Raw genomic sequence first — 61,889 nt, forward strand, 5'->3', positions numbered from 1 at the left:
GAATCGATCAATTCAATCTGGAACAAAATTTTGGAAATTTTGGTTTGAAAACTGATTTTTTAAATTGTTTATGTTCATGATTTAAATATGGATTTGTGGGTCCAGATAGTTGCTATACATATTTATAAATATGTTTTGATGATTTCTAAGTAACTGTAATCATGTTTGATCAAACTGAAATTTTGAAAAAAAGTTTAAAAAACTGGATTTTTGAAATTTCGTGTTCTTGCTTCTATGTTGGATTTTTTGATTCAATTAATATCCATACATGTATGTTAACATGTAATGATGAATCTCAAGTGACTGTTTCACCCTTTTGAACATGTTTGATTAAATTTGGTTTTGAAAAAAGTTGGATTTTGATTCAATATTCAAAAACTATTTTAATGATGTAATGATGTTCTTGTTTTGGTATGGATTAACTATATTGATCATTTCAAAGCTAATGGGAAAAAAATCAGGCCTTGAAACGACCTAATTTAAAAGATCCCAAAATTTGACCTAGAAATTGTGTTTTGAAATTGATCATCTTAAGATATTCAAAATTGTGATTTATGCTAAGGTGTTTGTTCTTCATGATCATATGAACCTACTGCAACTTACGGATTATGATTTGGACATCCTAATCAAAAGTTATGGCCTTCTAAAATTTTGGACCAAAATAAGAACACTCTGTCCTAAAATTTTGCCTTAGGACCAAGAAAACTGACCTAGGACTGAGGAAACCTATCCAGGACCGCGAAGCTCGACCGAGGAAATCTACTTAGGACCGAGGACCAACATAATTCACTCAGGACCGACCGAATTCTCCTACGACCGGTGGAATTTGCCCAGGACCGTGAGATTAGGACCGGTAGAATTGGCTTAGGACCGGTCAAACTAAACCTAGACAAAATTAACCTAGGACCGACCTTGCCATTTGACCTAGGACCGGTAAAATTAACCTTGACACTTAACCTAGGACCGGTAAAACTAACCTTGACACTTAACATAGGACTGATAAACCTAACCTATGACCGACATGACCTAACCTCATCTTAGCTTAGGACTGACAATACCAAACTCTAGTCCTAGCCTAGGACCGACAATTAAGCCTAGCCTCATCTTAGCCTAGGATCAACAAATCCAAGCCCTAACCTAGGATCGAACCACCCCGGTCTTAACCGAGCCTACATCAGCCAAAATGAACCCATACCCTAGGACTCCAGTCTTAAGGCCTATTTGGTTCCATTTTTCAAAACCCAAAGTTATTTCGTAATTTTGGGACCCCAAAACCCATTTTCAAATAATTTCGAAAGGTTAGAAAATAATATTTTTCACATTTTCAGGATATCGCCTGAACCAATGTTTTGGATAAGGGATCGTTTGGAATTTATTCTGATATTCTCCTATGATATTTTCAAGTTTTGTTAAATTTGAACATCAACGCAACATGTACAAACCTTCTTTAAATAATTTTGTACAATTATTTAAAGTCTATCCTCATTTAGGACCCCTAGACTACTAATTAAAGATAAAGAATGTTATAGTTAGATTTATAGAAGCCAGAGTTTGTTTATTTTAGAAGGATTTTGAAAACTGTCCTTAGGCGGGCATAGAGTAATAGCGCGAAAGCCTTTTCCCGAGCGTAAACAGACAACGAACCACATTTTTCAGAAACTCTAGTATAAATACGTTTGTACACGTATTATTTTATTGATTTTCATAAAATCTCTTGGTGACACTGATTTTCAAATAAATAATATTTAAATTGATTATGTTTAATTAATTTAAACCGGGTTCTGGTTAAATTATTATTTATCCTCCTAGATTATTAATGTTTGAACAAAGAATTAATTATTTTAACATAATTAATTTCTTACTGCTCCAGGTATTTTCAAAATTTTTTAAAAACTAAATGTTTCATTTTAAAAGATGTCTAGCATGCAAACCAAAGTTGAAATCATCGAGCTGCCTCGCAGTAGTCCTTCCATATTGCCACGTGTCTCATAAACACGTGTTAAGCTATAGAACGGGACATAGATCGGGGGGTCAGTTTACATAATTCTTTCCTTTTTTTGTACCTAACATTGAGACATAGTAAATTGGGCCTCAAAACTCTATGCTCAATTCCACAAATCTCCACCTTGCTTCTATGTCCATTATCAAACGAATGAGCATCATCACTAAGAACATCTTAGAATTGATCCTCCTACTTCTCCGATCATATTCCAAACTTTGTGACGTGAATCAAGTCGCAACATTTTTGAAACTTGATTCCCGTCACCACCTTCGTGGCCATTTCTGCGGGATTTTCATCCATGTTAATCTTCTTCACAACTATCGCTCCACTTGTTTTGAAATCTCGAATGTAGTGAAGTCGAATGTCGATGTGTTTTGTGCGCTCGTGAAACATCTTCTTGGACAAGTGTATGGCACTTTGGTTATCGCAAAACAGATCCACCTTATCATGCTTCACCCCAAATTTACCCACGAGACCCTTCAACCAAAGTGCCTCTTTAACTCCCTCTGTCACAACAATATACTTGGCTTCCGTTGTTGAAAGAACAACTATGAATTGTAATTGTGCCTTCCAACTTACCGAGCATCCAAATAGGGTAAACACATATCCCGTTAGGGGCCTTTTCTTGTCCAAGTCACCTACAAAATAAGCATCAACATATCATCACCTACACCCACCCGTTTAAAATAAAGACCGACATCTAAGGATCCCTTAACGTAATAGAGAACCCACTTCGTTGCCTCCCAATGTTCTTTACCCGGGGTTGCCATAAGCAAGATCAGGTCGCGTACATACAATGGCATACATCTTGACCATGCAAACCTCTTCCTTATTTCTTGATGCGATCAACATATCATTCACATATAACAATAGAAAGACACCGCAACCATTAACCCACTTGACATAGACACAACTATCAAAATTGCTTCTCATGAAATCGTTACGAACCATGAACTCATCAAAGTGTAAATACCATTGTTTTGGGGATTGTTTCAAACCATAAAACGAGCATTGAAGAAAACATACCTTGCCTTCATCACCGGATTTAATGAACCCCTCGTGTTGCGTCATGAAGATCTTCTCCTCTAAGTTCCCATGAAGAAATATCATCTTCATGTCTATTTGCTTGAGCTCCAAGTCAAACTGATTCACTAGAGCGAACAACACACGAATGGACATGTACTTCATTACTGGGGAGTAGGTCTCGTTAAAGTCGACCCCTTCGCGTTGTGTGAAGCCTTTAGCTACCAATCTCGCCTTAAACCTTGGCTTGTTACTACCCTCTATACCTTCTTTGCACTTGAACACCCATTTTGAACCAACCACCCTCTAAATCTTGAGTTTGTTCACCAATTCTCACATCTCGTTTTTGTCAAGCAATGCCATCTCCTCTACCATAGCACACTTCCATTCAGTTCTCACTTTGCTCCTCATCGCTTCTCTAAACGATTTCGGCTCTTAATCTTGTTCCTCATCTACCACAAGTAATGCAAAGGGTACCAAATCAGAGTAGCCAAATCTCTACGGAGTTCAGGTTGTCCTAAAGTCTCTATCTCGTGTTAATTGGTATGAGCTAAGGTTCTCTTCCGGATCTGTACCTTCCTCCTCTACCTGACCGTCTGTTTCATCATCTTCACTAGCCTCCTCCATATCTACCGATTCTTTAGTAACCCATCTTAGGAACTCCACCTCAAATTCACTCCTCTCTCAAGTGACTTCGCCAACTTTGATTAACTGTGTTGCTCCATAATAGAACTCGGTTTCCCTAAAGACCACATCACGATTAATGATACACTTGGATGTTTCTTCGTCCTTGTAAAAGAGTTACTCCCTCGGGGTATCCAATAAACATACACTTCTTTGCTCTCGAATCAAGCTTCTCATCTAGTTGGTGCATGTAAGTCATACACCCAAATACCTCCAGGTTGTCGAGTTTTGGATGAGCACCATTCTAAACTTGTTTTGGTGTATTGCATTCAAATGTTGTCGATGAACAACGATTGATAAGATAAGCCGCAATGTTAACCGCCTCACACAAAACTGCTTCAGTAGACCAGCCTCAAACAACATACACTGAACACTCTCAAGTAACGTTCTATTCATTCGCTCTGCCAAGCCATTCTGTTGCGGTGTCTGTCAGACGGTTTTGTGATGAACCATCCCTTCTTCCTTGATGAACTGATTGAACTTCTCTCCTATGTACTCCAACCCATTATTTGTTCGGAGATTTTTAACCTTCTTCCCGGTCGGAGTCTCTGCCATCTTCTTCCACTCCTTGAATTTAAAAAATGCTTCATCTTTGTGCTTCAAGATGTATACCCAAAACTTGCGCGAACAATCATCAATAAAGGTGATAAAATACCGATCTCCACCTGGAGTTGCAGTCCTTGTTGCCCCTACAAGTCTAAGTGATCATAATTGAGCGTCTTCTAAGTCACCTCAACTAATCTCCAAAACTTCACTCTCGTAGTTTTACCGTATATGCAGTTCTCACAAAACTCAAAATCATCAAGTTTCTCCTTGCCAAAATAGCCTTTTTTTACTCAATTCCTTCAAATCCCTCTCACTCACATGCCCCAATCTTGTATTCCATAGACTTGTAGACGATACATCTCGAAGTTCTGCCATTTTCGCCATATCACTAACCAAGGTGTTGCCTTGAAGGATATAAAGACTCTTCTCTCGCACACCAATCATTACCACTAGTGACCCCTTTGTGACCCTCAATACGTTCTTTTTGCACTTCCATGCAAACCAAGTTGGTCTAGTAAGCCAAGAGAGATTAAATTCCTCCAAAGATCTGGGACGTGTCATACTTCCGTTAATACTATATCGATTCCATCATGCGTCTTCAAACACATTATTTCGATCCCCATCACCCTACAAGACTTGTTGTTACCTAACAAAACTTCGCCCACCGAAGTCTTCTCATAGGTTTCGAACCAACTCGCGTTAGGTGTTACATGGAACGAACACCCAGAATCCATAATCCAATGCTTGTTAGACTGATTAGTGGAGACAATGAGAACATCCACATTTTCGTACCCATTCTCGACCTCTTGAACAACTGCCGCTTCTCCGCTCTTCTTTCCGTCATTACTCAAATCTGGACAATCTCACTTAAAATGACCCTCCTTGTCATAATTGTAGCACTTAGTAGATTTATTCCCGAGAGACTTCGAACACCTCTTCTTCTTGCTTTTATTGTCTCTTTTCTCGGTTCTCCCTCGAACTATTGTGTCATCGGCGGCTATCATATGGAGGTAGGGACAAGGCTTTTCTTAAACATATCAAAACTTCAACGTGATCTTAAGATATGGTCGGAGCCATAAAGTTTTATCCGAAAAGATTAATGTCTACCCACAACAACATAGATGTTTGTGGCCAAAATTTCGAGCTTATTCCTTTTGGTGCGGGTAAGAGAGTATGCCCTAGAATAAATTTGGGCATGAAAATGGGGCACTTGGTCTTAACTAGCCTATTACAATCATTTGAGTTCTACAATCCCAACAATGAACATGTAGATATTGTTAGAATCTTTAATTTAAATCTTTTTTCTTTAGTTCTATAATCTTAATACTCTATGTCAATAAATTGAGATAAAAATAAGTTGTGGAAACGTACCTGAAACTTGAATGAAGAACGATTCATTAAGCTGTTCTTCGTTATTCTCTTCTTCTTGATCTTCTATTGATCTTGGATCTTCTCTTGATCCTTGATCTTGGATCTTCTTGTTCTGGATCTGGATTAGAATGTGGATCTTCTTGTTCTGGATTTGGATTGGAATGTCTGATGTGGGTAGGTTTTAAGTCTTCCAACCCTTTATCAATAGCCTATTGAGTGTTATTGAGAGATGAACATAAACCTTTTGTTCGATGAGATAAACAAATTAGGTAGGCTATCTATATGGGTTGGGTCCTAGCCCTAATATACCTATTTATTATTCGGCTCATCAACGAAATAATAAATGATATTTCTCATTCTACACAAATAATCCCCACATTTATTATAGATGTCTAAACAAGTCTCATAATCTTTATACTTTAATTGATTATTTTATTTGGGTTTTAATCTTTATTATGATAACAATTAATGTACAATTATTAAATAATATATGTACCCAAATATTAGAAATAATTCTGACAATCTCCCACTTGGGTCATATAATATTTCCTTCAATTGTATATTATAACCTTAAGAGCTCAAAATATTATTATCATTTCCAAATACATCTATATCAATCTCGTCTATCAATTATATCAACATAGGATTAAAACGATTTTTGTTACATTAGTTCATAACTAACCCTCAATAGTCACATATATCAATACAATCAAATGACATAGATTAAACATGGGTGTGTAGTATGGATTAACATGTAGTGTGATCTTTAACATGTCTAATACCAACTGGTCCTCCTTTATTCCTTATAGAGATCAATCTAAATAACTTTATAATCTTAATTTTTTAAAAACTAAATCTTTAATTTCTTTAGAAACAGATTATTTAATGTGCACATAAATTCCAAATTATATCTATACAAGCATCACAATACAAACTCCCACTAAAAATGTATATCTTCTAAATATGCAATATCCATATGAACAATATGTTCATGAAAGACCTCGGATAGAAAATATTTAGAGAATTGATCCGTAATTTTAGAGTTTGTCTAAATATGCTCAATAGATAAGTAACATTCTAAATTCTTTAATTTCCAAATAGTTCGACTTAGTCGAACTCATATTACTCTTAAAGTAAAAGAACTGTAAATTATTGTTAGGTAATATCTTTAGTGGTCTTTCTATATCATTCATAATTTGCAACCCCGTGACAAAACTTTGCAGTCAAATTCTGTAATTTGATGCCACAAAACACCTAATAAATTCTGCCATCATGTTGAAATAATTCGAGTGCCTGCTTAACAGTCTTACAAGAATTAATTCTTTAAACTAATAATTAAACTAAAATTATGTGACATGAATTTCCGACTATTTTGGTATCCAACAAAATTCGAATCAAAATACTAAATGATCTCTATCTGATTCGATTTCACTATATGAGTATATAATTATTTTGTTCTTAAAATGTCACATTACTTGTTTGGTTGCTTTCTTAATGATCCAAACTAGGATCTTTCAAGTATTTGTCCAACATCATAAATATATTTAATTTCTTTATTCATATAATCTTGAGCATACATTAGACTCTTGTTTAAGAAGTCTTTTGTATTTATTTATTTTCAAGTCTAATCTTGAAATACTTATGAGACTAAATTTGTCTCTAAACCTTTTAAAATATCCAACCATTAACATTTAACAATTCTTTAGTCCAATTTAGTTTTCTTTAGGCCTGTAAGGCCTAACCTTAACTGGACAACCCCAAAAGAATTTATTAGTTGTTTTAATTGAAACTTATTTCGTATATAAGTTGTAGTTTTTTAATTATTCTCTCTAAATAAATTTATTATATGGAGATATGTCCTAAATGTTTGTTTATAAATAAAGAGTTTCTGAAATTGTTCCTTAATTCTTTATCTTTAATTTGAATTGTCATTATTCACGTCGATGTTTCTTTCACCATCAATTGACTTTTAACAACTAATTCAGCCATACATTAACACACCCACTTTAGATAGTAACACCTAAGTTCCCATCAAATGTGTCTGAGTATTGAAGTTAAATTACTCTTAGAACAAACACACCAAACTATAATATGTATTCTTTTATGCACCGCTTTCCTTAATAATTTTCTTTTAAGTGCAATATCTACAATTCTTACAACTTCATTTATTTATTATCTTGTAAGGTATTTGCTAAGTGAACACTATTTATGTTATTTTGTTTCAATCTTTTATTTTTCTTACACACAATATGATGTGAGTTCATATAGAGTCTAAGTCTCCCTTTAGACAACTGTAATTCACATCAATTAACTTAAGTGTGAATAAGAAAATCCAAATTAGATGCATGAGAATACATTAGTGTAACTCTGACTTCAATACATTAATTTTGAAACAAAATAAAACATATATTAAGGTGTATTTGTTATGAAATCTTTATTCTAATAATACCCTTAGAAATTTTAACCCTTTTAGAAATAATTCTTAAAAAAAATAAAAAATTCTAAATACGCCTTAAAACTTTATCATATAAAATGAACTTAAGATGTTGACAAGAAAATCGTATAAACAGAAGTATTAACTTGAACAAATGAACAACCATACTCATAAAAATTTAATAATCACATAAATTCAAAATAATGGTACGTCTCATCATAAGATACCAAACGCAACATTAATATTTTGTCTTTGGACATTAAATATTAACTTGCAAACGATACTCTTTTGTAGTAATCAAATATTAACAACAAGCCCTGTCAAACAATTGGTAATCTTTGGATAGTCCAATTATTCACATGGCACACCGAATAATTGTTACATATTTATTACCACATGTGCATAATGTTATTCTCACTAATTATTTATCTTTTTTTTGGCCAATTAAATAACCGCATGAATTACATACACACTACCTTCTTAATTTATAAAACATATTAACCTACACAAGAGAGCCTACTTTGGTAGGATGTTGCTTCAATTAATTGATTTAATAAATTAATAACTTATGTACATACTTTAAGTTTGTAACTCGATCAATTATTAAACTTTCTTTTGTCCGATTAATAATCGCATTGTTACAAACACAACCGTCTTAATCTTACAAAACAAATATGTTTTATAAATTAATAATTTGTACATTATTTAAATTTGCAATCTGACCAATTATTAACCTTCTTTTGAGCCGATCAACAACCGCATAATTACAAATTTAAGTGGGCCTAAAATTGTACCAAATTTTGAATGTGTTATTAACATAGTTTTAAAATACGCGGTCGAACCGACGGTTCGACCGGTCCGACCGCTAACCGGTTAGATGAACAGTCCGGTTTTTAACTACAATACCTTTACCTTACGAACCGGTCAAAATCCGATCGGACCGGACGGTTCGACTGAAAATCCAAACCGGAATTTTCCGGTTCGAAAGGTTATCTTCTACTTACTGATGCGTTTCTCTTTCTCCACTCTATGATTGTGGGTGCTCCAGTCCGTTCCAAACAAACAGGGCAACCATCCTCCCCAAGGGCAACCATCCTCCCAAGACTACGATCGTACGTTCTGGTCCAATTGGTTCCAAACATGACGGCAAGTGAGAACTCCGATCAAATATTAAAAATGAATTCGGCCGTCTGCGACAATTCCAAGTAAATATCAAAGATAACTAGTGATAGAGAAAAATAAAAGATGTATAGAAAAATATACAATATTATAAATATTAATAATAAATAAATTTAAAGTAAAATATATTAAATTATGTCGTCACGTGTACTTTCCCAGTTTTCAATCAAATCTATAATTAATGTGCATAATATTTTTTTTTCCTTTTTCATCCTTATCATATTTCTTTTTTCCCATAATTAGACTATTAGTCTTAATATAATAAAAAAATAGAAAACGTTTCGACCACCGGTCGAACCGGTAAAACCGCTCAAACCGGTATTTGTTTAAGAATTTGAAACATAAACTGGAACGATTTTCAAAAGCTTGGTTATTAATACCGAAAATTTGAATATTATTTTATGTATCAAAATCGCATAAATTCCATATGTGTATAACACAAAACAAATAATTAATCACTCAAATATTTTTTAATATCAATCAACCCAATATATACATAAAGATCAACACAATATATACATAAAGACTAAAATATGTATACATATTTGAATTTGTAATATAACATGATTTAATTGTTATATTAATTGATATCTTTAATTCTTGATAAATATAACAAAGAGTTATTGAAATTCTTTATTTATTCTTTAATTATAAATTGATATTAATAATAAAATAATAATGATTTTTTTTTTTTTTTTTTTCTTTCCTTTTGTTCTTAACTTTTTTTTTTAATTTTTCAACAAATATTTTTTTTTTGTTAATTTCTTAATTATTTATATATAAATTTATATATATATATATATATATATATATATATATATATATATATATATCTTTATTTTATTACCTATAATTCTTTATTTTATTTTATATATCTTAACATTATCTTTAATTCCTTTTATACCATATATTAATTATTATAAATAATTAATATTTTAATGAAGTTATAAAAACTCAATTTCTTTAATTAATGTGATCAACCTCCTAATAAATAAAATATTTCATAAATTTAGTTAGACTTCACTGGTGGTCGTTGTTTTTGTCGCTAATCTTGGTTAGTTCTCGCTATTGTATTCGACGCTTTAATAAATATTTATTAATTTTTATTTTATTTTGACGAGAAAGAAAAACTATCAATATTTTCCTCTTCTACACTATTACGTTGACGTGAACTGATATACGTCATTTTGTATGACTGTGGTGAATTACATGTTTAAGAGGACAAGAACGATATTTTTAATATTTGGTTTTAGATGATATAATTTCTCTGTGGTGATTAAAACAAAGTTTGACAAGTGATATGATCATGCGAGATAGCTGATTTTTTTTGTATTGTCTAATATTTTAATTTAAAAGTTTTATATCTAAAAGCAATTATGAAGTATCCTAGTGTTAGAATAGGATTTGTCATTGAGGAATTAATAAGCTAGACTTACAGATTTCACCTTTATTCTGAATATGATATCTGAATATGAATTATATGTAATAGATTAATCCAAGTTTGTAGAGTTAATAATATATATATAATATTTTTGTACTTATTTTACGGTAAATCTTTTGCTATTTTCACCAATCATGACAGTTTTGTGTCGGTAAAATCTCTTACTTAGCCACATCTTACACTAATTAATTAATTGTCGCTAAGGTTGAATATATACGCCGATAAATTCATTTTTAAGTGCGGCAGATGTAATTTTCGTTGCTGCATAAAAAGAGTTACAAATTCAACTAAATAATAACATGATAAACATAAAAGTATTTCAATTTATAACACACATTTCAACTTGCATTTCAGCTTGCAAGTATAAAGTCTGAGTCCTTCACCTTTCGAGCTTCATGTAATGAGTCACTTGTAAAGTTTGTTTGAAAGTTTGGGAGTGATGATAATTTCAAGAGGGGTAGCTTTAGATATTGTCAATCCTTCAATCACAGTCATATCTGTAGGCTCATTGTTAGGATTCGAGAGCTGAAAAGATTGCAACAAGCTAGCTAAGACCAAGTGTCCCATTTGCATGCTAAAGTTTATTCCAGGGCACACTCTTCTACCACTGCCAAAAGGAATAAATTCAAAATTCTGGCCGCGAACATCAAAATTTTTATGGGTAGTCATGAATCTCTCTGGTCGAAACTCTAGTGGTTCTGACCATATCTTAGGATCGCGTTGGAGTTTCCATAGGTTAAAGAAAAGTCTTGTCCCTGCAGCCACATGATAGCCGCCCACAACACAATCTTGAGTGACTTCTCTTGGGCCTCCTAGTGGAGCCGGTGGATATAACCTAAGCGATTCTTTGAGAACAGCTTGGAGGTATACCAAGTTGGGAATATCAGACTCCTCCACGAGCCTTCCTTTGCCCACAAATATGTCCAACTCCTCTTCAACCTTCCTCAACACATGGTGGTGGTTCATGAGTAAACAAATAGTCCATGTAATCATGGAGGCGGTGGATTCTGCTCCTCCAATATTCAAAATCTATAAAACCATGTAATTTATATATATATTTACAATTACATCACATTAAGTCATTATACTTGATACTAAAAAAAGTTCATAAATTATATACTTTGGCCAAAACTTGCAAAAACATATATAAATGACATTTTATCAAAAAGTTCAAAACATCAGCGTAGTTTGATTCAGCTTAATTATAATATTCTTTATAATTTCACTGTTATGTTTGTTTTGTTTGATTAATGACTTTTATATAAACTGAATTAGTTTCTATTTTTTATTTGACATATCATTTATGTTAACAGTTGTTTACTGAAAATATCTAGTTAAAAAAAATATTCTTCATATTTTTTAAACAAAATTAACAACTATCCAACTCCGTTCTCTATATTATCATTCTCTCTATTCTCTTTCTCTTACATTTATAATTTTTTTGACAAATTTGTATTAAAAATTTTCACACTAATTTTAAATACACTAATGGAATGAATGATTTGTTTTATATTTTAGCTGAAGATAGTGTTATTTATATGCATGTTGTGTTTTTTGCTTAATAATTTTATACAAACAATGATTAGAAAAGTATTAGGGCATACCGAACATGTGGCTTTGTTAATGGTATCAGCGTCATAATCATCTATATCTGCATCTTTAAGCATTGAAATCAGCAAATCCATAAAATCTTGTTCGAACCCCTTGCCCTGAGCTTTACTGTCCATTTGTCGATCATGATGCTCTTTTAGCCATTGCCTCAAAAGATTATCGTATTCTTTTGATGTTTCTTTCATGGACTTCTCGTAACTTCCTATATCCAACCATCGAAGCCATGATATCATGTCTCCCGTCACATTTGCACCAAACAAATATGTGAATTTTTTAAAAATCATTTGACACTTTCGAGATTCCTCCTTATCAAGATCATCTCCTGAATATCTTTTTCCAAAGATCATCATAAAGATCACGTTTGTAGTCAAGTCCGATATCCATCTCCTCATCTCGACCAAGACACCACTAGTATGAGTGTTCAAAGTGAAGTCATCTCTTTTATCCGCCCACAACTTATACAGTTGTTGGATTGACGTTCTTGTCTCGGACACCCTTATGTGCCCGAGCAAGTTAAGGCGACGAGCAGACAACAACTCCAAGGACACAAATTTTCGAATCTCACGCCAATACGACCCGTAGGGGGATAAAGCGAACATGGCATAGTTGTACCCTAAGTACTTTGCTGCTAGCATTTGAGGACGTGATGCCACGGCTAGGTCGTGAGTGGTGGACAGTTCTTTGGCCAACTCCCAATTGCTAACCACAATGGCCGGGCGAAGTCCAAGACGGATGCAGAAAATCGGGCCATATTTGTCTGCCATCTCAGACAATGTTATGTAGAAAGGTTTGGGACCTCGGAGAAGACGGAGGTGGCCCAGCACAGGCCATGCTCCGCTTGGTTCCGGCGGTTTAGGATGATCTCCAGCACCACCAAGAAAGAGGAACACTTTGAAATAATAGAGGGTCGACATTAATACTATGAACATTAATATTACTGCTCCTGCTATTGAAGAGCTCACAAGATCAAGTAAGGAGAAATCCATGAAAATCACGGCTGTATATGAACTTGGAAGACTGAATGTTTTGATTCATGAACTTGGAGTAAATATATAAAAGATGTGGTTATGTATAATAAAAAGAAAATGATAGGAGTTTAAGCACAATCACACAAAAATGAGAGAGAAAATAAAAAATATTATAAAAAATAAAAATAGCCGCCCTACATAGTATTCATGAGCTTGAGGGGCAATTATTTCGTGACCCACGTTGTTATCGACTTTTGGGAATGAATTTCTTTATTAAATATATATATATATATATGTATATATATATATATATATATATATATATATACATGTATATATATACATATATATATATATACATATATATATATATATATATATATATACATATATATATATACATATATATATATATATATATATACATATATATATATATATACATATATATATATATATATATATACATATATATATATATACATATATATATATATATACATATATATATATATAAAAAGCTGGTTTGATGATTGTTGTAATGTGTGGGTTATTTGTTATTTATATATATATATATATATATATATATATATATATATATATACATGTATATATATATACATATATATATATATACATATATATATATATATATATATATATATACATATATATATATACATATATATATATATATATATATACATATATATATATATATACATATATATATATATATATATATATATATATACATATATATATATATACATATATATATATATATACATATATATATATATATAAAAAGCTGGTTTGATGATTGTTGTAATGTGTGGGTTATTTGTTATTTGTGTCTGGTTTTATTTGGATGTTTAATTAGTTGTGTATTTGTGTATAAGTAGTTTGTTTCGATTTTTTTTATGACCAAATATTAAAAGTAATAAGAAAATGAAAGATATTTAAGGAATAAGACTAAATAACTGTCAAGATAATGTGTTTTTTAACTAAGAATATTGGAATGAATTGTCCCTTAAAATTTGATATGATATCCACACATTTAAATTGAATAGTGCAGTTCTCCCACATGGATTGATAGGGTTCTATTCTTGTTAAGAAAAAAAAATCGATTCGAAATAATAATTTTTTAAATTAAAAAATAAATATGGGTTCCACATGTTATAAACTTCCTAAATTAAAAAAAAAATATCGATTTAAAATTTTAAGTTCCTAAATTAAAAAATTTTATATCGGATCAAAATGCTAACTTATTAAAATAAAATAAAAATATCGGTTTAACGTTTATCATGTTGTAAATGATAAAATAATAAGATATATTATTTGAAAAAACATAAAAAAAAAATAAAAAAATATTGAAATAACAATTTCGAGCTAAAAATTGAAATTATAAATTATAAAATTACAATATCTTTTTAAATTCTATTAAAATTTTAATTTAAATGGCATATGAAGCCTAAGAATTGAAATTAGACTCCAATTTTAGTTATCAACTAAACATTTCTTTCTTACTCATGTTCACCTTGAATTTTAGTCTTCATTCATCTCTCATATATTCTCATAGTCGTAATCAATTTAATTATATCTAGATATATGACCTTGTTCGTATTAGAGAATTTTTTTAAACATAAAAGGTGAAAAAAATAATAATGGTTGATTATCTTGAGAAGATAATGATTATATATATATAATGCTTAAAAAATGATTGGAGGTAGCATTTCCGCGCTCTCCACAATACTCTGGGTTTTTGTCTAAATCTCACGGATTGTGGTGCTCCATTTTCATTTCAGTATAAATTAAATTATTTGGTTTTCCTCTGCCTCTTTCCTTTGTCTGATGTTGATTAAGGTTTGATTGGCGTATTTTCAGACATAAAGAGGCGGAAGAAAACTGCAACCAAAGAAGCCGTTTAAAATTTTCCGAGTTTAGGTATTTATTTGTTGTTGATGTAGATTCGTTTCTTTCCATGCTCTTTTCTCCGGTCTTCTTTGATGAAGGCTAGGATTTGATTAGTTGTTCGACGCATTTTTAGATGTCTGAGAGTGAAAGAAGTAAGCTAATTTCTCCATCTTCGTACATGAAAGTTCGGGTTTGATTAGTTGTCGCTCGAAAATAATATAATAAATATTTAAATTTACTAATCTTCTTAATAATCAAAGTTAATAATGAATAAACAAAATTAGACACTGTATCTTAAAAAGAAAATTTGAGAATTGTGCAAAGTTGAAAAGGAAAAGTATCAATTGCAAAGTTGAAAGAAGTATCAATGGTCCCTTTTTCAATAACCTCATGATGACGATTTATCAAATAAAATATCAAAATATTCTTATATTATTTTAAAAATAAATAAATAAAAAAAACAGTGTATCCATATAATTAATTAAAATTTTAAATAATTAGCTTGAGTTGGCTTGCTAAGATCTCACTAAAAGAAACATATCTATAAACAAGAAATGCATGACAAGACTTCTGGACATATTCATGCATACGCGCATGTCTATAAATAGTCCTACAACTAATTAATTACATAATATAATAGTCATAAATCAAACCTAAAATATAATTAATTTAGATTTCAATTTTTTTTTTTTTTAAACTCACGATAGAATTTTCATCATGATAAATGTATGCGAAAATAAAAGATTATTATGAGTCGTTGTTGTCGTATGTGTTACAAAGAGGTTGAGACGACTTCTCATATATTTTTACATTATCACGTTGTTGCAAGTATACGAAGTCTTATGTAAAATTTGACTAAAATCTAGCTAATAGGTTATGTCGGAGACCGTAAGTGGTTATTAAGAGACATTGATTGGGGCAAAAAAAAGAGAAACTTAGAAGACGGACCTTTATCCCTATAATTTTCTAGTGTAATATCTAGTTAAAAAGAAATATATGAACACTTATCAATTAAAGTAAGTCGTTAGAGATTATTTACACTACAACAAAAAAAAAAGACTTTCGGCGACGCTTAAAATGACTTCTGTCAACCCTTAAAATCGTCGCCAAAAATACACCGACACTTATTCTTGCGTCGCCAGAAGCAGGGTGGGCGCAAGTTCTAGCAACCCTTATTTAAGCGTCACCAAAGGGTTATTTAATTTTAGCAATTTTCTTTTATATTTTCTTTTTAGATATTTTTAACAATTTTTTTTTGTATTTTTATTTTTATATTTATTTTAAATTACATCATTATTAAATAAAAGACATTTATAATTTCATTTCTTACTATTGACATTTTAAATCATAACAAAAGAATTATAAATTTTCTCAACAATATTATTTATAAAATCGTATCATAGTCAAATATAAAATACATTAACTAGATATTACAAGTTTTAATGAAAAGAAAAAGAACTAAGATGAAAGCTTTTCATACTAAGTTAAGAAACATAAACATATTCAGTAACTAATAAAATCAAAGGTCATTACCATGTTAAATGATACCATTCAACTAAGTCAATAATGACAAGGTCCTCGTCCTCTCTAGAGTTATCAAGATACAAACCCTGAGTCAAGCGTCTGATCAATCATACCATCTCAGATTGCACATACTGTAGAAAAATGATAAATAAGTCTAAAGAGAATGAATAAACAGATAAAAGATAAAATAATTCACCATATATTTGTAAGCACATCCTAAGCATAAACAAACAATTACCTCGAAACTGATTTCATAAGATGCAATAAATGCTGAGACAAATGTTTGCAAAACACTTCGATAACCTGCAACTGGACTCTAATGAATAAAGAAAATGTGAAGCTTCCAACAAAGGCTATATAGTTGGAAAGGCATAAGCATATAATGAAGGCGTGGTCTTGAGCAAAACATACCCAAGAAACATTCAGGATATATCAGAACTAATAATGAGAGCAAGGAAAAAAGTATTAGCCAAGAAACTCACATCAGAACCATTTAGTATCTCACTTTCAAGAATTTCAAGAAAATAATTTAAGGATTCAAATTCAAATGCTTAACGAAGATAGCCAAGATGATAAAAATTCAAATTAATTTTCTGCAACAATAATAGGCATGTAATTATCATATGCAATAAAAATTAGCATAAGATAGATGGTGATCATGTGGAGAACACATAATAAGAAGAAAATAAACTATAAACCAACTCCAAGAATAGCATTGAGATTTTAGTAAAGAGAAACCCCAGACCTTGATGTAGTTGCTTTGGAAAATTGACTCCTGGTCTCTTCAGTCTTAGTCTTAGCAGCATTTTTCTTATCTTTTCGCATCTTAATCTTCTTATTCACACTAATCATATATACATACATGTGCTACAGTATTTTGTTTCATCCTATGCATCTAAGCAAGTTTCACTTGTTCAAGCCTTACAGCCTTGACAACATCTATGCCACATTTCCTGATCAACATTTCAATAAGCAACTTAATCTTCATGCATACATAAAGTAGTTGTTAAAATTTGAAAATGAGCAAGAAATAGAAAAAGTCAAAATCAATAAAAAAATATTTTAGGGCTTGTTTGATAAGGGTTATTTTGATTTAATTCAAATAACCCAATATCCCATCATCAACTAAAAGACTTCTTAATTTATTTATCTTACTTTTATAAAGCTACCCTTGTCTGTTTACTTATTCAAATAGTCTATTGGACAATACAAACAAAAATCAATTATCTCATCCCTTGTCAAACATTATTTTTTCAAAAGATCCAATTTTTGAAAGAAAAAAAATCCTTCCTCAAACAAGCTCTTAGTTGCTTAACAGTGTGTCATCCGAAGGAACACTTTAACTTTTACAAGAATCAAACATACCACCAATTGAAATTACTGGTAAAATGATGATTCTCAAGTTCAAAAGAAAAATGATACCTTAGCTTTAAAATGGTTCTTGTTGTCATCTTGCCACACCAAAAGTCCTACAACAATGCTCTTCAAATGCACTTGTAATCCATCAGCTTTTGACTTAGTCACCAGTACCTTCAACAGTCCAAGGTTAGCCTGCACAACCAGAAACAAAAGACAAAAAAATCTTAAATTCTGAACTGAACATGGAATGAAAGAGAATAAAACAACTTTTTTTTCTTGAAAGAGATCAACTTTTTCATCAGAATAAAAAGAAACCCAAGAAGCGTTCAAACATTAAAAGGTGGTGAAAGGAGAATTAAACAACTTATAAAACAGTTAGACTAAACTTATATGCTAATAAAGCATAAGAAGAAAACAAACTTTTATCAGTTCTCTGTTCTTTCTCTTCAAGAGATAAGCGTTGATGGTAGCACACTATAAGCAGCCGAAAGTAGATCGGAAAATTCATAAGCCAGGCGAGCCAAGCCTTTAACTGCTGCGCTAATCATATGTGGCGTATCACCTTTCTGACCTCCAGCAACCTATTAAGACAATGATAGAGTTGAGAAAAAAGACGCCCAAATATTTACTAAAATAGTTCATTGCAATAGGAATAAACTCCCTACTTTGTTAAAAAAAACTTAAGCATTGATTCACTTGTCCCACCATGTTCTTCATCTGCACACACATGATTGAGGCTATGTTAGTGCAATGTCATATGCTTAAACTAAAATTATGAATCGAGTTTGGATAGTTCTATCGCTAGAATGATCACTCCAAACAATGTCCATTTCATTTTCCTATATGTTCTTAACATACGCTCACCAAAGCAAATATAATAAATAAACAATCACGTCAAGGCTTGCATATTTGTCATAAGTAGACAAAAAATAGTAATGGTAGCAACTAGTAGGCATCATACATAGAAATACGCACATGATTGATTGATGTCAAAGAAGAAGAATCAGAGTCAGATCCCTCCCCGTTCTTCCCCAACCCCTCTTTCATCAAGGGCTGCAAACACAACATAAACACTACCAAAATTATATCTAGATGCTGAAAATTCCACAAGAACGTAACAAGAAACGGGAAAAAGAAAAACCAACGTAATCCACCAAGGACAGAAACAAAATCCGCGACCTCAACTTACGTCTAGTCGGATCAGAGCTAAAATTGAGAAATTTAAATTAAGTGAAATTTGCAAGCAAAATCACCTGAATGTCACCAATTACATCTGATAACTTCCCGTTCTTTATTAGAATCGCGATAGTATAACCTACAAAAGGTTAGGTTTTTTCCGAAACCATAAATAAATCAATAGAAAAAAGAAGAAGAAGATGTATACTGAAACATTAGGAAGGCGCAAACAAATGCGTAAGACGGGTATATGGTTATATATACAGATGTGCCACCAAGATGAGGATCATGAAGATTCCCATTTGCATCGCCATATCTGGTGGTGCCACTTATGAATCAATGAGCCCTGGGTCTCCGGGAGAGTATAGAGAGAAAGTCGAGTCTTAAGGAAGTAGATCGGGCCTAATACGATTCAGGCTGATCGATGACTCTCTTCTTCACGGTTAGTCGTCTCTTTCGTTAGGTTAGAAAATAAATTTTTCTATGTTTGTAAAAAGAAAATGAATTGAATTTTTCTACTTACCTAACTAATTTCCAACTTTTAAAAATATAAAAGTTAAATTTTGGTTCTAATTAATTTATTTTTAGTTTATATTATTTTTTACTTTTAATTTAATCAAATTTAAATAATAATTAAATAAAACATATATTAATAAAAAAAATTAATAATATTATAAAAAATGTAAAAATTATGTTATATAAAAAATAATAATTAAATTTTAATGTTAATAAAATTTTAAGTCAAATTTAATTTAAAAAAATTAAAATAATAAAATAAAATATTAATAAAGTTTAAAAATAAAACATAAAAAATATTAAAATTTAGAATAGTTAAATTATTTGCTTTTAACAAAGTTAAGAAGTTTGTATATAAAAAAAATAAAGGGGTTGTATAATATAAAGGTTGGTAAAAGTTTTTTTTTAATTTTTCTCCATGCTTAATATGTATTAGCATATAAAGGTAGTTGAAGGTATGTTTTGTTGTAGTGTTACAATGTCATTATCATGATAATAATCAAATCTATTATTCATGATTAGATTAAAAAAATCATTAGTTTCATGTGGAGACTTTATTACTCTACTTTAAGACATTCAAGTCAATTAATTGTTTGTCTGTAATTAATATCTACTCTTAAGTTATGTTTTTGTGATTGTGTTTAAAAGATTATTTTAATTAAATGGATCGTTTAAATCATAAAATGATTCGAAAACTTAGTTTGTTCCTTGCGTTTCAAACATCACTAAATTATAGATTTCAAAATAGAGAAAACATGTATAAGTAGTTTATATTATAATTTTTTGTTTTTGTCTTAGTTTTATTTATTTTTTATAAATAAATGTTGTTGTTTTTAAAGACAAAACAATACATATATAAATTATATTTATGTATAGAATAACAAACATGGACATTAGCTGCTTGTATATAAAAATATTATTCCGATAATATCTTACAAAATATATATATATATATGAGTAGGGATAGGGAGGACGATCTGGTCCTCCGAGCGTAAAGCGAATACACGTGGCTACCAATAGGGTTTTGCCCGACTGTAAAAAAATTATATAAAAGGCAAATAAAAGTGAAAAGTTAAAAGTGAAAAGTGAAAAAGTAAAAACTTCTCTCTTTTCTCTATCCTCTCCGACGACGACCACTTTCTTGTTACAAACTCTAGAACAGATTCGGTTGCTCCGAAGAACCCTATCGACGGTGGCCGAGATATAACTCCATATAAATACATATCGACGGTGGCTACTCTGGATAACTCTATCGACGGTGGTCAGGTAACTCCAAATAACTATTGTATTTTGATACTGTTTTTTATCGTTATCTTCTACATGGCGTAGTTATTTTCTGATCAATGCAACTTATATTGACACGGTTATATTGAGCTCAATACGCGAATATATTGTGCTCAATACAAAGATATATTGAGCTCAATACATCTTTATATTTAGCTCAATACACATTTATATTGAGTTATATACACTGATATATTGAGCTCAATACATCTTAGTTAATAAGTAATTAACAGGTTCAAACATTCAGCAAATGTTAGTTTTTGCCTATTGACTAATATTGTGCTAGTTGAATAGTTATATTGAGCTCATGTCTCGTTATATAGAACTCATTGCCTAGTTATATTGAGTGTATTATCTCATTATATTTAGCTAATTGACTCGTTATATTGTGTTTGTTGATTCGTTATATTGAGTTGATTGTCTCGTTTTATAAAGCTCATTGCCTAGTTATATTGAGTGTATTGCCTCATTATATTTAGCTAATTGACTCGTTATATTGTGTTTGTTGATTCGTTATATTGAGCCGATTGCCTCGTTATATAGAGCTCATTGCCTCGTTATATTGAGCATATTGCCTCATTATATTTAACTAATTGCATCGTTAAATTCTGTTATAGAAAAAAATATGGGATGAACTAGCAGATACGCAACAATTCAATGGTCCAGCTACTAAGCTTATGTCGGCGTTATATTGAGCTTATTTCATCGTTATATCGAGCTTATTTTAAGGTTATATTAAGCTTATTTCAATGTTATACTAAACTTATTTCAGTGTTATACTGAATATGATTCAACGTTACATTGAGCATAATTCAACGTTATATTAAGCTTTTTCAACGTTATACCGAGCATAATTCAGCGTTATATTCAGCTCAATACGCGGTTATATTGAGCTTAATACACCTATATATTGAGCTCAATACACCTTTATATTGAGCTCAATACACAGTTATATTGAGGTCAATATTCCTTTATATTGAGATCAATGCACAGTTATATTGAGTTCAATACAACGTTATATTGAGTTTAATACACTAATATATTGAGCTCAATACACAATTATATTGATAAATACACGGTTATAAACATTCTAAATATTGAATAAATATTATAAACAAATGGATAAATATTTTAAACTAATGGATAAACATTCTAAATAGTTTAACTAAAACTTGGAAGATATAAATTCAAAATGGCTCGTTCATTGTCGTGGGTGTTGAAGGAGATTTTAACAATTTGGTGATGTAACGAATCCGTCCATAAATTCCAAAATTTTGATTCACCATTGTAAGTATCCATGTGCCTCATGGTAAAAAAATTCACAATCAGTTGCGTTTTTAGTATCCTGTCACTCAATTTCAGCAATGCAGGCTTCAATGTGGGGATAATGTCGGCAATGGTACACCCTTTGAACGAAGAAAGTGGACAAACCGCTAGATAGTAATGTTAAGTTTTTCGTACTTATTTTCAAATTTTATACCTTTTGGGAGACACCGATTGTCTATGACATCCACTTTGTATTTACATTTCCCATTGTTTCGAATGAGGTTGAAAACAACGAAGTAAAAATAGTGATGACTACAATTCGGAAGAAAATTCTGCATTCAAACAAAAAATATAACTAAGTAATGCACTCAAGATATCTACCAATTAAGCTCCATATATATACCACTAAAACATCATAATTCATATATCTACCACTAAAACATCATATAACTAAGTAATACGATTTATATATCTACCACTTACGCTTCATTTATCTACCAATTACACTCCATATTCATACCACTTAAGCTCCATATAACTAAGTAATATGCTCCATATATATACCACTTATGATTCATATATCTACCACTTAAGCTCTATATATATACCACTTAAACATCATATATCTACCACTTAAGCTATATATAACTGAGTAATACACTCCATATATCTACCACTAACACTTCATATATCTACCAATTACGCTCCTTATAATTAAGTAATACGCTCAATATATCTATCACTCATTCTTCATATATCTACCAATTACGCTACATATATCTACCTTTCAAAATCTTGGTTATCAACACAATTGGTCTTCCTCTTTCGTGCATTCAGGATCGTTACAACGGTGATGTCGAGGTTTCCATCAAATTTGACAATGTCGGAAGGGGGAACGGTAAAGGTGATGTTGATATCGGTGGGAGAATCCATTGATGTTGATGTTAGGCGGTGAGAGAATAGACAACAAGAAGAGATTTGATAATGGAGAATACAAGAGAAGGCGAGGCGGGGAAAGAATAGACGGTGAGGGCTTACACGGCGAGACAGAGAACAACGAACGCCAAAAAGAGATTTGATGAAAGAGCTAAGGGCTTCCACGTTGAGACAAAGAAGAACTGACGGCGACGACTAGGGTTTTAGAGAAGAGAAAGTAGTGAGAGAGAGACAATATGATTAGTGAATGATTGAGATTAAGACTAGGGCAGACGAAGAGTGACGTGCATTAATGCGTGCTTGTTTGAATTTCTTTTTAAAATTGAAAAATTATAGCGTTGATTCGCTCTATAATCGGAGCCCATTTCGACCCCAAATCATTATTCATATATATATATATATATATATATATATATAATTAAGTTATTTTTATGGTATATATATATATATATATATATATATATATATATATATATATATATATATATATATATATATATATATATATATATATTTTTGAATGTTACATCTTTTTGTTATAATATAATCTTATCTAAATTATCATTTAAAATGAAGAAAATGTTTTCAAAGAAGGGATGTACTCTCTTTTCCACCCACTGAATTATTTGTCAATCCACATGGGAGAACGACTATTCAATTTAAATGTGTGGATATAAAACTTTAAGGGACAAATCCTTGCAATATTCTTACTTAAAATACATATTATCTTGCCAGCTATTTAGTCCTATTCCTTAAATATCTTTTATTTTCTTATTACTTTTAATATTTGGTCATAAAAAAATAAAAATTAAAAAGAAGTAATACTAATACAAATCTAGTTATAGTCTTAAGGATTTGGTCATAAAAAAAATTCCAAATAAACTAGTTATAGACAAATACACTACTAATTAAACATCCAAATAATACCAGATCACCAAACAACAAATAACCCATACATTATTACAATAACACAATGAATGAGTAAACTTTACAATCATACCTTATGATTGATTTTCAGAAACAAATCCTTCATTACCTTCAACCAAAGTTCAGCCACGTTCATAAATAAGTGAGCGTTGAAGGTAAAGAAAGGATCATATATATATAATGTACGTCACCAAAATTTATTGTTCAAACAAGCAAAATCATAAACTTTAATAATAATTAACTTTTGCTGAACATCCGGCCAAGTTCATATATATATACTCGAAATTCATGAATCAAAACATTCAGTCTTCCTAGTTCATATACAGCAGTGAATTTCATGGATTTCTCCTCACTTGATCTCTTGAGCTCTTCAATAGCAGGATCAGTAATATTGATGTTTATAGACTTATAGTACTATTCATGTGCCTCTATTATTTCAAAGTGTTCCTCTTTCTTGGTGGTTCTGGACGACATCATCCTTATAAACCGCCGGAACCAAGCGGAGCCTGGCCTGTGCTAGGTGTCACGGGCTCAGTCTTTTCACTGACGATCCGTGCGGCACTAGTTACGATCTTCTCAAGAACGAGTAACTAGTCAGCCTTACTCGACGCAACACTCGGCGTTTAATAAAATTGACACAAGAATTCTAGAGAGAGAGTAACTTTTACAAAGAATAGTAGTATATTACTCGAATGCTTGATGATTTACAATATAATACTTCGCATGTATTTATAGGACTAATTCTAGCTGTTACATTGATTGTGCACTAATTTAGGGATTCCTTATAATTATCAATCAAGGACATTCCTTATTAAGGACATTCCTTTTAACTCTCAATTAGGTGCGCTAATCAAGGACCTTCCTTCCAGCTTCCTTCCAGTCTAGAATCTTCCTTGGGTTGGGCTTAAGAGGGCTCAAGCCTCCTCCTCTTCTTGGGCCAGGAGGATTGGGTCGTGACATTCTCCTTAAGCCTCCTCTTCCTGGGCCATGAAGATTGGGCTGTGACATTCTCCCCCACTCAATCTGGCGACGTCCTCGTCGCTTCCTCCTTGTAGGCCTGGATGATGTCTCCACATGAGATAAAAGTTTTGAGCGACGTGCTGGCTTTCTAACCCGTTTCTTCTCTAAGAAAGGGTCTTCGTATTGCCTCACAAGCCCCTTATGAATTTTAGAAAATTGTCTCTCTTGATGGAAGAGAAGTTCTACTATCACTCGGTTTCCTCCGAACTCCAAGTGTCTTCTCTTCTTTTCTTCCCATTTCTTCATTCTTTTGGCGGTCTTGGCTATTTCTCACTTCTCTTTCTTGAATGGAAACTCCTCTGGTTGCCTCTTCAATTCCTCCAATTTGGGAGGTTTAATGCGATAAAAAACTGTCGCCGATGGTTTAGTACATTTGACTAACTCTTCTCTGATATCCACCTCTCTCTTATGGTGGAGTTTCTCTGATACTCCAGCGGGCATTACATCCTGACCTTTCTCTAGTACAGTTGTAACTTTTGGATGTATCTTCTCTTTAGACGCAGTCTTCTCATCTTTTTTCACAATGACAAAAGATGATGGGTAGGTGTCCTCCGCACCTTTTGAGAGTTGCATGGCAGATAGGTGCCTAGTTTCTCTCCTGCCCTCTCTTGTTAGAGGTATTGTGCGAGTATTACCTTGCTCTAGAATGTACATCATATTGGCAGAAGGGAGTAGGATGGCATTTACCTTGTATAAGAACTCTATGCCGAGAACCATTTTGTAGTCATCCATGTCGATAATGGAGAAATCTAGAAGGCCGGTCCACTCCCCCAAGTTGATCTTTACATTACGAGCAACTCCATAAGTCGCACTTGGTGCCGAGTTGACTGCTTTAAGCCACCCTTTCTCTTTAGTGTACTTAATCCCCAGTCTTCTCGCCTCCTTTACCTCTAGAAAATTGTTGTTGGCTCCCGTATCCAACAAAGCTTTAACCATGTGGTTTCTTACTCTAGTTTCCACAAATAGTCGTCCTTTCTTCGCGGACTTTGACTTATCAAACTTTGCTGTAACGGCACTAAGTAGGTTTAACGACCCCAATCGAGCTTCATTGTGAAGGCGTTCTTGCTTCTCCATCAATGTTGATAGTTTGTTCTTCATTGGGCACTCTCTCGCTTTGTGCGGCCCTTCACAAAAGAAACACTTTATCCGGGGTTTCTCTCTACGTTTCTCGTCCCGATCTCCTTTACCATTTGATTTGATAAACTTAACTGGGTCTTCATTGTTATGGAGATGGTCTCCACCATTTTCCCCATTGTCATTCCTCTCATAGGTCGACTTTGGTTTCTCTTGCCTTCTCATCTCGACAAGAGATTCAACCACGGCAATTGCGGAGCTTAGATCTTGGACACTACGTCGTTCCAATTCCAACTTCGCCTACATTTGTAGACCGTCAGTGAAGGCAAACAAGGTTTCGTCGTCTGAGTAGTTAGGGATCTCAAGGAGAGTAGCGATGAACTCCTTGACATACTCCTTGATACTCCCTCTTTGTGAGAGCCGCCGCAACTTGGCCCTTGCTTCTCGAATAACGTTTTCAGGATAGAACTGTCTCTTGAGTTCCTCCTTGAATTCACCCCAGGTATTGATAGAACACGTACCTTTTTCAATATTGCTACTCCTTCGCCTCCACCATAGCATCGCGGTGTCTTCCAGGTATGTCGTGGTAGTGTCTATCTTTCTCGCCTCTTCTACTAGGCCGAGTGCTTTGAAATACTGATCCAGACTCCATAGGAAGTTGTCGATCTCTTTCGCATTCCTCTCGCCTAAATACGCTTTAGGCCTTGGAATGTCTATCCTTATCGGATTGGGGACTCCTACAAGCGCGCGTCCGCACTCTTGCGCAACCGCCTTCTTGAGTAACGCTACATCCTCTTCGGTAGTTTGTAACTTAGAAATCATTACCTCGAGTTTCTCAGTCAAGGTCCTGATTTCACCAAGGAGGGTCTGCTCCACGATCTGAGCTTGCTCTTGACACTTGGACAAGCCTTCATTCAAGGCACCTTGCATTCCTCCTCGGAGCTCGTCTCTCTCCTTCTCAAGCTCGGCAATGCGTTCCTCTAGGTCCTCGTCATTATCTTGTCCGTACGCCACAGTGAGTTCTACCTTCTCCAACCTGGCGATAATGTCAACGATAGCATCTCTTGATCTTTCTCTTTCTTTGGTAGCTTTGGTTCCTCCCGCCTGAACTTTGCGAGAGTTCCTACCATCTTCTCCGGTCCCGTGGGGAAGATTCTCTACTTCGTCCACGACCTTTGAAGTTTCTTCCGATCTCCTCGTCATTTCAGCTCTGATACCAATTGTCACGGGCTCAGTCTTTTCACTGACGATCCGTGCGGCACTAGTTACGATCTTCTCAAGAACGAGTAACTAGTCAGCCTTACTCGACGCAACACTCGGCGTTTAATAGAATTGACACAAGAATTCTAGAGAGAGAGTAACTTTTACAAAGAATAGTAGTATATTACTCGAATGCTTGGTGATTTACAATGTAATACTTCGCATGTATTTATAGGACTAATTCTAGCTGTTACATTGATTGTGCACTAATTTAGGGATTCCTTATAATTATCAATCAAGGACATTCCTTATTATGGACATTCCTTTTAACTCTCAATTAGGTGCGCTAATCAAGGACCTTCCTTCCAGCTTCCTTCCAGTCTAGAATCTTCCTTGAGTTGGGCTTAAGAGGGCTCAAGCCTCCTCCTCTTCTTGGGCCAGGAGGATTGGGTCGTGACATTCTCCTTAAGCCTCCTCTTCCTGGGCCATGAAGATTGGGCTGTGACATAGGTCACCTCCTTCTTCTCCGAGGTACCAAAATTTTCCACATAACACTGTCTGAGATGGACGACAAATATGGCCCAATTTTCAGCATCCGTCTTGGACTTCGCCCGGTAATTGTGGTTAGCAATTGGGAGTTCGCCAAAGAACTGTACACCACTCATGACAGTGCCGTGGCATCGTGTCCTCAAATGCTAGCAGGAAAGCACTTGGGATACAACTATCCCATGTTTGGCCTTTCTCCATACGGCTCATACTGGCGGGAGATTCGAAAATTTGTGTTGTTGGAGTTGTTGTCTATGCATTGACTCAACTTGCTCGGACACATAAGGGTGTCCGAGACAAAAGCTTCCATCCAACAACTTTATAAGTTATGGACGGATAAAGGAGATCACGACAACTTGACTTTGACTACCGGTTTTTATAGTGACGGTGTCATTGTGGATATGAGGCAATGGATATCAGACTTTACAACAAACGTGATTTTTAGGATTATCTGTGGAAAAAGATATCATGGGAGTGGTGTTGACATGGAAGAAGCTCGAAAGTGTCAAAGAATTTTACAAAAGATCATACATCTAATTGGTTTAAATGTGGTTGGGGACATGATACCATGGCTTCGATGGTTAGATATAGCACTACAAAAATTTGGGTGAAATGCGACACCCTGACTTGCCATTATTTTTTCATCTAATTGAATATTTTACAATTTGTTTAGCGATAAACAACATTCTACCTTTATTATTTGCGACCATGCAATAATGAAACGCTTTTCACGCGTGGCTAAATTTTCAATTATTTATGCGATTTGATAGGAGCTCACCAGAAGGTCATGAAAGAAACATCAAAAGAATACGACAATCTCTTGGAGGTGTGGCTAGAAGAGCACCGTGATCGACGGAAGGGACATACCCATTCGGGTAGTGCAGATCGTGATTTCATTGACGTGATGATCTCAAAGCTTAAGGATGTCAATAAAGATAATTATGATGCTGATACCATTAACAAATCTACATGCTTGGTATATCATTTGTGGTTATAAGCTATTTAAAATAGTCCTATTTAATTTTGATCACTAACTATATATCTCGACCATGTGATGTGTGATTATACAGAATTTGAATCTCGCGGGAGTAGACACGACGGCCACCATGCTTACATGGACTATTTCCTTACTCATGAACCATCGCAATGTGTTGATGGAGGTTGAGGAAGAATTGGACATCCATGTGGGTAAAGAAAGGATAGTGGAGGAATCTGATATTCCCAAATTGGTGTACCTCCAAGCTGTTATAAAAGAATCCCTAAGGCTATATCCACCGGTTCCACTAGGAGGCCCAAGAGAAGTCACCCAAGATTGTGTTGTCGGCGGCTATATATCATGTGGCGGCAGGGACAAGACTTTTCTTTAACGTATGGAAACTCCAACGCGATCCTAAGATATGGTCGGAGCCGTTAGAGTTTCGGCCAGAGAGATTCATGACTACCCATAGAAATATAGATTTCCGTGGCCAGAATTTGGAGTTGATTCCTTTTGGTGCCGGTAGGAGAGTGTGCCCAGGAATAAACCTTGGCATGCAAATGGGACACTTTGTTTTAGCTAGCTTGCTGCAGTCTTTTAAGCTCCTAAATCCCAACATTAATGAACTTGTAGATATGACTGCAGTTGAAGGGTTGTCATTATCTAAGGCTACACCTCTTGAAGTGATCATCACTCCGAAGCTTTCTAGTAATCTTTATGAATGATTCACTGCGCATGTCATTATCTAAATAATATTATTGAAGCATGTAATATGAATGAGTTTAAGTTCGGTCTATTTGAAATTATGACAATAACGTATACATGTTTTTGGAATGAAACATACACCTAAGTTTTGTTTTAAGACACGAAAGGACCAAAGTACCGAACTATTTAATTATTGATTTGTGGCATTATGTTTTTGTGGAAAAAATTGATTTGTCACGAGTAGTTTTGTTTTGGAGACATAAGGTTATAAAATAATTAAATTTAAATATAGATATTAAACTTAATTTTGAACATAATGTTTAATAATAATTAACTGGTAGAACATATATGTATATAAGTATTTTGTAATGTGTGAATTTATATTTTCATAATTAGAGAGTAAATTATCTAGTTAGTAGTATGATTTATCTATTCTATATTTATAAGATAGATAAGTGATTACATAAATGATACATTATTATATTGATCAGTTGTCCTTTGTTTTCGATATAAAGAGTAAAAGACTTTCGGCGACGTTTAAAAAAACTTCTGTCAACCCTTACATGTGTCGACAAAACATCACCGACACTTATTCTTGCATCGCTAGAAACAGGGTTGGCGTAATTTTAACAACACTTATTTAAGTGTCGGTAATATTATTTTAAGCGTCGCCGAAAGTATATTTAATTTTTAACAATTTTGTTCTATATTTTACTTTTGAATTTTTTAACCATTTTATTTGAATTTTTATTTTATATTTTTTTTAAATTAAATAATTATTAGGAAAAATTTAGAAGATAATTTCTTATTTATTATTGACATTTTAAATATTAACAAAATAAACATAACTTTTTTTAACAATATTATCTCATCAAATCATATCATACCAAATAAAAAAAAAAACATTAACTAACATATTTCAAAATTTTAATAATGTTCATTGAGTTTAAAAGACAAATTTGTATAATAAAATATTAAAGTAACTTCATAAAAATAAAAATTATTTTATTTGTGCTTACATTTTTATTCTTTAGTTGGTGACACCACCTAATGTTGTAAATGTCGTAGGGATCAATAATCTTTAGGAAACTATTATCTCCTCATCTAGTTCCAAGCACCACCTTCTCCTTCCTCTTCGTTGTCGGATCACTTTGATCTGAGCCAACCTAAACCCTAAATCCTAAACTCTAAATATTTTATATATATATATATATATATCAATAGACTTCATCATTTATCTACAAATACATTAAAAAAAATATATTAAAACACCATACAAAAGATGTATAAATATTATAAGTCTTACTTAGTATACTTGATTAGCTCATTAGTACCCTGGATGTGGCATTTGAAATTGCCTAGGAAGTCTCCATATAAATATATATTTTTTTTTTCCCACATACACACAACAAAGTCTCCATAAAGAATGCAGTCAATAAACTACTGTTTCTAGCCATCATCGACACAAATGCCTCCTATGGAACCACTTATTGTATCACATATCTAATCTGGATGTGGATCTGAGATTACATTTTCCAACATAACTTAGTCATCTGAAAAAAATTTGGTAAATGTATCTTGCTACCCGTTGTTATGATTGAAATGGTCCAACAAACTTCTTTCTTTAATTTTTTTTTTGAAATTTTGAGTCAAGAGATTAAGAAGGCTTGGAATTTCCTGATGCCGGCCAATCATAATCTGAAGCAGTAAAGAACAAAGTTTTCGAATACAAAAATTTAATTGCCCGGGATAAGAGAAAAGTGAAGTTGAGAAATAAAAACCTAATGAAATCCAAATGTAAAACATCAGTAATACTAAGAAGTAGGGTTTTAACGTAAGTGAGTTGATCTTAATAGATAAGAATATTAAATAAAGAATACTAAAACAAGTGAACATCTTGATCAATTCTCTAATGATGTTTAATTTTATTATATTACCTGAGTTTGAACATCATCACCAGTAATAACTATCTGAAAGGTAGGAATGAGCAATAGATGGTGAAGGATGACTAAAAATACATTATTAAAGAGTAAGATTTCTAACGTTACAGAATATAAAACCAAAACAAAAAACATAGTAAGATAGCCTTACACCAAATTTAATAAAATCATATTCAGTTTTAACTTTTCTATTTCTAATTAGGTTGTGATTAGAAATACAACTTTTCAACTCATTATAATACCTTAATCTCAGGGAGTCTTCCTCCAGTTCGTTTGCTTATTCAGTCAGCCACGAATAATTGTAAGAGAATAATTGCAGCGATCTTATCATGAGTGTCTTTCGAGTATTTTCACCACGAATATCTGCATATAACATATTATACAATGACGACTGAATCCAATAAAGGAGTTATATTTTCAATTGTAATAAGATCATCATGTATGTAAAACTCATAGGATTGCAATGTTATTACTCCATTTTTTAAATTGATTTTGCGTCTTCTGGTTATCTTACAATATTGTTTCTTTGTTTCCTCTAATGTTATATCTATTGTGAAGTCCCAACCATGAAGAAGATAAGAAAGCAGGGTTTTTCTTCTCAAAAGTAATGGTCAAATATGGAGCTTGAACTATATTAAAACATAAGAAATACCTTCGCAAAGAATTCCAAGCATTCTTTGATTGTCTTTAAAATCCACTTTTGTCTAGTCAATTCCTTCTGATTCATACTCCAGAAAGAAAATTAATAACACGAAATTTGTTTATGTTCACATCTAATAAGACACGATCATTGTGTTATTGTAGTTTTAATGAAGATTTTTTTAATATGTATGGAATGTCTACAAAATGTTGTTCTCACATCTGTTCTAGTTTAAATAGATGTCTCGTAAAATGCTGCTGAAGTCTCTCATTTGCATTAGTTTATACACAACTGTTTGAAGCTATTATTTTAAAAATCAAAAGGAATAACATATAATGACACTTTGGTGACTTCACAACAATCTGTATATTGCATTATTGCATAGCGAAAGTGTAATATTGAGTTTTGTTGACTATACCAGTTACGGTTGCATCTGCGGAAAGTAGTTTTTTCAAATTGAAGTTGATTAAAACTTATATTCGATCAACTATGTCGCAAGAAAGACTAAATGGGTTAGTTATCTTATCTATTAAGAAAAAAATTATTGAGAAAGTTGATTATGCAAACTTGATCAATACTTTCGCTTCAAAAAATGCGAGACGAGTAATATTTAAGTGACTATGTACTAGTTCGGAACATGAATTTTATATTTTGTTTGGATCTTCTTTGTTTTTTTAGTATTTACTTATGACATATTGTTTTGATAATATTTTATTTCTAGAATTAATGTTACAAATACTATTATATTTAAATCGATAAAAAATATATGTATGAATATTAAGCTTTGAGGGCACCAAATTTTGTGCTCGTCTCAGGCCTCGAAATCTCAGGTCCGGTACTGACTATTATAAAAATTTATTCAAAGAGAGTGCAAGCATGGAGTGTCTGGATTCTGGATAATATATAATATATATATATATATATATATCAAGAAAATAATTAAAAAAATAATTAAGAAGAGGATACAAAAAAAACGCTTCATTAGCGACGCACCAATGGTTATGGATTGTCGGTGATGTGCAACGGATTTTGCGATAGTAATTTTCGCAATTATTAATAAATGAATGAAACTCTGTCCTAAATAATCGATGCATGATTAGTCGTCGCTAAATTGTGAGGTTTTGTAGCATGTTTCACTTAAAAAATAGCTGTGATATATGTCCAAATTTATTCACAAAACAATGCTGTAGGAATTTTGACGGATTTAACCACAAATTTTACCATGAATAAAAAGGAGTCGCAAAATCTGACGCAATAAATTATTACATATTTTAATCTTTCGCAAACTCATTAGTATTTTGAATCATTCTTAGTAACTTTTCATAAAATTCTTTTTACATGAAATCATTTCCTATGAAATTAGCCTTAGTTTAGGTAGATATTTCTATCAAAGTTTAATATAAAAAATTTAGAGTATAAAAATTTGAAGAAGTTGTATGTTAAAAATACTAAATACCGTAGAAAATTATGTCAGAAACATTATATATTACAATCTTAGTTGAAAGTTGGAGATAATAAATTTATGAGGATAAAAAGATTTGGATAATATAGATCGTAGTGGCCGTCAAAACATTCTATAAAATTATTTTACTCTTAAAATATTTCTTCATAGAAAAGAATAAAGCAGTTGTGGATCTGATTATACTATATTCCGACTTTTCCTCCGACATAGTTCTCTTCTCCGCGATATTTCTTCCGATTTCGCAAGGAGCTGAATATCCTCGGTTCTATCACAATTGAAGTTTCTCTTGAGACGAAACTGAAATCGATGAACGATTGTAGTTGAATCTCCTCATATACGAGGTAAAATCTTCATATTTATCCTCCATTGATAAGCTTCGCTTCCATATTACCATGCCTCTCTCTCCGACATCACATCGCCTTATTAATGCCTCTCTCTCCAACAACATCACCTCGCATGCATACGTACGCTTGCTATTTTGTTAATGTTTTTGTTTCAATTTCAATGGAATATCACTTTTCTTTTTGTAAATCAGTTGTTCATTCTGATCAGTATGGAAAAATTTCTCTTTTAATGTTCTTTGTGAAGAATCCGCTGATGAAATATTGAAATTCGACCGTCATTTCTTTTATGGATAATTTTGTTCATTAGGTATATTTTTCTTCGATTATCAATCCAATAGATTTTCAATCCAATTGTTTATAATTAAATCTGTAATTGTGTTGCAATAGTGCTTAAATCACACTATCAATGATTTTGACTGACTTTACCTAGTGTTTATCGCTGAAATATGTTTGAATTAACATTATTTCATTAAAAAAATTTTAATAGGAAAAAATCTAATAAGTTTATGTATTTTCCTAGACAAGTTTAGAAAAATTAAGTTCTTACTGTCTACAAAAATAAATTACAAACAATTATCGATCGGAATTTAAAACAAATTTAAATTGCGCTTATCTCTCTAAAAGACAGCGTCCTTTGTGACTTCCTAATATGATAACTCATACGACTAAGTTGTCAAGGGGATGGAGAATTCATGGAGGAAATGGAAACCCTGGGTAAAATCAAACATAGAAATCTAGTTCCGTTATTAGGTTATTGCAAAATCGGAGAAGGAAGACTACTTGTTTACGAATGCATGGAATACGGTAAATGAAAATGAATACTTACTTGGGAAGAACGGAAGAAGATCGGACGAGGTGCAGCGAAAGGACTTTGTTTCTTCCATCACAATTGCATTCCTCGTATAATTCATCGCAATATGAAATCAAGCAATGTGTTATTATACGAGGAAATGGAAGCTAGGTTTCTGATTTCAGGATGGAGAGATTGATACTCATTAGCTTTGGTTAAAGAGAGGGGAGAAGAAATGGAGATTGAAGAGAAAGAAAGAAGAAAGAGAGATGAAAGGAAAGGGAAAGGAGACTGTAGGGGCGGGTTTAATTAAAGGTAACAGTGAACGGTTCTCATTCAATCACTATTAAGTAAGGAAAACTGATTGGATTCAATCGCTTCTAACACTTTCAAAATGCGGTAAAATCTGGCGCTTTTTTTTTTGCGGTAGTTTAATAGCGATTGGTGTAAAGACTAGTCGCTATTATCAAAGTAGTAGCGATTGAAATTATAACAAATCGCTACTACTTTGATAATAGTGATCGGTCTTTACACCAATCGCTATTATTGTTCGCTATTACCTATTTTTACTAGTGAAAACATAAATGGGTGATCTCCTCCTCCTCACATAATGGGTGGAAGATGTATGGTCGATTTTTTCGGAACGTCGTAAAGATGCTCTCAAAGATTGTCATGATGACGACAAAAAGTAAGATGATAGGGTATCTCTCTGCCTCATGTCGTTTTTACCCTTGAAGTAGCCTATGTGGATTGACACTAACTACAAAATGAGAGGTAGAAACGCATTGCATGATCCATTCTATAAAAATCATGGGAAACCCGATACAACTATAAAGTCCCGAATGGCTACCCATCTCACAGAATCAAAGGTTTTTTTTATATCAATTTTGAAAGTCACTCTCGGGGATATTTTTCTCTTCCCATGACCTTTGAGGAGGTTTTAAATGAGTAGAATAAATGTAGATTGATTTAAACTAACAATTTTACCATTGAAATTTTTAAATCATTTTGAAAGAATTTTTTTGAAATTATTTTGTAAACAACATTGCAGCATGAAATCGGCCTGAAATCTTGAACCTCTTCGGGAACTAAGGTTTTGAGTATAAGAGTCAGGATTGTAGCGTTCCACTGCTTGAGCATCTTCTTGTTTTTAAATAATTCCAGAACCCCTTCCGTAATATCGTGACCCACAACCGACCAGTTTTCCTTAAAGAATTGAGCATTAAAACTGTCTGGACCCGGGCTTTTCTTACCGTTGATGCTGAATAGAGCCTCTTTTACTTCATCCCGTGTGACAACCCTAATTAGATCTTGACTATCTTCAGAAAAAACTCTTTTATCGATAATCTAGTATAAGGTGTTCAGATGACTTGGTTGCGCTTTCTTTGTACCCATAAGCTCTTTATAGAAGTTGATGGCGAGATCTTGTACCCCTTTCTGTCCTTGTACATGTTCACCATCATCATTATTTAGCCTGTAAATATTGTTCCTCAGATTTCTAGCCATACATTTCCGATAGAAGAATGCATTATTCTTGTCACCGAGAGAAAGCCTTGAATTCATAATGTAAAGATTGCGAGTTAATCTACAAACAAAAACATAACACTAAACTTAAAAAGTAAGTAAAACTCAAATTATTTGCCGACTACATGGTCAACCTCTTACCTTCTCTATCGCTTATTGTATTACGAAGCTCTAGGAAGAATTGTAGAGTTTGTAGAGAGCTTCTCAACATTTTATAAGTTCAAATTCTTTATTCTAAAACAATTTTGATTTTCACCAATTATTTTTCTCTATCGAATATTAGCTTTCATAATTGTGAATTGATCGGTCATTGTCTTTTTCATTTATCTTTCATCACACATTTATTGATTGATCATTCTTAATTGTCTATTGAAACATTAGTAAGAAAGTCAAAATTTAATCGGAATTATGTTTAGCTAACTGATTCTATAAGTCCTATTAATTGATATGGAGCCTCTAAGGAGGATAGTTTGAATGTTCGGGATTAATAACTATAACAAAAAAGTTGTATGGATTCATAAATACTTCATGGACAAAAAAAAAATTAAAATTGTTTTAAGAATTTAATAAATAATATTTTGATCAAGAAAATAGTGAGAATGTTGTATAAACAAAATTTTTTATTATTTTTAATGTATAAACATAAACTTTTAATTTGCATAGATATAAACAAACAAAACAGACGCATCATTGCTTCTTCATTTTTCTAATGATTGAAGTAAAGATAATTAACATCTTCTCCATATATTATTATCTTTCATATAGTATCTATAATTCACTTTTATTGATTAAGAGAATAAAATATTTGAATATTAGAGATATTGATTATAAGATAAATATCATGATGCATGCCTAATGTGAAGAACCAACATATGCACACAAATATCATTATACTTATATGCCAATAAAAGTAAATAAATAAATATTACCTTATGAAATCTTTAGATTAATAACTAAAAAAATAGGTGGAGACAGCATATTTTAATAAAAAAAAATATTATTACAAATAAGCTCAAACAATTTAACTATTAAATCACCTATCAATTCAAGAATATTTTTAGCATAATAAACTATGATGCAACATAAGTCAGAAAAAATATAGGATATAACAAATATTGTTGACCAAATACTGCATGTTCTAATTGAAATATTATTTTGTACTATTACAGAGATATCAAATGAAAGAGTTATTAAATATGGGATGAGATACCTCATCAAAGATAAGAGTACTTTTAATGCACGGCCAATGGGAGCAACATTTTTTTTATCGCATTTAACAATATTTATTTAGCATAATCAACTATGATGCAACATAAGTCAGAAAATATAGCATATGGCAAATATTGTTGACCAAATATTGAATGTTCTAATAGAAATATTGTTTCAAACAATTCAAAAAGATGTCAAATTGAAGAGTCATTAAATATGGGATGAGATACCTCGTCCAAGATAAGAGTACTTCCAATGCACGACCAACTAATTAACTGAGAGTAACAGTTTTTTTTATAACATTGAGCAATATTGTCAATGGAATCTTAGATCATATTAAAATTTTGAGAAAAAATAGATTAAGAAAAATAGAAGCATCACTAAAACACATCGTTTTTCAGATTTGCACTCACATTTACCTCCAACAAAATATCTCTTCAAAAACATTTAACAATATTTTTTTAACATAATCAACTATGATGCAACATAAGTCATAAAATATAGGATATGACAAATATTGTTGACCAAATATTGAATGTTCCAATAGAAATATTGTTTCAAACAATTCCAAAAGATGTCAAATGGAAGGATTAAATATGGGATGAGATACCTCATCCAAGATAAGAGTACTTCCAATGCCGACCAACTAATTAACTAGGAGTAACAGTTTTTTTTTATAGCATTTAACAATATTTTCAATGGAATCTTACATCATATTAAAAATTTAAGAAAAAATAGATTAAGAAAAATGGAAGCATCAATAAAACACATAGTTTTTTAGATTTGCACCCACATTTACCTCCAACAAAATATCTCTTCAAACACATATAATTAATTCAAATTTGCAACTCAAATATACCACCGACATAAGTTGATCACTCTAACCATTAGACCAATATGATTGATGCGTTTTTTTTAGAATTGTATGCATATATATTTTGTAACATAATAAATATTAAAAAAAAATTATTCTTTTTATAAAATATTTGATGCTGCCCAGGATCGAACTGGGGACCTACTGCGTGTAAAGCAGACGTGATAACCACTACACCACAGCACCTTGTTTTTTCAATTCAAATTTGCACCAACATATACTTTCAACACAATATCTCTTCAAACACATATAATCCTTCAAATTTGCAACTCACAATAACACTGATGTATATCACCATCACATTATCCTCTCAAACAAATATAATTCACATAAACTAACATGTAGTTCGTGTATTTGCACGAGTAATAATATAAAAACTAACAAAAAAAATTACGTTAAAAATGTAATTTTATAATTTAATTCAATATTTTGTTATTTAATTATTAAAAAATATGACAAAACTTACTTTTATCCACTCATTCATTAAGTGAAATAAAATTAATTTCGATAAAACAAATCTTCAAACATTGAATTATAGATCAAATTATCAATCAAATATAAAGTTCTACTGAAAGGTCTAATATTACTTATTATTATATACTTATTTGAAAAAATAAGAATATTAAAAAAATCATCTAACCAATTCATTTAAGTTTTTATATTTTTTATATATATAATGATTTTGATTATTTAATAACCAAATTCGAGGGTGCATTTTTAAACAATCGACTATACCTTTAGGCATAAACCCCCCAATGTTTGTGTTACTCAAGCCGACATTTCCTCCATGGACAAATCCTTAGGTTTCTCAAAAATGTTTGTGTTACTCAAACCAACAATTCCTTAGATTTTCTCACCAATGTTTGCATTACTCAAGTCAACATTCTCACTTCTACTTCATCTATCAATGTTCGCGCACTCACATATAATTATTACTTCTTTTAGAGAGATTTGAACCCTAGAGTTTAGTATAAATGTTAACACTTTAACCGCTATACCAGTTATGATCTTTGAAATAATTTTATAATTTTGTGTATGTATATATATTTTGTAAGTTATATTTTGAATAGTTATATAAATTATCAATCAGGGTCTAATATTACTTATTATTATATATTTATTGGTTAAAGTGTTATACTTATTTTTTTAGGTTACAAGTTTGAAACATAAATATAACATTTTTTTAACCGTTTTAAGTTTATGGACGGGTCAACCCACAATCCGACTCAAGTATCCATTTACTCTCATATATATATATATATATATATATATATTCAAATTAACCACAACTCTCGACCCGGCAATCCGGACACTTTTGAAATTAAGCATCATTATATATATATATATATATATTAGTTAGTTAAAAAGTTGAACTTATATTGTTAAAATGTCTCGCGTTCATCAAATTTGGTGTTGAATTTAAAATATAAATTTTATTAGCCTAGTTGGTTAAAGGGTTGTACTTGTTTTGTTAGGTTGCAAGTTTGATTAGCATTTTTAATTTTAGTTTTAACCGTTTTAGTTTATGGGCGGGTCAACCCACAATACGACCCAAGCATCCATTTATTCTGACATATATATTCAAATTAACCATATCTCTCGACTCGGCAATCCGGACACTTTTGAATCTAAGCATCATTATATATACAGATTTGAACTCTAGTTTCGAGTGTATAAAGTGATCACTCTAACCATTAGACCACTTATAATTAATGTGTTTTATTTACAATTGTATACATATATATTTTGTAACCTAATAAATATCAAAATTTTGATTGTTTTATAAAATTCAAAAATGTCATTTTACTCTTTATTAATAAATTAAAACTAAAATATTTGATGCTACCCAGTCAAACTGGGGACTTACTGCGTGTAAAGCAGACGTAATAACCACTGCATCACAGCACCTTAACTTTTTAACTCAAATATGCACTTATATATACCTTCAACATAATATCTCTTCAAACGCATATAATTCATTCAAATTTACAACTCACATATATCACCAACATATATCACTATCACATTATCCTCTCAAACAAATATAATTCACTCAAATTTGAATTCTAGTCGAGTGTAGAAAGTGATTACTTTAAATATTAGCTCACTTATGATTATTGCGTTTTATTTATAATTGTATGAATGCATATATATATTTTGTAACCTAATAAATATTAAATTTTTTATTCTTTTTATAAAATTCACAAATATCATTTCTCTATAAAAAATAATAATGCTCCCATAATCAAACTAGGACCTAATGCGTTTAGAGCAGACATGATAACCACATCATCTTCTTGTTTCTTTAATCATTATCCATTTTCATCTTCAACTAACCAAATATTATTTATCACTCTTATCAATCTTCATCTTTAATCATTAATTTTTCTTTAACATTTAATCTATATATTCTTTTTCAAATATAATAACAATAAAACATGTTTTATTTATTTAATTAAAATATTATTAGCTTTATTATTTATTATTTAGTTCATCTTCAATCTTTTCCTTCTAACATTTTTTAATAAAAATATATATATTCATATTAATTTGATAATAAGGCATCCGTCGGGATTGAGTATCCAATGAATCGAGGATGTAGATAGAAATACATATACATGTTGGATTTGAATTCGGGATTTGAATTCGGGGTTGGATAATAAAATAAAAATTAAGTTCGAAGATGAATATTTTAATACCTAATAGATAGGTATGGTACCAATTGTCATCCTATACCAAAGAAAAAATAATATTAAAACATCATTCAAACAATTTCATTAACGTAAGAAAGTGTTGTAATCACTACACCAAACCATGGTCCATTGATTCCGAAAGCCAGGCCCTATATAGTCTCGTTAATGTATCAAATAAATAAGAAAGCATTAATTTAATTATTTTCTTTATCTTCAATTTATTTCCTAGACACAATTTGTTATATTCACTATTATCATTTAAAAAAGATTAAACACTTAAATAACACATAAAAATATGATAAATAGTCATTGTTCAATTAATACTAATCATAAGGTAAAGAGTAAACTATTCATATGCACATAATAATATGCTAGAATTATAAGCGGATAAAGCCCAATCCCCTTTTTATTCTTATATATTTTCTCCATATTTAAGAAAGTTCTTATTTCATATTTTTAGTTGAAATAATCTTCTTATATGTTAAGAAATGAAATAGTGTAAGACAATAACATTTATAATGAAAAAAAAAACATAAATTAAAAGAAAAATACAGTTTTCAATAAACAATTACAGAAACAGAAAAAAAAACTCATAAAAATGTGAAAAAAACAATTGCGCAAACATTATAACAATTCTTCAAACTGATAATCTACTAGGCATCTCAATTTACTCTTAGGATGTTCAACGTGTCGATTAACTCTCCGATTGATGAACAATGTGTCCCCCCGATATTGAACTCTATCAATGTACCCGTTGTTGTAGTTATGGACGTATTTTTTTAAGTTTTAATCGGGCATATGATTGGGTCAATGTACCGTTGTTGTAGTTATGGACGTATTTTTTTTTTTAACCGGGCATATGATTGGGTTCGTGGTGCGATAAAAGAAATTATAATTATTTGATATCTTGGTCTACTAAGCCTACTTATGTGATATATAAATATTTGATATTAGTTAGAATTTAATACAAATGTATTTATTCTTGGTTATTTAAGTGCTTATTTTTTTTATAGTCACGTCTTTTTTTATCTTAATTGGTCTCAAATCAATATCTATTTTAAACAAATAATATTAGAGCATTGAGTTTTTTATTCTAAAACTATATCTATTTTGGAGATGTTGAATATAAAATACAATTTTTGTTGTTAGATTACACCACTAACACTAATATGGAAGGTAAAGTTGCAAAGTTGTGTTTGTTGAGATAGATTTGGACGAAATTTTATAAGTGTTTGATAAGATTTCAAACATTATTTAGAAAATAAAAATATTATCCTATCTCACCTACTTATAAAATGGATGGAGAAAAATGTCCTTATTTTATTTTTCGTAATTTGTTTACAATTCAATTTGCTCCTCTCTGGTTTCTTTTTGTTTTTTCCTTTGATTTCTCCATCTATGTGACTTTGTGTGTGTGAGAAAATATTTGGACACACGGAAATCGGCTATGGAGCTGAAAATAAAAGTTAGGTACAAGAAGTTTTGAAGTTGAGTTTTTTTATCAATTGAAATTTGAAATTTTGTTTCATGATTCTTGAATTATTAAAATTTAATTATTTGAGTTTTTTTTTCAATGATAAAACGAGTGTTATCTTATTTTAACATATTATTTTATTTTTTAATTAATTTGTCTCATTTTAAATTAAATGATATTTATAAACATTTTGGATGTATTTTTTCAAATTGTTTCAATATTTACACCTTCTAAGAAAATATTTTAGAAATTTTGAATGGATAAATTTTATATTAATTTTTCAAATAACTCATAACGACATGACATTGTGTATTATTCGTCGATCTTTGGCATGCCACAGTTCCGTTCTCTACCTTGACTAGAGGCCGAAACATTTAGGTGTGATTGAAACTTCTCCTAGCAATTCATCATATCTCTTTTAGCCCACCAAGGTAGCCCAGTGGTAAAAGTCGGTTTAAGAGACAAAAGATCACGGGTTCGATTTCATCTGGAAACGCTTTGAGTTTAAACGGGTGTCATGGTTGTGGGATTGTCATTCTAACTCTCCTCTATTCAAAAAAATAAATTCGTCACATCTCTTTTCCTTTATATGATGCAGCAACACCTATGATGCAATGAATAATAGACTTACATAATGTAACGAAAAAAGCTATATCGTTGACTATAGAGAAGAAAAGTAAGCAAACGTCGCTAAGCAGCGCTGACATCGACAACGGTAGTACGATTCTATCGATAAAATAGAGTATTTTTTCGAGATATACCCATTCAAATCTTTCTAATACGGTTTGAATGCCTTAACGGATCTGTAATGTGTGAAAATATAATGAAAAAATAGACATTTTCTATTTTATTTTTATAAATGTGATAAATTAATTAAAAAATGAAATTATTATGTTAAAATAAAAAACGAACATTTATTTATTTTACAAAAAGCTTTAAATAGATGAAATTATGTTAGTTAGAGCTACATATAACACAATTCAAAATTTGAGCTTCAATTTTATAAAAATACCCAAGTTTGAGTATCAAATAATAATTTAGCTTATTTCATATAACTATTTCTCAGACTAACCTAGTTTGGCATTCAACTTCCCAAACTAACCTAATTTGGTGTTTAACTTCTCAAACTAACCTACTTTGTTGATTCATTCTCAAACTAACCTAGTTTAATATTTAAACTCAGTTTTTTATTATTATTATTAATATATTTAAAATTTATTATATATATATATTTTTAAATTATTATTTTTATAAATTTGATATATTTAAAATTATTATTTGTATAAATTAAATTATTTATATTTTAATATATATTTTAAATTATTATTTTTATAAATTTGATTATTATATTTTGATATATAATTTAAGTTATTATTTTTTATAAATTTAATTATTTATATTTTAATATATATATATATATATATATTTCAATTATTATTGAATTTTTTTTAACTTGGTCCTATGTTGTCTTTTATTAGGAGTAATTTTATCAATTTTTTTAGTTGTGATATCTTTTCACAATAAATTTTTATCAATTTTTAATGGGACTTTTATTAGATAGCTGACAAAGTTGAAATTTTTTAATAATAATTAAAATGTAAATATATATATATATATATATTAAAATATAAATAATCAAATTTATAAAAAAATAATAATTTAAATTATATATTAAAATATAAATAATCAAATTTATAAAAATAATAATTTAAAATATATATCAAAATATAAATAATTTAATTTATATAAATAATAATTTAAATATATCAAATTTATAAAAATATATATTTATCTATATATAATGAATTTTAAATGTAATAAACAAAAAAAAAAAAAAATTGAACAATAAATTATATTAGGTTAAAAATAAATAAACAAATACCCATTAATAATTTGGGTATTAATAGTTTCTTTGTATAGAATTATAATTTTGTTTCCTATTTTACTTATTATTGGTAATTTGGGTATTAATAGTTTCTTTGTATATAATAATAATTTTGTTTCCTATTTTACTTATTATTGGTTGGTAAGATACAACAAAATTATTTTATTTCAGTATTTTTAGATTTATCATCCAGTGTATATTTAATGGATGCAATAATTTTGGGTTAGGAACGTGTTCCAGGTTTCATTAATATATATATATATATAGATATAGATATGAAGATCGAGTCGAACGTTGTGGTTGATTTGAATTTTAACATGAGTATAAATTGGTACCAGTTATAAATGAGGAGTGGTAGGGAAAATTTTTGGAGGAAATAACGTAGCATCACAGTTGGAAAAAATAAAGAGTGGAAAAAAAGAGATATTATTTAGTTTTAATTTTTTCAGCCAATCAAATTGTATAACGTCATTTACTCTCTCATTCTCTCCCTCAAATTTTCTCCCTTAATTATTTCTCATATATATTTCTCTCTTTATATATTAACTTTTATATTTTTACTTTTATTCTCTCTTTAGATTATTTATTATTATTATTTATTTTATATTTTTATTAATTATTTTACCATCTATATAATTATATATTAATTATTTTACCATCTATATAATTATATATTAATAAATAACTATATATACATACTAACTATATTTATATTAATTATTTTATAATATATATAATTATCTTATATATATATATAACAACATATTTAAAATAAATGGTCAAAAATTTACCTAAAATATATATATGCATACACAAAATTATAAATTAAAATTAATAATCACAAGTGGTCTAACGGTCAAAATGTTCATATTTCATACCATGAGTTCGAATCTCTCCTAATGCGAATTTGAATATAGGTATGACAATACTAAAATGATAACAGTGGTTGTATGTAGTTGAGAATTTGAAAAAATGTGTTGTTACATATAAATATCATTAAATAAAAAAATAATTTTAATCAAATTATCTTGATTTGGTCTTCCTCCTCTGTTTGTTTATAAAGTAGTTCGAACTATATAAGATTATTATTGGCTTACAGGTCTAAAATTACATGATATATAGATATTGTTTTTCCTATCATTTAAGGTGTTACACTAAATCACAATTTATAATAGAGTAAGAAAGATATGACACCTTGAATCTTGACTATATTACTGAAATGGTAAAAAATTTATGATCATTCATTTTTCTTTTCTATTGATTTATCATTATTATCGGGTATTAAGATTGCAAAACATTAATACATTGTCAGTTTCACGTGTTTGATTACATTTCATTATGTGACTTGATTTGACGTATTTTACGAGATTACCATTATTTATTTTCTTTTATAATATAAGCTCACATTTTTAATCTTGGTAACCTTAGTTAGGGAAGAATTATGTAAATATTTACACCTTTTATATTGCTCTAATATTACTCACAATTTTCACATTTTTTTTTTTTGAGGAGCTGAGTAAATTTGACAAGATTAAAAAGCTTTGTACAATCTTACAAGCCACATGGTAAAAGTTTAAATTGGTTATTTTTCTTAATTACAGTGTTTTTAGATATCAATATATAAAAAAACAATATAATGCAAGTTCGTAATATATATGTCCGAATGAGGAAGAACATGCAACAAATGTACGAGAATAATATATACAACTATTTTGACTATTCTCACATTATGCATATTAAAAATGTTGATAATTAATGAATTTTATATTAATTTTTACTCTTAAAAAAATTAAAAATTTTCATTACTAATATCACAAAAGTCTAACTACTTTCATGTCCAAACTCTTAAAAATTGAAATAAGGGTAACACTTACACTTTTTCCACTATAATTTTTTAAATAATTTATACACATTTTTTAAATCTTCATACATAAGTTAGTGAAAACAATGCAAATATTTACACATTTTATGGCTATGGCTACACGATGAATTACCTTAAAAAGTAATTGTGAGATGAATTGTTCCAACTAAAAGTTAAGTCATTTAATAAAAATATGTCATTTTAACTTATATATTAAATTATTCTTTATTCGTTTTAAAATTTATTTGACATTATGCACTTATTTATTTTTAATATGATAAATTATAATATCTTTTTGGTTAACAAATAAGTTTTCTACATTTTGTATCTAAAATTGATCATAATACTCATTATCCTATAATTATGATCTTATTATTTTTTAAATAATTTTGCATATTCTTTAAATCGTCATACATCGATTAGTGAAGAAGCATACAAATATTTACACATTTTATGCCTTTACGGCAAATTACTCTAAAGTGTAATTGTGAAGATGAATTGTCCAAATTAAAAGTTTAGTCATTTAATAAAATGTTGTCATTTTAACTTATATATTAAATTATTCTTTATTCGTTTTAAAAATTGTTTGATATTATGTACTTATTTGTTTTTAATGTTTTTAATATGCTCAATTATGATATCTTTTAGGTCAACAATAAATTTTTAATGTTTTTATTTCAAATCATAATACTCATTAACTTATCTCATAATTTTTTTATTAACTGTCATTGTTTTTGTTTATTTTTTTATGAGAATTTTTTTTGAAATTTTGTCTAAATTTATGATTATTTTACTTATGATTATTTATTCATTATTAATTTCAGTTAAACATTTTGTTCATTTTATACAAATTTAGTTTTATTAAAAAATATTCGAAATGTTACACCTGAAAAATTTCATGAGTTGATTTGACTGATGTGAAAGTAAGGTCACTAGACAAAAAAGTTATTTAAATTTATGGATAAATATGAAATGAAATAATTGATTAAATAAATAAAAATTAGAATTTTGAATAAAATTGTTTGAAAAAAAAAATAAGTATTAATATATAAGGGAACTAATATTAATATTTTAAAATAAAATTTTAAATAATTTTTTTTAAAATTATTAATATTAATTTTCTTTGAATATATCAAACTTAATTTTTTTTCTAAATATTCTTATTTTAAAATTATTAATTATTTATATATATATATATATATGTAATAACCAAAATATATATATATATATATATATATATATTTTGACATATATTAAATTGTTAATAAAATTTATTTTAATTTATAGTGGTCTTATATATATGATAAAAAATATTATACTATAAAATTATTTTTATTAAATAAAAATAACAATTAATTTTATTATTTAATAAAATAAAATAATTAAATATATTATTAAATAAAAATATAAAAATAAAAATAATTCAAAATGTTTCATAAAAATAAATTAAAAGAAAAACAAAAATAACTTTAAAATAAAATAATATAAAATATTTAAATATAAATATATTTGAAAATATATTTAGTTAAATATTTTAAGTTTTAAAACGATGGAAAGATGTAGTTGAAACTTATTTATTGTTATAAAAATATAAATTAAAACACTATATATTTACAATTTAAAGTGAAAAAATATCAATTACCACATATTTTAAATTTATTATATATATATTAAATATTTTTTTATTGTATATCCAATTATTTATTCTAATAATATTTTTTTAAACAATTAATTATATTAAATTTATTTTTATTTAATTTTTATAAATGTCGATTTTAACTAAATTCTCAACGAGTTTTAGGTTAAGTTCGCGATTGGGCCAACAATCTGCGTCCTTACATGAAAGACATGTATTATGCATGGCTCAGGCCTAGGCTCATCACTTGGGTTGATCATTTGCGCCTTTGAATAGAGTCATTTGGGAGTTGACAGAATCTCCAGGGTTTTATTGAAGGAAAATTTGATGAAATGCCCCACTAGAGGGCCTAAATACAAAAATGGACCCCGCTGGATATAGTTTGTAAAAAAAGGCTCTTTTGTCATGCGAAAAGTCTGTATTGCCCCTCGTGCAATCAATTTTTTGTTCGAAGACGAGAAATGTCAATCACGCGTTTTCATCTAAAACGTGTGAGTTCATAAACGCGTTTTAGATGAAACGTGTGAGTGGCATTTCCCGTAAATAGAAAGTCGAGAAATGTCACTCACGCGCACGCGTTTTAGATGAAAATACGTGAGTGACATTTCTCGTTTTCATCATATATATATATATATTCCCTAATAAAAAAACTCCATTCACGAATATCGACTCTCTCACTTTCCACCCCGACTCTACTCTCAAATCGTACTCCCTAAAGACCACGACCACGAGCAGTAGCTAACGACGACGACGACTACGACCACGACCCCTCTGTTTGAAGTCGTGACCCACTGTTCATCGTTCTCAAAATGGGTATGTTTATTTTATGTTTTTAGTGATTATGAACACTAGGTTGGTTATATTATAGTATAGCTAGGTTGTATTCGATAACTTCTAAATGAATGTGAATCAATATTATGTTATAAGAACAAAGACAGATGTTACGCGTATTTTGCTCACTCACGCGTATTGTTTCTCACTCACGCGAAATACTCACTGAGGAGGAGTTTGCTGGTATGTTTCGTGGAAATACAATGTGCCAAGAATTGTCCATAAGTTTGCTTCAATGGACCTATTGGATAGGGGCTCTTATCTCATTAGATTCATTGCAGCAAACTTATGGAAAAGTTTTTGCATTGGATTTCCTGAAACTCTACCAGCAAACTCCTCCTCGGTTATGGTTCATGTCATCTTCAAAAAGCAACAACCGAAGTAAGTAAAAATCGTGAGTGAGGCAACAACAGAACATTAAAATATGCGTAATTCTTGTAATGTTGTTGAACTGTTTTCAATTGCAGCTCAAGTACTTCTTTACTTTGATGGAGAGTGGAAAACTACGGATGATGTTACTCATTTTTCTACAAAGTCAAACAGCGGTTTGATTGTTCCCCAAAATTTTACTTATGCCCAATTAGTTGGTCTAATCTATTCTGCTATTGATGTTGACAAATCTAGATATGATTTATTGCTTCAAGCCAAGTATAATATTCCGGGCATGAATGTCAAATTTTCTTATATAACTAATATTAAAAAAGATGTGGAGTTCTTTTTACATGAAGTAGTTTCAGTCCACAATTTCACTCCATTGTGTGTATCCTTAGTAGAGAAGTCACTACCTAGAAATCCAACAAACCCAAATCAAGAAAGTGTAATGGTTCCAGAAATTGATGATCCTGACGTATTCCCGAAGCAGCGGGAGGTTTTCTTTGAAACTAAAAATGACATTGAAGATGAACCATGTTTGCGTCTGAATGAGGAGAATGATGATTGAGTTCCTATTACCCAACCTAGTAGTGCTGCATGGGTTGCTAGTATCAATCCAAGTAGTGCTTGGGTTCCTATGATTGGGTTACAACCAAGCTGCAGTGATTGAGTTACTAGTAACATATCTAACATTGAAAATCCGATACTTGAGGCATTAACTTTGGAAATTGAAGTCAGTTCATTATTTGAGAATAAAAGAGAACTTCAACTGATGTTACATAAATATGCGATGGCTAATCATTTTGAATTCAATGTGGCGAAGTCAAAAAAAGATATTTGGGCTGTAAATGTTTGGATCATAATTGCAAGTGGAGATATGTGAAAGGAAAATCTTCGGAAATGTTTGAGATTCAAAAATTTGTAAAAGATCATACATGTTCAATTGTGTCAAGGCGAGATAATGAAAGGCAAGCACCATCATGGGTTATTGGGGAATGCATGAAGAGCAAGTACATGGACCATCACCATGACCACATGCCTAAGAAAATAATAGAAGACATGCATAGAAGTTATGGAATAAAGATGAGTTATAATAAGGCTTGGAGGTCCAAGGAACATGCCTTAATGGAGGTGCGAAGAACTGTAGTGGATTCATATGGTAAATTGTCATCATACCTCTACATGTTGGAGATGAATAATCCGGGTACCATAATAGACATCCGAACGGATGAGCACGGCCATTTTAAATATATGTTCATTTCCCTATGCCTCTCAATTAGGAGTTTCAGAACCAGTTGTCGTCATGTATTGTGCGTCGATGTTAGATTTCTTAATCATAAGGTTGGAGGTCAACTATTGGTGGCTATAGCATTGGATGCAAATGAGAAACTATATCATGTTGCTTTTGGCATGGTTGATTTAGAGAATAATAACTCTTGGACATACTTCATGCAACAACTAAGAGTGGAAATTGGATCAGTCCAAGATCTCGTCTTCGTATCCGATAGACACCCAAGTATTGTCAATGCATTGTGCTCAGTTTTTCCAGAAGCATATCACGGTGCATGCACATACCACATCAAGATGAATATAATGGCCAAATTTAAAAATGATCACTGCCAATAGTACTCATAAAAGGCTTCATCAAATGAATGGCCTTCTGGCTTATCAGCAAAATCAGCAACAAATTGGTCATAGTGTGATATAAACAAAGGGGTGAAATGACAATCTTCGATGGTGAAATCCTTCGTGTACGTCTTAGGGTAGGTGATTGCTCTTTTTCTTAGCAGAGCACATCCGACATTGATCTTCACATTAGTTAGCCACCTAGTTGTCCTCAGAATTGTATCGAGGAATTTAAAGCCTACACTACCAATATAGAGCTCCAACTTTTTAAATTTACTTTTTTTCCCATCTCTTTCATCAACATTGTCATCAGTTTCAGATCAAACTTCTCCATAGGATCGACAATGATTGGATCTTTCACCATCATTTTTTTTACCATGGACGATGTAAGGACTAAGTAGTGCTTTCGACCTCAACCTCTTTCTCTTAAATTGGACGTGGGATGCATCCTCCAATTCCACCACATCATCGTCCACCTTCTTCTTTTGACTCACCTTCTTATTCTTCACATTGTCTTCCTTTTTCTCAAACTTCTCCACAAATACATCAACGTCCAACTTCTTCTGCACCACCTTCTTCTTCTAGCCCACCTTCTTATTCTGCACATTGTCTTCCTTCTTCTCAAACTTCTCCACAAACACATCATCGTCCAACTTCTTCTACACCACCTTCTTCTTCTGGCCCACCTTCTTATCATTGACCACATCCTCCACCTTCTCATTCACGTCCTTGAATTAGACAAAATTAGTGAGATTAGACCATATGCTCGTAATAGACCATATGCTCGAAATAGACCAAATACTCGAAATAGACCTACCTCAATATCCTCATTCTTCGTATCCTCCACAAGCACATCATTATCTTTCTCCTCCACCACATCCTCAATCTTATTCTCCTCCACTAGCCCATCCTAAAAAAACAAATACTCGAATTACACCAAATACTCGAATTACACCAAATACTCGAATAAGAAATACCTCAATATTTTCAATCTTTAGTACACCATCCTCTACCACATCCTCATTCTTAATCTCCTCCACAATAACAGCATTGTCTTTCTCCTCCTCCAAATGTCCATCCTAAAAAAACAAATACTCGAATTACACCAAATACTCGAATTAGACATACCTCAATATCCTCATTCTTATTCTCCTCCACAAGAATAGCATTGTCTTTCTCCTCCAAATGTTCATTCTAAAAAAAACAAATACTAGAATTACACCAAATACTCAAATTACACATGCCTCAATATCCTCATTCCTAGTCTCCTCCACAAGAAAAGCATTGTCTTTCTCCTTCAAATGTACATCCTAAAAAAAACAAATACTCGAATTACACTAAATACTCGAATTAAACCAAATACTCGAATTACACCCAATACTCAAATTACACCTACCTCAATATCATCATTCTTAGTCTCCTCCACAAACAAAGCATTGTCTTTCTCCTCCAAATGTTCATCCTAAAAAAACAAATACTCGAATTACACCAAACACTCTAAATAAACCAAATACTCGAATTACACCAAATACTCGAATTAGACATACCTCAATATTATCATCATTCACCAAATCCTCAATCAACACATTCACCTTCTCCAAACAAGCACATTCACATCCACATATTCCTCATTAAATCTTCTCCTTTTATGTCCTCCCCTAGTGTGGCTGATAATATGTCAAACTGTTCTTGTAGTTGGTTTAACATCTCTTTTATGAGATTTATTTTAGTTCTCATTTCAGTTTTTAGTTCATTTAGCTCTTTCGTAAGTTGATTTAATCTACATCTATCTTAGGGAGTTGTTGTTGTTGGAGTCATTTGAGAGGAATCGTCATCTTTTCTACTCGTGGCACTCTCGAAAGAATAAGAGTTGTTGGTGTTGGGGTAGGGTTGCGGGTTCTTCTACTCGTAGAATGTTTGGAAAGAGTAATTTGTCTTTTTTTTCTCATGTTAGGTTTAGGAGGAACTACATCTTCAATATCTCCAAATTTCCTCTTTCTGCAATCAACTTCAAAAAAGACATCATAAACATTACCTCTCATACCCTCTTCTAGCATAGCGGCAAAAAGAGGTGGATATCAACCCTAAGTTCCTAGGTTCGAGCCCGTCAGACGGCAAGTTCTGCGTCTAGTTAAATGATTAAGTGTGTTTGCGGGCTACATACTTAATCCTTTGTCCCATTTTTTCATTCAAAACATTACCTCCCATATCTTCAAAGTCCTCTCCAGCATATAAGATCTTCTCGTCTTCAGACAATTCTATCTTCTTGACAATATTTTCTTGCAGGGTAGTGTGAAGATTAGAGACAGTGCTCTTCCTGTTGGATTTGTACTGTATTATCCTTGGGCAGACAGGCTCTTACGCTTGAAGCATCGTATTCCTTGCAAGTTTGGGGACAAACGTTTGGATAACCTCATAGGTCCACGCTTTTAAGGCTAGTGCAAACCCATATACGGTATAACAAATATTGACATTCTTGTCTTTGTTCTTCTTCCCCGAGGCTTTCTTCTTATCTAGATATAGCAACCTGTAGCGACCAAGGTCCTTGTTCAAACCCTTTATGGTTGCTCTAAAGGACAACTTTCCCCATGGAAATTTGAGGAAAGTGTCGATGTCCTCGACCATGCTGAGGAGTTTGATATTTATTATCCTCTTTGGGTCAAGGGAGAAGAGATATTGGCAAACCAGGTATACCAGCCCCAATTTCTATGCACCTTCCTTATCAGAGCAGGATACGAATTTTGAATGAATGTCTGTTGTTCTAACAAGTTGATTACTTTTAAAATATTTAACAACCAAAGGTGAACATTCTTCAACTTGATTGAAAATGGTTTCCACCGTAGGGAATCTCCCAAAATTGAGGCATGTGACCAATGCAAACTCCTTCATCATAAAGCACAGCTCCTCTCCATTCACGAGGAACTTCATCTCCATAGAATTTGAGTTGCTCTTCCTGAGAAGCATTTGGTATATTATCGTTCCTGAGAACCGCAATAACATGGATCCTTTAAATAAGAATTGGAATTAGGCCTGCTCTACCCTTTCCGTTAGATTCATTGAACAAACTTGATGGCAATGTTTGAGATATTGGTTTTCCATGAGACCCTTCCAACAAACTTAGGAATTATGGTGGACTCCATCTACAAAAACAAGGAACAACATTGGAGTAAGCAACTCCAGAAAATTATAATTACCTAAACTAGAACATAACAACTCAAGTAAGCAACATAAAAAATACATGAAAATTCTATATGTTTGCATTCATTGTTTCACTTTAATCAGGCATTTGTTACAATCTTTGTCACATTGATGATTTCATTTGCAAATCTCATTAGCAAATCGTCCGTCAAAGTACAATGCTCGTGAAAGCAACATATAGGTACAATGCTCGTGAAAGAATAAACGAGAAATGCATGCATGCAGAATAAGAACACTGATAAAATACTCGTGAGTGAAGAACACTAAATAAACAACAGCATCATATACACACATAAACGAATAAAAGATGCATGAACCCTAAAAGCTAAGGATACATCAATATCCATCAATATAAACGGCAGAATATATGATCGAAGATAACATTACAGATTAAACTTAAACCTAAACATAAACTCTAAACCCTAAACTCACCTGAACATATGATCGAAGAGACAGACGGACGACGAACGATGATGTTGAACAAGGTTGATCGATGATGTTGAACGAGGTTGGAATGGAAAGTCGATAGTTGGAAGTCGGAGTGGAAAGTGAGAGAGTCGATATTCGTGAATGGTTTTTTTTAATTAAGGCAAAAAAAAATTATATATACGATGAAAGACGAGAAATGCCACTTACGCATTTTCATCTAAAACGCGTGAGTTCATAAACGCGTTTTAGATTAAACGCGTGAGTGGCATTTCTCAACTTTTCATTTACGGGAAATGCCAGTATGCCACTCATGGGTTTCATCTAAAACGTGTTTATGAACTCACGTGTTTTAGATGAAAACGCGTGAATGACATTTCTCGTCTTCGAGCGGAAATTTGATCACGCAGAGATAATACGGACTTTTCGTAAGACAAAAGGGCTTTTTTTACAAACTATATCAAGCGGAGTCCATTTTTGTATTTAGGCCCTTTAGTAGGGCCATTTCATCAAATTTCTCTTATTAAATACTCATAATCAATATAGATATAAAAAAACACAAATAAATTGATTATTTATTAAATTAGGAAAATACCAATAAATAATATTATATCAAAATATAAGATTATATAATTTGATTGATAATTCGAGCTAAAATTTAATGTCTGAAACATTTATACATTTTATCTTTTTTTAATTGTTTTTTAAATTAGCAAAATTAAATTTCAAACTGATCTAAATGAATTTTTATAACTTTAGATATTTGATATATTTAAAATATATTATTAACATTAAATTTTAATTAAAATTATTTTTAAAGTAAAATTAATTTAAAATTAAATAAATTTAAATAATATTATTTTTTATAAATTATTTATAAATAAATAATATTTTGTTTATATTCTTGTTGGATTAAATATTAGTGAGTTATATTATATATATTTATAACATTAAAATAAGTCATGTGATTAAAATAAGTCATGTGATTGTATAAGTTTATTAGGTCTTTAAAACTTGTCAATATATCATCATATCATGCTATATTTGATATATTTGTTTTTATATAAAAGAACTTAAAATTATTAATATAATGATAAAATAAATTTATAGAATATTTTAATATTTAAATTAATTATTTATTATGATTGATGAGATAAAGATTTAAATAATATTTTATTATGATTTAGTTTTTTTTTAACTAAACAAACTCTATGAGAAGTTAAAATTACTCATAAGAGTTACATAATTAATTACATAATAACTATAAAAACCAAAAATAGAGTTAAATTAATATTCTACATTTTCCATGTAAGCTTATAAACGAGCATTCATCTTGTACAATTTTCAAGTAATTTGCATGAGTCCATAAATAAATTCATATCTTATACTTTATTATTTTGTTTTCTAAAATGAAATAAGTATTTAGTTCTTTTACTTTCATTTTATTTTTATTTTTATTTTTATTTTTATTTTTATTTTTATTTTTATATAAAACTATTACACTCTTTATAGTTATAATTTTTACTTTTATTTATAGTATTTTTTATGAGAATTAAATTCAAATTATTTAGTATCTTAAACAAGTCTATAAATTTCAGTTATTCTAATAGATTAATTTCAATCCAAATATATTAAAAAATATTTCTTCTCTTAATAAATCAACTATATAAAGCCACAAATATATTAATCAACACCTAATAATATTCTTTTTTGTTTTTTAAATTCAACTTCTTTTTCTACTATAGGCATTTTAAATTAAAATTAAGGTCATGATTATGAAGGTATAATAATATTAATTTATTCTGAATAAAACACTCTAGTTTAAAAAGAAATAAGATAATATGATCAGGAGTTTTCTTAGATTTTTTTTTATTTTATCTAGATTTTTTAAATTCTTTCTCTATTAAATAACTATTGTTTTAATTAACTCAAATCAATTATTTTATCAACTAAAATTCTTATATATTCTTAATTTTATCTTTAAAAAAATATAAAAATATTATAATAATTTAACAAATTACAAATCCAAATAACCTATTTTTTTATTAAACAATATTTTTGAAACAAAATCCCAAAAATATTCTTAAAAAAACACATTTTTTTTAACATACCGGGAGTTTAATTTCCAAAATTTCATTCACTTTTTATTTTTTTTTATAATTTTGTGCTTAGTTTAATTGTGCTATTAGCTACTTTCATTTCTCATACTATACTAATACTTTTTAAAAGAAATTGATTAAAACAAAATTATTGTCCAAATTGAAATAATATGCTCGATCAGGTAGAATGGTGAAAAGGGTTGTCCAAATTGTCCGGTTTAGGATGTGGTGTCATTTTCCACATTCACGTGAAAGTCTTTTCTTTATTGGCCTTGTTTGGATCAAATTTTCATTTATTTGGATCAAATTTTCATTTATTTGGATTAAATTTTCATAAGATTCTTATATATTCAAATAACTTCATTTTTTATTATTTAAATTTTTATAATACAATAAGGTAGTTTAAGTGACACAATTCTCATTTATGACGGTGTAAGCTTAAGTGGAGGCCGTGATTTTGATTTTCATTTTTTTTTTTTAAATTATAAATTATCTCCAACAAATCATTTTATTATATTTATTAAATCACATATTTTATCAACTAAAATATTTTTAATTTATTTTTATTAAATTTTAAATAAAAAATATTTTAATAATTTAAAAAACTAAAAACTCAAATAACTTATTTTTTAACAAAAAAAAAAAAAAAAATTCTGAAAAGAAAATTAATAAAAAACTAAGATCAAACCAACTCCAAGAATTATGTTTGTCTTTCTCTAAAAAAAATAAAAATTAAAAAAAAAATCATGACTTGCATTAAATTCTGGTTGGAATTTTTCTAAAAAACAAACAAGACCTCAATATTGTTCTGACTCTGAGACCTTCTCTTCGCTAATATTTTTTCATGGACAAATTATAAAGACAGCTGCATAGCATTAACAAGCAACATTACAATTTTATATATTTTATATATTTTCCTTTTTAATATTTTAATACTGATTTTATTAATATTCAGTAATTATTTAATTTAAGTCTGTGTTTGATTTAGCATATCATTTTGAATTATTTGCGTAATAATTTACTACAATAATTTTAACTAATGTTATAAATAAACACATTTTAGATTTAAATTCAATTTTCTCTCTACTTTTATTTATAGTTATAATCTCAATCCTTAAACTTATAATCTTAACATATTTTCCACTTAATTATTACTCCTAATATATATATATATATATATATATATATATATATATATTAAATATTTATTTAAAGACATAAATTTAAACATACCCCTTCACTTTATTTATATGTTATTTAAAATAATATAATATTATTTTTTAATAATTAATTATAAGATTAAAAATAATAACACAAAATAAAAAATATATAAATTAGTTTAAAGACTTTCAATTATTATCAAGAATAAATAAAATAATGATATTCTATATTTTCTTAGTTTTATAGTTAAAAATATTAATATATTAAATTTAAAATTTTTTATAAGAAATAAATTAAATAATATATGAGAATTATACCATAAAAAATAATATAATTACAAAATTATAAAAGTTTACAGGAACGGATATATTCATATAATTTATTTTAAAATAAATTATATTAATTTAGGTAATTTATTAATATTTAAAATTAAGTTAATAAAATATTTAAATTGTTTTAAATATAAGTGTTAAGTTTATAAATATATAATTAAATAGTGAGTTTCATATTATTAATAATTTATAAAAAAAACATTTTAAAAATTGAAGTGATTAATATTAAAAATATATATTATATTATATTAATTATTAAATATTATTCAAATATAAAAAATAAATAAACTAATCATATAAGTTGAATCAAGCTATCAAATTAAGGGTTGTTCAGTCCAGGTTATTTAAATAATCTTGAAATAGAGAAAAATGATTATTGATAATGATTGGTGATAATTTTGAGGAAATGATGATGTTTTTTGGTGATAATTTTTGATGATGTATTAATATATATAAATAAAATAAATAATTATAATTTAAAATAGAGAGTATTTTAGTATTTTGGTTAATGACTTGATTGATTTGAAAGATAAAAGGGGAAGTGAAGTGACAATTGATTTGGTTAGGTTATTTTGAAAACTCAAATACGAACAAGGCCTAAATAAACAAAAGTATGTAAAAATAAGTTAAATTTAAATATAAATTTATTTGATTGATTTTTCTTAAATTCCCCTTAAATGTTGTAATATTTATTAAAAAATAAATAAAAATACAATTTCTTTGATCAGACATACTCATTTTTTATTCTGTTTGAATTATTTTAACTCAACCAAAATTAAATATTATTTTATTTTCTTATCTTCTTATTTATCAAATTATTTAATTTATTAATTAAAATACTAAAATACTATTTATTTTAACTTATTATTTTTTAATTTATTTATATATATCAATATAATTTAAATATTTTTATCAAAAATAATCATAATCTTTTCAAAATTATAAATAATCATTATTATTTTTCTCCTTTTAATTTTTTTAGATAACCTCAATCCTAACCTGCTCTTGTCTGGGTTTTAAATAACATAAACAAAAGGAAAAAAGCTCACTTAGACGTATGTACTTGTACAACTAACTCACTTAGATGTATGTACTAATAAAAAGTCATTTAAACATGTGTACTATAAAAAATTGGCTCATTTAGCCTCTTTTAATAACCATGGTTAACTTTTATTTTTAAATTTATATATTTGTTAATTAAATATTAATATATTTTCTCTTTCCTTCTTTTTCATTAATTAAATTAAGTGATTAATTTTATTCTTAAATTTTTTATTATTTTAATATTAATTTATCTTTTACATTTCATCTTCTTTTTTTATTAGTTTTTATTTCTCATATTTCTTAAATTCTCATTTTTTTTTTAAAAATTTAACAACTTATTTATGAATTTTATGTTTTACTGTAATATTTTTTTGAAGAGTTTTTTCTTATTTAATTTATTATAATAAAAAATGAAAAAGGGTTTTTCTTATTTAGTTTAATATAAATAAAAATGAAATTAATAATTTTTTATTTAATTTTTATTCACGACTTATATTAGTAGTAAATGAATTATTTTGTCTAATATTTGATTATTACTCTTTTCATTTTGATGAATGAGTTTTTATTATTATTCAATTCTTAATTCTTAATTAATTTATTTTTGTGTTGAAGGATTTTTTTTGTTAAAAGAATTTTCATTATTATATTCAATTATTGGGATCAAACAATTTTAAAATAATTAATAATTAATGTGAATATAAAAAATATATATATAAAAGAAGAAGAAATATAGAGTTAAAATAATTAATAATGAATGTTCATATATATATATATAAAATAAAATAAAAATAATCAATCATAAATATTCATATAGAAATAATAAAAAATTATAAAAAAGATAAAAATAAAGGTTTCATTTATTAGTAATAAATAAAATAATAAATGAAAAGGAAAGAGAGAGAAAATATAATAATATTTAATTAATAAATATATAAATTTAAAAATAAAAGTTAACCATAGTTATTAAAAGAGCTAAATGAGCCAATTTTTGATAGTAAGTACGTTTAACAAAATTAAATATCATTTCATTTCTTTTTTATTTATCACCATTTAAATTATTAATTAAAATATTAAAATACTATTTATTTTAAATTATTATTTTTTATTTTATTATATATATCAAAATTCACTTAAATGTTTTATCAAAAAAAAAATAATTATTACATCATCAAAATTATTAACTATTATTTTTTTTTCTAATTTTTTAAATAACCTCTATCCAAATTAGACCTTATTTTTTATCCAAATCATTCTTGTATTCTTGGAGTTGTAACACACGGACCCACCACATTTGCGTCTTGGGCCTTTTTTTTGTGGGTAAAGATTATTAAAAAATCTTAGAATTATTTAAAAAATAACAATGAATTGTGATTTTATGAAAGTGAAGATATTTTTTTTTATAAAAAACTAATATTTAATGATAAATAATAATTAATAATTTAAAATAAAAGATATTTTAGTATTTTATAAATTAATTGAATAATTTGATAAAAGAAATTACATTGAAATAATATTTTTTGAATTTTGGTTATTTCAATAAAATAATATTTTGTTTAGTTAGGATTATTTAAATAATTCAAACCACTCCAATATTATTTTATTTTTACATAATTTAATTTATTAATTAAAATATTAAAATATATTATATTTCAAATTTTTCTTTATATATATTAATATCTTTTAAATAATTTTACTAAAAACAATCATTTCATAAAATTATTACTGATCATTATTTTTTCTCTTAAATAAACTTAATCCTAATACGTTTTAATTTGTTTGATGTTTTATTTAAATTTTTATTGATTTAAAAAAAATATTTTTAATAACAAAATTGTATTATTATTAAATAATATTTTAATAAGTTAATTAATAATTTTTATTATTATACGAAATTGCACAATAGAGTTCAAATAATTTAAACCAAACAAAGAAGAAGTGGGACATAAATTCAAATTTTATTCACAAAATATACACAGAACCAGTCTCATGCTCATAAAAAGTATAATTTACAGAACCAAAAAGCAGTTGACAAGAGAAAGCTTTCTCACCGCAAATTTCGATTCAATCCTTATAAATTGTAATATATTTTTGACAAGTGAAAATTTAATCTCTATCTGTGATTTTTTTCGTTCTAAGTTTTCATGTAAAACATATATTATTTATGTGCTTATATTTATTTTTTTTTTTTTTATAGTCACGTGTATTTTTAATCTTGATTAGTTTCAAATCAATATATATTTTAAACAAATAATATTAGAGTATTTAATTTTTTATTTTATTTTAAGAATATATTATTTTTGAAGATGTTAATTATGAAGTACAGTGTTTGATTATTAGATGAACACTAGTATGACAAGTAATGTTGTTGATGTTGTCACAACGATGGTTGAGATAGATTTTCACAAAACTTTATTGATGTTTGATAAGATTTCAAACATTATTTAGAAAAAAAGAATATGATTTTATCTAATTTACTTATAAAATAGACATAGAAATGTCTCTTATTTTTATTTTTATTTTGTAATTTGATTACAATTCCAATTGATCCTCTCTGATTTCTTTTGATTTTCCTTTAGGTTTCTTTATTTCTGTGACTTCTTTTGTGTGAGAAAAACTATTAGGACACACGAAAATCAACTATGGAGCTAAAAATAGAATTAGGCACGAACAGGTGCCTAGTAACTATCCTCAATATTATCAGTTCAGATCTTCTGCTACCGATTGCCGTGTTCCCCTGTGGCGGACCAATCAGATTGCAGCATTATTAATTTAATAATAAATCA

General features: G+C 29.6%; 2 protein-coding genes and 1 non-coding gene across 3 annotated transcripts; 1 reads left to right on the top strand and 2 right to left on the bottom strand.

Annotated features, from left to right (window-relative positions):
- Positions 1-11,085: 11,085 nt before the first annotated feature.
- LOC124919395 (cytochrome P450 CYP82D47-like) lies at positions 11,086-13,205 on the bottom strand. The gene is made up of 2 exons (XM_047459629.1): positions 12,285-13,205; positions 11,086-11,709 (listed from the first exon to the last, which is right to left on the bottom strand). Exons 1-2 carry the CDS (start codon positions 13,203-13,205, stop codon positions 11,086-11,088), a joined length of 1,545 nt encoding a protein of 514 aa, XP_047315585.1.
- Positions 13,206-28,021: 14,816 nt separating this feature from the next.
- LOC124919403 (cytochrome P450 82A3-like) lies at positions 28,022-29,591 on the top strand. The gene is made up of 3 exons (XM_047459641.1): positions 28,022-28,208; positions 28,775-28,980; positions 29,075-29,591. The coding sequence occupies exons 1-3, from the start codon at positions 28,022-28,024 to the stop codon at positions 29,369-29,371; spliced, it is 690 nt and encodes a 229-aa protein (XP_047315597.1). The 3' UTR covers positions 29,372-29,591.
- An 8,990-nt stretch (positions 29,592-38,581) lies between these two features.
- On the bottom strand, positions 38,582-38,654 carry TRNAV-UAC. The gene has a single exon. It is a non-coding gene; the product is annotated as a tRNA-Val (tRNA).
- Between the last annotated feature and the right edge of the window lie 23,235 nt (positions 38,655-61,889).

Source organism: Impatiens glandulifera, chromosome 1 (genome assembly GCF_907164915.1).
Source record: "Impatiens glandulifera chromosome 1, dImpGla2.1, whole genome shotgun sequence".
Lineage (NCBI taxonomy): Eukaryota > Viridiplantae > Streptophyta > Magnoliopsida > Ericales > Balsaminaceae > Impatiens > Impatiens glandulifera.

Bases quoted from the DNA above. Each gene is read 5' to 3' on its own strand.
- LOC124919403 (XM_047459641.1), top strand. From the start codon at position 28,022: ATGGACGACAAATATGGCCCAATTTTCAGCATCCGTCTTGGACTTCGC. The intron at 28,209-28,774 runs GCTCATACTGGC...GCGATTTGATAG, and splicing joins GTTTGGCCTTTCTCCATACG to GAGCTCACCAGAAGGTCATG. The intron at 28,981-29,074 runs GTATATCATTTG...GTGATTATACAG, and splicing joins TTAACAAATCTACATGCTTG to AATTTGAATCTCGCGGGAGT.
- LOC124919395 (XM_047459629.1), bottom strand. From the start codon at position 13,205: ATGTCGACCCTCTATTATTTCAAAGTGTTCCTCTTTCTTGGTGGTGCT. The intron at 11,710-12,284 runs GTATGCCCTAAT...ATGGTTTTATAG, and splicing joins TTAACAAAGCCACATGTTCG to ATTTTGAATATTGGAGGAGC.